This window comes from Lygodium microphyllum, chromosome 6 (assembly GCF_053477565.2).
Source record: "Lygodium microphyllum isolate KBCC chromosome 6, Lygodium_microphyllum_v1.1.10, whole genome shotgun sequence".
In the NCBI taxonomy this organism is placed as follows: Eukaryota; Viridiplantae; Streptophyta; class Polypodiopsida; order Schizaeales; family Lygodiaceae; genus Lygodium; species Lygodium microphyllum.
In genome coordinates, this window is record NC_141140.1 from 151,508,168 (window position 1) to 151,580,256 (window position 72,089).

The 72,089-nt window shown below is 39.6% G+C and overlaps 1 protein-coding gene and 1 long non-coding RNA gene across 3 annotated transcripts; one reads left to right on the top strand and one right to left on the bottom strand.

Annotated features, from left to right (window-relative positions):
* Window positions 1-15,491: 15,491 nt before the first annotated feature.
* On the bottom strand, window positions 15,492-38,066 carry LOC148035292 (uncharacterized). Its single transcript, XR_015691180.1, has 4 exons — window positions 38,002-38,066; window positions 16,145-16,280; window positions 15,772-15,856; window positions 15,492-15,624 (listed from the first exon to the last, which is right to left on the bottom strand). It is a non-coding gene; the product is annotated as an uncharacterized LOC148035292 (long non-coding RNA).
* A 61-nt stretch (window positions 38,067-38,127) lies between these two features.
* Window positions 38,128-42,702, top strand: LOC148035293 (putative pectate lyase 18). Of its 2 annotated transcripts, none has more exons than XM_087680295.1 (7): window positions 38,128-38,732; window positions 39,131-39,782; window positions 39,900-40,003; window positions 40,209-40,386; window positions 40,552-40,760; window positions 41,691-42,096; window positions 42,175-42,702. In XM_087680295.1, exons 1-6 carry the CDS (start codon window positions 38,515-38,517, stop codon window positions 41,974-41,976), a joined length of 1,647 nt encoding a protein of 548 aa, XP_087536421.1. In that variant the 5' UTR covers window positions 38,128-38,514; the 3' UTR covers window positions 41,977-42,096; window positions 42,175-42,702. The 2 variants fall into 2 exon arrangements, with proteins under 2 accessions (XP_087536421.1, XP_087536422.1); XM_087680296.1 differs by having other exon boundaries at window positions 38,137-38,732; window positions 40,248-40,386.
* The last annotated feature ends 29,387 nt before the right edge of the window (window positions 42,703-72,089 follow it).

Genomic DNA, 72,089 nt, shown 5'->3' on the forward strand with positions numbered 1-72,089 from the left:
CAACATGGTGGAAGGCTAAGAAATAAGAATGGAAGACTTCATGAGACCCATGCAAGTGAAGATAAGTGGTGAAGTTGCGCTAAACTTGACTATCATTTTTCTAAGGATGATTTTGTTTGCCCTCAAAAAGTTAAAGGGTCATGACCTAGACAGATGGTTTGTTGATGGACTTCTTTGTTGCAGTGTAGGACGCACGTAGAGGTGATACATGTCAGCTCAAAAACTCTTTCAAAAGTTCTAGTGTCTTACTAATTGAAGAGAATCAAGGCCTAATCAAACTAGTACCAACAAATGAGCTCAAGAGGAGACCAAGGCACTACCACCCTCTCACAGTTCTAAATGTTCGTTATCAGCTCGTGGAAAAAGGGATGTCACTTAGGATCAAATTTATTCTGCGCATAGTCATTTATGGACAAAAATATGGCTAAATGTTCCTTACCAACTTGTGGCAAATGTGATGTCCCTTAGGATCAACTTCATCGTCATGAATGGACAACAATATGGCAAAATGTTCCTTACCGACTTGCAGCAAACATGATGTCCCTTAGGATCAAATTCATAGTCATGAATGGACAACAATATGGCTTTGTATATTTGTGCAAAATTTGTGATGCCATCCTAAAATTTTTACTAGGCATTGATAAGATTGTAGTTAAAGATGAACAATATTACCTTATTAGTATGGAACTTGATAAGGTCTATGATAGGGTGAGCAAGGATTCTATCATCAAAGTCTTGCATTGTTGTGGTTTTGGGGATATGTTTTGCAAAACGGTAAGTGCTCCCTTTAAAATACTTTAGTCATTAGTACTAATGGAAACAATATTGCTACCTTTGACCTAAGAGATCTAAGTTTGTAGAAGTGCATGTCGGAAAATTTTTCTTAGAACACTCAACCCCTACTTGATCATATTGATTTTAAATCTTAGTATGACATCATAAGGGGTCTCTCCTTACCTAATGATCAAACATTCATAGGCTTGGATAGTGATGCAAGCTTTCAAGCTCCCTTGGAGTAGAAGAAGATAACCTAGAAAATGTTTTAAACTTTTGGGAGCCATTAGAGAATGAAGGCTAAGGGTCAACACAAGAAGTATGAACCTTCTAAGACTCTTAACGCTTGGGAGTCTAGGTTCAAAAGGGTTTGGAATTCCATTCCCTCATTCAAGTTGAATTTAGTGCGATGCAAAATCTTAGCCAACAACTTACCTACCAATGATACAATTAAATTTCTTAATACTTCTCCTATATATCCATTCTATAGAATAGTTGAAAAAATAGTTACACAATTCATGTGGGATTTCCTAGAAGTCAAGTGCTATTGAAGGAAGCTCATGAATGCAATTAAGAAAATGGGTTTGCATAATTTTTTTAGTTGGAAACAAGCATTATTCCAAGAGAGAGAAAGGAAACATCAAAGAGGCATCCTATAGGATATGCTAATAATTAGATATCTTACTTGCAAAGTATCATGGCTTTGTAGGAACAAAGTTTTGTTTGGGAATAGAAGCAATAGATGGGGGTTTACATCCTTTGTCACATCATAGTTGAAAGATGATATGTATGTGTTGTTTGGGTTCAAGAGGAAGAAGGATGCTTTCTTAAGGGTTGTTAGGAAATTGTTGCTCAAGTTTTAGCCCATCTCTTTAGAGATGGTATGCAATGTATATCAATACTTGTAATTCCTTTTGGCTTGGCTATCATGAGATTGTAGGTCATTGCGTATATAGCTAATTCCATCTTGTTTGAGATTATCTACATAATATAAGTTTACTCATATTAAAAAGGAAGTACAAAACTTTGTGAAAGTGGATATATCTAGGTATAATGATGATTAATCTTCAAACAATGCAACTATAAATAAAATGTAGAAACCAATGTGGTGATGGCTCATTTTTTTAAAAAGAAAAAAGAAAAAACAATTCATGATATATGAGGAGTTTACTGCTTCTAGGTCTCTTATTATTAAACTCATTGTATATTTAGAGAAGACATCATTTTGTGCATGATCAATTTGATCTAATAGGTCATCATTGATTACTTTTAGGAACTTCTAATGAAACTTATTGTAGAATGATCAAACACATAATTCTATTCATGATCAATTTGTTCCAATGTGTCATCACTGCTTTCTTTTAAAAGCTTTTCTATATTTTTTCTCGTTGCTCATTGAAATATTGCATGCCTTGATTAAGAATATAGATAAACTAGTTTTATATTTACCAATATGAAAAACATATGCTAGTTAAGTCATTCTTTATAAGCACTTTTGTTCTATTATGTGGTGACAGAGGTACTACAACATTTTCCTTCAAGCTATCCTTCAAGGAATAGAAAAGAGTATAAAGATGAATGTATAGCACTTTCCTCCAGGTAGAGTTTCCAAAAAGACACATTCAATTGATCCTAAAGTGAGTCCAAGTCTTAAGTTTGGAAAAGTCATCTCAAGGTAGTCCTCAAAGGAGAAATACTCTAGATATGTAGCTTTCAATGTGATTTTGTAAGAAGATCATCGATTCATTTTTCCAAAACTCTGTCTAGTTTCAATGTAACAATTATTCACATTTTGCTCAACCAAAAATACTTCATTTATCATCCTATAAGCTTAACTAAACAAGTTTTTAAAAATCAAAATTTTCTATCTTAACCTAACTGTGATGTAAGTGCTTAAGACATCCTTAATAGTATGATTTAGATGATTTTTCTAGGCATTGCCACTCGATACTCCTTTAAATAACATGGGATTTGTTACCTAGAATCTCTCGAGTCCACTTTCTAATAGAAGATCTTGGTCGTTCCCATGAGAATCGACCTTAATTTAAATTTCTAGGTAAGTTAAGGTCTCCTACTTGGGATTAACTAGCATTGATCTTCGAGCAATTGCTTGTGCTAGATTTCTCAAGAGAACTCATATTGCACTTGGTTCAAGGAGAATGAGAAATGAGGGGGAATATGAGTATGTTGACCTCTCTACCCCTAAGTCAAAGTCTCACTCTATTCCCCTAAAACGATAAGGAGTCAAGGTCCTAATTGATTCTAGAAGTCATTTTTTCCTATATTCTAACTCATTGAATTGGTGAGAAGCCCTCAACTTACTGAGACCACCCTGGCCTAGGATGGATCCATGAGGGATCACACCCTCTTGCTTCTTCCCTCTGTGTTGGGTAGTTTTAGTTATCTACTTACCCAACACATTTAGGTTTTACACATAAAATCAACTTTCTTACTTAATCCTTTTAATAATAGTGTTCATTTACCTAATTTAAAATCACAAGCACAAACAATAAAAATAAATCTTTTGAAAGACAAGTTCTTTATTTAATAGAAAATTCTTAAACAAGTATTCAACTTTTTTCCATATGAAAGAATGGCACGAAGGCCTTTATTTCTCCAAGATTTCTGCCCCTAACTGCTACTAGGGTCTCAAGAAATCCATCCTTAGTCACATAAGAGCTGGGATGGTTCCTAGGAGTCTAAGAATTTATTGACCAAAGCCCCCTAGCACCCTCAACTCCTCTTGCCCAAGGATTCCCTTATGAAGCAACCCCTCATCATTGAGGTCAGTCCAAAACTCATCGAGGTGCCAATTTATTTCCCCATCTTCTCTTCTCTACTCCTCCTCTTCTATTATCCTCCTTCTCTTATCTTCTCCTTCTCCTATTATCTACTTCTCCACATATTCCCCCTTCTTCTTTTCCCTTCTTCTTCACCTCTTCTACTCTCCTTCTCTTCCCTTCTTCCCCACCTCTGTGTGTGTGTGTGTGTGTGTGTTGAAGTAGCAACTAGTGCAGAGTAGGGAATCACTAGTATTTTGCTAAAAAGACTTAGGCTAAGACTTTATATCCTTTAGCTAAGGGTATATCATTGGCTTTCATTGCTATCCCTCCTTGTTGGTCGATTGTGCAAGTGTTTGGTATTCGTGGAGCCTCGATTATTCCGAGATAATGGTATCTGAGGAGATGTGGCAACAACGATTAGCTTAAAGGTGACATGATCGAGAGGAGGTGGTGATCTTTCATTCTAATCATGGTGCGCAGATCGGATGATGTATGCTCACGTAGTGAACGCCGAAAGGTCCCCAAGAACAAAAGAACTCTACTTTTTGCACAAAACTCAAGGTAGAAAGCATGCACGACATGAACAAGAGACCAATTGGGTGCAATCTCCCCCCATGCCCTTGTGTGAGCGCTCCAGAAAGCATGTATTTTATGTATTAATCATCTTCAAGCTCAAATAATAGCCCAAATTACTAAATAGCACGCTTTTGCCTTTTGAGTTTGCTTTAGCGCTAAATAGAAATAAAGCTAATGGGCGGGCGCCCAAAGAGTCAAGCATACCCAATACAATGTCCAAATACAAATATCATAATCGTGCGCCCATGTGCATACAAAATAATAAATAAATATCAAACGCCTTAATAAATAGGCGCGACAAAATATAGGCACCATGCCTAAGGTACGCGCTCATCAAAATATAAGTGATAACTCGAATACATGCTATCCTCCAATGCTTTCCTCCGACACTACTGCTATCTCTACACATCAACTGAAGCATTCACAATCGTTATTAAAATAATACAATTAAACCGACAAAAGTGAATACCTAGCAGTCTTCAGCTACATAAATAAATCAACTGGTTAGAAATCAATCCTAACCTTAATTTATCACGAGTGCGCACTCTAAACTCATAAATGTTTATTAATTTAATATGTATTTTGCAGAATCACCCGCTATGGAATCACCCATGTACACACTAAATTAATGAAACGCCCGAAAAGGATAAGCGTCCCCATCAACTTCTCGCACAAAGAATCCACTTTGTGTATGAGTCCCAGTCAACAAAGTTTACGGAATCCGCCATAAAACCTCATGGAATCCACCGTGAAATATGCCTCCTGGCATCATACCCTCGGGGTGGGATAGCAATTGTCCTCAATTGCTATTAGCTCAATGTGGAGCTAACAGAGTGGGGAAAGCATTTAAGTCTCTAGCATGCATCCATTGGGCCTCTTCAATAGGATGGTTTTTAAACTTGACCAAATATCTAGAATATCTACAGTCAGTTCTAGTGGTCATAAAGTCAGTATCTATAATAGCTTCAGGCTCAAGGATTTCAGTCTCTTCATCTAGCAAAGGTGGGTTTTCATAAACAGGGTGTACAGGTAATTGGCCTCTAAAGGGTCGTAATAAACTAATGTGAAAGGTGTTGTGAATTTTCCAGTGTGGTGGTAGTTCTAACTTAAATGCATTGTCATTGATTTTGTGAATGATCTTGAATGGTCCATAGAATCTAGGTGCTAATTTCACAACTGGGTGTTTATCCACACTTTGTAATCTACTTTTTTCTATTCTTAACCAAACATAGTCATCAACTTTGAAATTCATGGCTTGTCTTTTCTTATTGGCTTGTTTTGTATATGATTGCTGGGCTTTGGAAATCATGTCTTTAATCTCATAAAAAATAGTAGCGTGCATGTTAGCAATATCATCAGCACTTTGAATTCTATTTGATAAAGATGCAACATGTGTAGACAATCTATAACCATAAATCACTTCAAACCGTGCTTTCTTTGTAGCTGTGTGTGGTGTATTGTTATATGCAAATTGCAGTAAATGTAAATGTGTGTCCCATGTCTGTGGTTTAGAAATAGTATAAACACTTAAAAGATCTAAAATAGTATTGTTAGTAGTTTCTATTTGTCCATTAGTTTCAAGATGAAATGCAGATGAAAAATCAATTTTTGTTCCTAGGTTAGCAAACAAAGTAATCCAAAAATTATTACAAAATCTAGAATCACGGTCAAAAATAATAACTTTTGGTAATCCATGATTAGTGAAAACAGTTTTCAAAAAGAATTATGCTGTCTGAGATGCTGTTAAAGTTTTCTTGCATGGAATGAAATATGCTTGTTTACTAAACCTATCTACAACAGTCCAAATCATATCATGGTTAGCTTTAGTGTTAGGTAAACCAGTAATAAAATCCATAGAAATCTGTTCCCATGGTCTTGATGGAATATATAAAGGCATTAGTAAACCATACTGTTTACCATGATGCCTTTTAACTCTTTGACAAACCAAGCATTCAAAAACAAAGTTAGATACATCAGTGTCCATATGTGGCCAATAAAAATCTTCAGTTAATATACGCAAAGTAGATATAATACCTCTATGACCTTGATATGGAGGACAATGAATCTCATTCAAAACAAAAGATCTAAATGGGACTGTAACACATAATCTCTTTTCATAAAACATAAATCCATCATTGTAAGACAGTAAATCAATAGGAATCCAGTTATTTCCAACTAATTTATTCCAATCATCTTGAAAAGTAATGTTCTGATGATAAGTATCTTTCATAGAAGTTAGAGAATCAAATGATATGACAGAGATATTATGAATAGTCGGTCTTCTACTTAAAGTATCAGCTACTACATTTTCTTTTCATGGTTGATATTGGATAAGGGGATGAAAACTTTGAATAAAAGCTGCCCATTTGATATGTGGTCAGATATTTGGGGTTGACTAAGGAGATGTCTAATGCTTTGTTGGTCAGTCTTAATCATAAACTCAGAACCCATTAAGTAATGTTTCCATTGTCTTAAAGGTTGTACAACAGCTAACAATTCTTTATCATATGTGGAATATTTAAGTTCGAATGGCTTCAGTTTACAGCTAGAGTAGGCTATGGGATGATTATCTTGCATAAGTACAGCTCCTATTCTAGATCCGCTAGCATCAGTAACTACTAAAAAGAATGATCTATTGAAATCAGGTAGTTGTTGATTATCAGGCCAATGATAAACAATACCTTTCTTTAAAAGTTTAGTCAAAGGCAAAGCAAGTAATGAAAAATTTCGCATATACTTTCTGCAAAAACTAGCAAGACCTAGAAAAGAACGTAACTCATGCACATTTTTGGGTATAGGCCAGTTCAATATTGCTTCTATCTTCTTAGGGTCAACCTTAATACCTTTTGATGACACAATATGACCTAGATATTCAATTTCTGTTTGAAAGAACTCACTCTTTTCTGGATTAGCATACAATTTATTATCTTTCAACAACTTGAAAACCAAAGACAGATGTTCATAATGTTCTTTCTCATTTTTACTGAATACCGAGATATCATCAAAGAATACTATAACAGAATGCTGATATTTCAAAAATATGTGATTCATCATTCTACTAAATGTAGCAAGTGCATTAGTCAATCCAAAAGGCATCACTAAAAATTCATAATGTCCAAATTGTGTTCTAAATGCAGTTTTGAATATATCAGATTTATCTAATCTCACTTGATGATAACCAGATTTAATATCTATTTTACTGAATATGGCAGAACCTTGTAGTTTATCCATAAGATCATCTACCCTAGAAATTGGATATCTATTCTTTACAGTAATCTTATTTAGGGCACGATAATCAATGCACATGCGATAGGTATTATTCTTCTTCTTTACCAACAAAACAGGTGCGCCAAATGGAGAACTACTAGGTCTGATTAATCCTCTGTTTAATAATTCCTCAACTTGATTTTGAATTTCTTTCTGTTCAATCTGGTTATGCCTATATGGTGCTTTACAGGGTGGTTGTGTACCAGGAATTAAATTTATTTTGTGGTCTTCAGGACGTGAAGGAGGTAGTCCAGGTGGTAAATCTTCAGCAAAATAATCTTTAAATTGTGCAAGGAATTGTTCATGCCTAGGGTGCATATGTTTTTCTTTAGCTTGAAGTTCATTCACCCAAATTAGATAAGATTTACTACTTTTACGTAATGCACGTTTAGCTTGAGTATGAGTAAGCAGTGAAAAATTATTGGATGTGTGTATACCATGCAATGTAATGTGTTTTCTGTTAAAATGAATTTTAATTGAATGCGTGGAATAATCTATGTCAGGATTATGCTGATGACACCAAGGCATACCTAGGATAATATCACTGGACTATAATGGTACAACTAGAAAATTCCTTCTTTCAGTGTATTCACCAATTTGAATTTCTAAATCATGCACCTCTTATGTTCCATTATACCTTGTGCCTAAGAATGCTGCTTTAATGCGATAATGCGTAGGAACAGTTTGTAATTTCAATTCTTTCACTAACTTTGCAGAAATAAAATCATGTGTACTACCATCATCATGCAAAATAATATTTTCTTTTCCATGCACTAAACATTTCATTGTCAACAAAGAATGTGGAGTTGGCATACTTGGTAAAGTATCCGAAGGAGTAGCAATGCTGTCCTCGTCTTCCATAAAGTCAGGCATTTCCTCATGTTCTTCATCTTCCATTGCTCCAAGATAGTTGATATGGACAGGTGGCTTCTTCGATTGGCAATTGACTGCTAGATGTCTGGGTTGATGGCATTTGTAACACACTATAGGTTTGGCTTTAGACACATTGTTTGCAATGGCAGGAAGTCTAGGAATATTAGGATTTGGCTGTGAGGATGGCTTAGGATTTTGATTGGTATTTGATGGCAAAGGAGGTGGTTTGGTCCAAGACTTACGGAAAGATGATGAAGGAAATCGACTTTGATTGAATCTTCTAAAATTATGTATGAGCCCCGGTCAACAAAGTTTACGGAATCCACCATAAAACCTCACGGAATCCACCGTGAAATATGCCTCTTGGCATCAAATCAATGTAGTTTATTGATGAGATTTTTTACATTGATTTTTATTTTCATTTTCAATTTACTAAGGTTATAATCCTTTGTTAATCCCCCTCCCCCCCCCCCCCCCCCCCCCCGCCCCACCCCCCATGTAAGCCTTATTCTCATGGGGTTTAGGATTTGGGATTTTACATTGTCTTCCCCTTAAGGGAATCAAGATGTCCTCATCTAGAAGTTAGAGGATAAGTTGGATTGCAAGGCTTGTGGGTTAGGGCTCATCATACTTTCGTTGTGCTACTCTGCTTACACACAAATATCGAAAGTTCAAGTTTATAAGGACAAGGTGAAATAGCCATTGCAAGGTAGTTATTATTACAAGTGTGGGGTTTATTACATTTGATGAAGATGTTTCTAAGATTTTTAAGTTATCTTCAACATTTGAGTGGGTTTTAGTCCTTCATCATGAAAGAAACTGGGGATGTTGTTTATACTGAGTATCTTCATCCATCCAAGTGGCATCCTCTTCAGGATAGTCTTTCCACTAGATGAGATATTCCTTAATAGTTCTTCTTCTAAGGATGTTTTCCCTCACATCCATCATTCTATATCAAGTTGAAGCTCAAGAGCTCCTTGGCTTGACATTACAACTTGTTGATAATTAGGAACATGATCAAGATTGGGTATATAATCTTTTAGAAGGCTAACATGAAATACATTGTGAACTTTCAAGTATTCAGGGAGTTATAATTTGTAAGCATTGAATCCCAGACACTTGAGAATCTTGTATGGTTCACAATATTTTAGGCTTAGCTTCTTGAATTTCCCAAGGATAAAGCACTCCTCTTAGAATGGACACGAATAAAAACCATGTCTCCTTCCTTGAAGATCCATTCTTGTCTTCCCAGATCAACATATGCTTTCTGTCATCATTGGAAGCTTGGATATCTTGTTTAATAGCCTTAACTTGCTCATCCACTTCTTCCAACATCTTCTTGAAAGCTTCTAATTTTAAGATAGGGTTAGAAAAGTTTAGTGGGAGTAGGCACTATTGAACATACAAGGCTTGGAATGGGGTCATCTAGCTGCTTTGATGATAGGATAGGATGCATTGTAAGTGAACTTCACCAAAGGTAGGTATTGTATCCATCACTTAGGCTCCCTGCAGGGTAGTAAGCTCTAAGTATGCCTTCAATGACTTGGTTGACTTGTTCAATTTTCCCATCGATTTGAGGATGATAACTAGTGCTGAAACAAAGTTGAGTACCAATGAACTCAAATAAACTTTTCCAAAAATAAGAAGTGAGGAGAGAATCATGATCGTTGATGATCCTTTTAGGCAATCCATGCTACCTAAAAATCTCATTTACAAATATCCTTGCAATATCTAAAGCCTTGTAGTTGGTTTTAAATGGCATAAGGTGAACAACCTTAGTTAGCATATTTACAATGACTAAGATTGAATTGTATCCTCCTTGGACACAATGTAACCCAACTACAAAATCCATGCTCTTAAATTTTCACTTCATTTGCAGGATGTCAAGTGGTTGAAACGTCCCTAGAATCTTGATAGACTCAACCTTGACTCATTGTTTGGCAGCTCACGCATTTACCGATATATTTAAGCATATCTCCCTTGAGCTTTTTCCAATGAAACATTTTTCTTATTGTGTTGAGAGTCTTTTCATAGCCCCAATGTCTTGAGAAAGGAGAATCACGGGCTTCCTAATGTATCTTCTTCTTGAGGTCTTGACTTCTTGGGATGCATAGTCTCATCTTGAAGTAGATAAGTTTTCCCTCTTTAGAGAAGTTCAAATACTTGAATTTGAACTTAGGGTTTGTCTCTTTGGATTGGACTTCTTTTATCATCGATTGGTATCTTGGATCCTTACTTGCTTTTTCCTTGGCCATTTCTATGATTGGATTACTAGGCATTGACACCATTACTGTTAAATACCTTGCCTTGGAGGGTTCTTCTGAGATAAGGGTGTTGAGAAATGCTTTGCAACTTATGGTGTCCACAATAGCATTCTCCTTTCTTGGTCTGTACTTAATCTCAAAGTCATACTCTTGCAAGACTTCTATCCATCATCGTTGCCTCATGTTTAGATTGGGTTGAGTAAAGATCCATTTGAGATATGGTCAATGACTAAGGTAAACTTGCTGCCAAGAAAATAGTGTCTCCATATTTTGAAAGCATGTATTATAGCAAGTAGCTCTAGATCATGGGTAGCATAGTCCTTCTTATGAATCTTCAACTTCTTAGAACAGTAGGCTATCAGATGGACTTCTTGCATGAGCACACAACCTAATGCAAGAGAGCTAGCATTAGTGACAACTTCAAATTCTTGATTCAAGTCGGGTAGTTTTAGAATAGGAACTATGATAAAAAAGCTTCTCAAAAGTTAGACTATTCAATGGGAGTCCATATAATAGTAGTTTTCTTTTTTAGTAAGTCAATCAAGGGTGTGGCAATCAAGACATAATCCTTGATAAAAATCTTGTATTATCTTCCTATCAAGCCCAAAAATTTTAAGACTTCCTTAACTGTCATTGTCGATGCCCTTTCTTGTACATCTTTAACCTTGGTAGGATCTACTGCAATCCCTTTATCAAAGACTATGAATCCAAGGTACTCAATCTGCCTTTTAAAAAAGGCACATTTCTTCTTTTTGAAATAAAGTTTGTGCATCCTCATTGTTTCAAGGACAACTCGGAGTTGCAATTTATGATTGTTAAAGTTGAGAGAGAGACAAACTAAGGGGTAAAAGCCTAGAGAGCAGTATACTCTCATCTTGTCTTCATTACTCCATCACACATTGAAAATTGAAGTATAACTAAACTAGGTCTAAAGTGACCCTGCACTCTAACTAGAGTTAGTGTGTAACCCAACTTATTTATGAAGCACACACTAGTGACAGCTAAGGACCCAGTTGTCATGTTGAGGTTTGAATAAGGTATGATGGATTGAGCTTGCATAGCTGTCAATACTCCCCCTCAAGATCAAGTCACTTCCTATATCCCAAGCAGCAATCTAAAATGAGTGAACTTATCTTTACCAAGAGATGCAGTAAAGATGTATGCCGCTTGTTCTTGAGTCTTCGCATGAATGACATCTATCTTGCCTCTAAGTATCATTTCCCTGATGAAATGGTAATGTACTTCTATGTGCTTTGACCTAGCATGATAAACTAGATTGCTTGCTAGGAGTATACTGCTCATGTTATCACAATATACAACTTGATTGGTTTATCCACATAAATCCCCAAGTCATCCATCAACTTAACCAGCCAAGAAGCCTCACATGCAAGTAATGCTATACCCCTATATTTTGCTTATGTATGTGAGAGAGCCACAATAGGTTGTTTCTTACTACTCCAATTGACTATTCTACTTCTAAGACCAAATGCATAACCACTAGTTGATCTTTTGTCGTACACATAGCTAGCCCAATCTGCATCAATATAGCCTGTAAGCCCAACAGGCATACTATGCTCATAGAATAGCCCATAAGGCAATGTAACCTTCACATATCTCAAGATCCTTCTCACAACGTCTAGGTGAGGTTTCCTTGGCTGCTACATAAACTAGCTGATCAACCCAACTGCATAACTCAAGTCTAGTCTAGTGATAGTAAGATAGATTAGACTGCCAACCATCTATCTATACATAGTCACATTCTCTATCACATTTCCTATATCAATAGCCATCTTTACATTCTACTCTCCAGTGGTGTGTCCATGAGTTTTCATTCCAACATGCCATACTTCTCCAACATATTTTGTGCATATTGTTTCTATAGCATATAGATCCCATGAGATGTACGCATAACTTCAATCCCTAATAAAAATTTCACCTCTCACAAGTTTGTAATCTGAAATTCTTTCTACAACATGGCTTTTATGTCATCAATGCCCTATATGTCATCACCTATGATTATAAAATCACCTACATAGATAACCAAAATCACATATCCTATCTCAGTTTTTCTAGTAAATAAACTATGATCAGCTTTGCCCATCTGAAATCTAAGTGTGCGCAAATAGGAACTAATCCTTGCATTCCATGCCCATGGGGCTTGCTTCAAGCCATACAATGCTTTCTTCAATCTGCATACATATGATGGATAGTCAGGATGCACATAGTCCTTTGGCTGATCCATATAAACCTCTTCCACCAAATCATCATTGAAGAATGCATTTTTAATGTCCATTTGATAAAGACTCCAGCCTTTGGATGTAGCCAATGCAATAGCAATCCGTACAGTTACCATCTTAGCAAACAAACTAAAGGTTTTCTCATAATCTGGCCCATACTAAGGGGTATATCCTTTCACTAATAATGTGTCATTATACCTCTCTAGTGAGCCATTGAAGGAGCAATGCCTTGGTTTTGTCAACATTTTCAAGATTAGTTACGCGCCTTGAGAGCTTACAATATTCATCTCTATTTAAGGTCTTTTTCAATATTTGAAATTTGTGAAATTTTTAACTTTTCAGCATGCAATTAGTACGAAGTACACAATCTTGTAAAAATTTGAGACTCTTTTATTATGCACGGTTCACAACAAGGCTAACTAGATTTCTTTATTACATCAAGTAGATAGTTGGAATCAAGCTAAGGAGACTATTAGGTTATAACAATTCTAATTGTGAAATTCAAATACATCAATGGTTTTGTAGATTGGGGGTTCATCAAATATTTTTAGGATTTTGTATTTTTGGGGGAGATTTGGGAAACTATATTTACAATTGTGGTGGTGCGAGTGCCCTAGAATGGCAACACGCTCAACTGGGAGAATATGAAGCACTTGATCATAAAGATAACTATTCTGGCAAACTCATTCTCCACTTATGTTGAGGATGGGATTTAAGCGTGATTCTTCAAAGATGAACAACCTGATCAGTTTAAGTTCTTCCATCCACTTAATTCTCATAAGGTTGGTTTGAAGGTAGGCAAGTTGATTGGCATTAATGAAGCCATAGACCCCACTTTGTTTCCACCAATGTTCCTAATACAATGGTAAAGGATTGTACATATGCTCCAAGTACTTCACCTCTTCTATTCTCCTTCTCTTCCTTTCTTCCCCACCTCTTCTATTCTCTCTCTCTCTCTCTCTCTCTCTCTCTATTGAAGTAGCAACTAGTGCAGAGTAGGGAATCATTAGCCTTTTGTTAAGCCTTAGGCTAAGGCTATATAGCCTTCAACTAAGGCTATCGATTATATCATTGGCATTCATTGCTATCCCTCCTCACAATTGATTTGGTATTCATGGAGCCTCGATTATTCCGAGATAATGGTATCCGAGGAGATGGTGGCGATGACGATTAGTTTGAAGGTGGGATGATCGAGAGGAGGTGGTGGTGTTTCATTCCGATTAATATAGTTTGTCGATGAGTTTTTTTTTTTAACGTTGATATTCTTTTTCATTTTCAATTTACTAAGGCTATAATCCTTAGTTAATCCCCCCTCCCTTCCCCAATAAGCCTTGTTCTCATGGGGCTCAAGATTCAGGATATTACACCTAATTATTTCATGAGAATGCATATTGTGAGAAAGTGATGTGAGTGAGTGGGAAGAGCTTAGAGAGAGAGAGAGAGAGAGGGAGGGAGAGAGGCATCATGATAAAATGGTTGAAGCTAAGTTGATAGGTTGAACAGATGGTGGTTTGAAAGTTTCAAGTTGAGTTCTTAAGCTAGTGGTTTGAAAGTCTCAAGTTGAGTTCTTAAGCTAGTGGCCTGAAAATCTCAAGTTGAGTTCTTAAGTTGGTCGATAGGTTGAATAGATGGTGGTTTGAAAGTCTCAAGTTAAGTTCTTAGATCAATGTGGTCATGTAGAAATGGGAGAATTGAACTTGGGTTTATGAATAAGAGCCTAGTGGCATAACTATTGGATGATATACAAATTAGGAAAAAGATTTAGAGAATCAAAATGATATTGACTCTCGGGGAGAAAGTGAAAATGACAACCCCATAAAATCACAATCTCAAAAGTTAGAAATGGATGGAACTAGTGGGGCTAGATATAGGACAAATTAGTCATGATATTGTGTTTTATTTTCACTTAGATACATTATGGACGTAGGACATAAGATTGAAATATTCTTTCTTTCTTTTCGTTGATGCGCCAATATGAGTGTGATATATTTAAAACATCTCTAGTTCCTTCAAACTAGTCAAAAAGGAGCTTGTAATGCTAAACTTAGCTCTCTAGATTGTGAACTCGTCTCTTTAATCTTCGTTGTTTTTGAATGCATGTTTTTTGGCGATCTGCAATGGGAGGAGAAATGATTAGGATCTCTTGGTGATATATAATGGGAGGAGAAATGATTAGGTGCTGCTCAGCACTAAGGCCTCGTGGGGTACTCAAGAAACGATTGAAAATAATAGGCTGCGTATAGCTAAGGCCTCATGGGGTACTCCAAAAACATATGAAAGGAAAAACATGTGAAAGTAATAGGCCCCTTAGCACCACTAAGGCCTTGTGGGGCATTGCCAAGAAGAACTTCACGTAGGAGGTGATAAAGAAAAGGGGTGAATGGTTCACAAACGAACATATTCCCACTATTGTTGACCTTTAATATTGCCCTTTAGAGATTATGGGCGGGCCCAAAAAGAAGAACGGTCAAATACTTACAAAGGTACGGCTGCGAGGTGCGGGCAGTTGGGGGACCGGGATCTGGTTTGAGCTGCTCGAAGGCCGGCACGTGTCGAGCATCTCGTCCGTCCATCCATCCCACCAACGATCCGATCCAGCGATCCAGATCTGGTGAAGGTCGACCAATCAAAGCCATTCTCAACTGTATTTCGACACACACCCAAGAACAACAAACACAACCTGGCGAGTCCTCCGATCCATCGCGACCGTCGGTGCCCCCAGATCGACGGCTGACGGGCCCCGTGACCCGACTTGTGTCTTCCTTTTTGTGAAGAGTCGCGCGACACGAGACATTTATATAATATATTTTGTTGTTGGTGTTTGCTTCATGTCAATACTCATACCTTAACCTATACACGTACATATACGCAAGCATATTACTATATATACATATACTTATGCATATACATACATAGACATACGACATGCTTAATGGTAGAAGAAGCTCAAACACATTTTGAACACCTATCAAGGTAAAGGGGCTAGTGCTATCGCACCTAACTTTGCATCTTCTAATCTCCTTGGAAAATTAGTGACTGAGGAGCCCCTTATTCGAGATGTTGTCTCTTGATCATTGTGTAACTATAAAAAAAAACGGTCATTTTTAATGCTCTTTCAATTTGTAATTGGTTGTTAATTCGAAATTCAATGTTGCAAAAAACACTCATGGAAGTGATGCACATCGGCGCATTCAAAAAGTATCACATGGGGGTTGGTAGACAAGTAGGTTATGAACTCTTGTAGCCGATGAGAAGGCATTTAGAACCCACTTTAAGCCATTAGAGTAGTTGCATTACATACATGTCAAGCTCTGCATGTAATTTAGAAAAATCACGATAACTAGGGGCCACAATTGTACTGCTCCCTTACCCTAATGCTCTTTGAATAGCCTAAGATGAAAATTGACAAGAGTGCGCCAAGAGTCATCAACTTAGAAGCAACAAAGCAATCGTGCATTAGACCATTGCCCTAATTTTGATGTTTGATAAGGGAAAGCATCAAGCCCCTACAAAATTAAACGAAAATAAAGACAAAGAATTAAACATTCCAACTTTTAGCTTGCAAGTTTCCCAAGTGGAAGCTATATCCCCTTAATCACCATTATGGCATGCCCTTACAAGCAATGCTAACAAATTTGCCACTTTATGAATGACCACTCATTGTATCTTTAATGTGGTTAACCTTTCTCTATATGAATGTAGTGCACCTGATGTCTTGTAAAGACTTCAACAGAGTCTTCCTAAATAATTATAAGGATTGCAACTTCGTGGTTTTGGGTTGCATATCATACTCATTTCAATGTAAAATTTTCAAGGATCTCTTTTGGGAGCACACTCTAGCCAAGAGATGCCTTGATGTCTTCTTTAGCACATAGGTTGGGCTAATCTAACCACTTCACTTTATAGATGCTAGGTTCTAGTGGTGATTAGATGGTTGTGAAGACCTTGCCCACACTTGCTTTTCAGCTTTTAAAACAATGTCTATGTTTCCCTTTGACAAAAGATATTCTACAACAACAATTCCATCAAGTGAATATTGTTAAAGTTTGTAAAAAAACCACTTCTTGATTCCAACACGCATAAATATAGAATCAAGCTTGCATTTTGGTCTTGTCGTACTACATATTCTTAAAGCACAAAGAATGCCTATAAACATCCCTTAGCTAAGTGTCCTCCATTTACTAAGCCCATAGGGGTCTTTCACATGGCATGACAAATTGGTTTGAAGAATGGCATGCAAACTCTAAATGTAAAGTGCTATTAACTCATCAGTTTGAGCTTCTACTAGCTAGCATATATATTTGTGCATGGATATCAACCTTTTGTGAGAATAGTAAGCATGTATGCAATATCTCAAGCTTGTTTTAAGCTTTTTCACAAAAGAACAAGTACAAAATCCTAAGTGTATATCCCACATAATAAACTTTATGTGCATGCTATAGGTAAGAATGATAGAAAATTGAGAAATAATCTTCTCCTTGATGGTGTGCATGTTAGGTGTCCACAACCTTTAATCACCCTTCAAAATTTTATTCTCAAGATTTGACCCTTCCCCTCAATGCATGTACATGTGTTGGTTTGCACTTTGGCTTCAAGGTAGTGCACATACCTCTCATAGTTGTATTCTATACCATACTTGTACCTTGTAACAATCATTACTATTAGTCCCAAGAATATGAGGCATTTCAAGCTTATGACACAAGGCATCACAACTTATTTAGAATGCAATATCCATGACTTGTCAAGACCAAGTATCGAAGTAGTAAACCTTATTTGACATGTTGCTCAACTTTCATGATCAAAGTATTTAAGTAATGTCTGAAGCCTATAACTTTGAAATTTAAAATGCACATGTTTTGAGCTTGCAAGGTCTTCTTATACATGTTTTCTACTGACATTGAGTTCCTATAAGCAATCGAGACTAATTGAAGACATATTTATGTGATGTGCTCCCTATATGATATATTTCAAGTCAAAATTGTAGGTCCACTTTCCTTTAGCAACTTTCCATAGATGTTTGGAATTGTATATGAAAGCTAGTTTTTATGTGTGTTCCAACTTAGTACACAATCCTTTTCCAAATGAGTACATAAATCCTATTCAAAAGCATGTTATATGTCTTTCTTTTTATGTTTTACAAATGGTGTTTATAAATCCTTCACCATGGATGGTTCAATTAATGGTCTTTTAAGTAGCATGCATTGTAGTAAGGAGTAAATTTGCATGATCATTAAAAGATGCATCATGGAATTGGTCACACATAACTTCTTAGAAACTAGCCCATATATTGGAGCTTTCATTCTTGAATCTTCAAAAGCCACACAAATATCCTCTATAGTATTAACGGCATAATCCATAAGGCTCTTAAAACTTGGATGGTTCTTAAATACACATGAGCTCCTAATCTTCTATATAAGTTGGATGAGGACATCCCTAATCGAATTTGAAGCCTTGAGGATCTCTTCATGAAGCACACTAGAGTCCATGAAGCTTGCAAGGCTCATCCAACTTTTAACCATTGACCAAGCCACTTTAAAATCTTGACACCCCCAAACTAGATGATAAATTGACACTTCTCTCCTCCTTCACAAATGCCATAGAGGAGATACCAATAACCTTTTATCCACCCTATCTTTAGTAGGGAATTCTACCATGAAAGCTTTCTAAAGATCCAATTAAGCTGAGGGACTAGCTCTCCAAAATCACCTCACCCTTCTCTTCCAAGTTCTAAACTATGAGATGGAGATGGAGAACATCTTTTCCCAAATTATCTGAGTTTCAAGGAGGCATCTACTGGCCCCTTTGTAAAAGCTCTTCTGCCTCCCACACCTCCATAGTACCTTGCAAGTTGAGGAAGAAAGAAACTTAGTATGATGATCCCTAAAAGTCTTTGAGGATGAAGTATTCTAAATTCTTTTTGTAAAGCACACAAGCCCTTTCCCAATATTTTGCCATCACACTTTGGTAGTGATGTGTTAAACACACTTAGGACCACCATGGTACATTTTCCCCTCATTATGAGGTTTTTTAAATCCTAGTCTTATATAGCATATTTGCTGTAGTGAAAACGTAGTCTTGTAAATGGATTATGATCTAAAGCTCATGTGTATATCTAAATAATTTAATGCATTTTAGGATGAACATGGGATAAAACACCAATATTAAGTGCAGTATACACTCGACAAAATATTATCACTAAGAATAAGAATAGATCTCTAATAGAGATGGCATGATATGTGATTAAGAGTCAAGCTTTGCCATGTCATGGTTTTTTACTAGATTGTTATGTGTGGCTTATGTGCTAAAAAAGTGTCCCACCAAAGCATTGTAGTTTGTGGCTTCATATGGGACTTGACATTGAAAAAAGGAATATGTTTCTCACCTACACATTTTGGATGCTTGGCTAATGCATTGGTACCTATGAAACATTAGCAAACATTAAATAATAAGGATATGAAATGTGCTCTTTGTTTGTTTTACAGTTCTAAAAGCAAAGTTACAAATCCTATTGTCCACAAACTAAGTGTATTTTGGTCAATCATGATGCTATCTTTGTGGAAAATGCTATATAACCATTAACTTTCATGTCCAAAGAGACAGATGCAGCTATGGCTTGTTTATTCTATCACGACCACATTGCCTTTCATGCAACTAGGTTTTGACAAATTGATATATATGATTTTGAGTTTTTACTATTTACTTGTTTATCATGTTATCATGATTCATGACAAGTATCATATTATCATTTATGATTTTATATCCATAGGTCTGAGTACTTTAGGGAAATGTTAAAGAAGGTTGGAGAGTATGGGCCTAACTACGTGCCCCCCTCATCTAAGACTTTATGCACTACCTTGCTCGAGAAGGAGAAGAGTATTGTGGGGCAAGTTGTAGCAAACATAAAGAGAGATTGGGAAAAGAATAGTGTCACACTTAGATAGAGGTTCATAGGAACACACCAACAAGAGTCAACATACCCATGTTCAATACAAGACAAGAGATAATGTACCAAGATCTCTAATAAGCCTCTTACTCCATCAACCAATGAAGCATGCTTCTTTTCATCATATACACTTTGATTGTATCCCCTTTTTTTTTCATGTAGCTTCCATGTCCACATTTGCAACTCTCATTGCTTGGAGATAATCCATCTCCATAACTCCCCATCTAGAAGCTTGATGCTTCTTCCCATTCACCTCTTCCCCACAAAGCTATGACAGAGTACCTTAGAAAGATCCTTTATTTGTGAGAGGAGATTGCATGCATGAAAATAGGACTTTCTTCATTTTGTAATAAGGTCAATTGCATCTAGTTCCTTCTCATATACAATCCATGCAATAGTGATATACATTTCGGTTATCTATTGTCTTTTCTTTCAAGAATTCTTCATACATCTATGGCTAATAAGCCAATCTCACATAAACAAGGTGTTTATGTCTACCATTTGCATCTTCTTTGGTATCCTTGCTTGAAGCTTAGATGCATATAGCTATATCTCCATAGGCAATTCAATGATTGCTAAATCTATTATCACCATTTTAAAGAACATTGCCCTAATGTATATGGGTATTGGGGTGAAAGCATGGTTATGTGGTACTAAATTTTTGCTATTTTGGTGGTTTTGGAAAAGTGTTATGAATGGTAAAAATGAAGGTGAACTAAAAAGAGGGATACAAAATATTGCTATCATACAACATATGATTATCATGGACGAATTTCAATTTTGAACCTCAATCTTTTAAAAAGAAGTGGTTGTTCTACTCATGATTGGTGAAAATACCACATGTCTCCATCTCTTCTCTCCTAGTTCAGAGTGGACTTCATTCCCTTTGTTTGTCCTACTTTCCTATGCATTAAAATCTAATTGTCTTTATTTCCTCCTCTAACACTTTGATAGGTGGAGCTCTCTCACTCACTCTCCCTTCATTTCCATGAAACTCCCATTTTCATTCCCTCACTCTCTCCCTCACATTCACATTCTCTCATTCTCTTTCTCTCAAGCTAAAGATATGGCCATCTTAAGCTTCCCACATTGTGATTGAAGAGAAGAAGAAAAACAAAGCAAAGACTAGTGTAGAAACCCTCTCATTCTCGGTCCCGCACTCTTGCCCTCACACACATATAAACATGTGCATGGACACACACACACACACACACTCTCTCTCTCTCTCTCTCTCTCTCTCTCTCTCTCTCTCTCTCTCTATCCGACGACACTCGACACATTGGATCTCAAATCTCCATTTTGCTCTTTCTCCACCGCCGATGTACCACATCCTGCATCCAGGAGGGATCACCTGCTATTAGTGACTTCGACGACTGCTACTACATCCCAGGATAGTATATCTCCCTGCATCTGTTACATATACACATCGCACCACTTTATCACAGCCGACAGTTGTTCCCCTATCACAGCCGACATTTGTTCCCCTTTTGTAGCCATTATCTGGAGTACCAGAGCTACATATGCACATACACATACACGACACTTATCACACTCACAGCACCGTATTTTTAGTTTCCAGTTTTTAGCTTTTCATTCAGTACTTTTATTTTGGATAGCTGGACCTCATCAGTTGTATCACAGTTTGTCTCATAGGCCAGTTTTGGTCTTTAGAAGACGTTAATATAACTTTCTCTCTCTCTCTCTCTCTCTCTCTCTCTCTCTCTCTCTCTCTCTCTCTCTCTAGGGGGTTAACCTATCTTCTAGCCTACAAGTGGCACTTTGTATTCACTCTTCTATGTGCTCAATAAATCTCTCTCTCATTCTGTGCATGCACACACACACACACACACTCTCTCTCTCTCTCTCTCTCTCTCTCTCTCTCTCTCTCTCTCTCTCTCTCTCTCTCTCTCTCTCTCTCTCTCTCTCTCTCTCTCTCTCTCTCTCTCTCTCTCTATAGCTCCCCAAACCAACCCTAGCATGAGGACATCATCTAAAAAATTTGGAAATTCCTTTGCCACTTTGAAGTAAGATTTTGATTACCCTCAGCTTAGGGGGGTTTTCATCTCTATACAGAGGAACTAAATGCTGAGTACGAATTAAGCTTGAATGAGAAGCTCCCACAAGAGGTACCTCCAATTGAAGATAGTGATTGACTATCAATCTTCGATGTGCAACATAAATACATCATGTGCTTGTTCCTCAACATGTTGAAAGTGGTATATGTGGATGAATGATGGTTGTTGTACTAAAAAGTATACCTCAAGTATACCAAGGTATCCTTAGCAATGGGGAGATACCTATGAGATATGCCAAATGATTTATTTACAAGTTAATGCCTTTCACAAGGGATAACCCAAATGAGCATTAGATTCTTGGGTGCAATTTGAAGCCAATGTTTTGAATCATATTGGGCTTTCGTTAGGGGCTTTTGATAGGAAACTTGCTAATTGCAAGAGGGTCAATGAACTTGCCTACACAACTACCAACATTACATTGAAGTCTAGGAGATCTCATGATAGAAGGTTCCGTTGTAAATTATTTAGAAAATGTCCCAAATTTTCTTTCTTTATATACTTATAGACTTGTCCACTTTTTGTATCCTAATTTGTATCACTCGATGTAAGCCCTCATCAGTCGATGTAACCCCTAGTTTGTATCACTCGATGTAACCCCTATCAAATTTTTGTATATTGCAATATTACACTAAATGTAAAGCTTGAAGGACTATAAACATATATTGTCATAAAATTATACATTTTACTATTAATCCACTTTTTGGTACCCTACTTCACATAGCCATGAATATCTTGAAGAATTGTAAACTTAAATGGATACATATGTATAAAGTGACTTGGTATCAAAATCAAAATCCTTTTAATACCCTCCATAATTATGTTTTAAGTAAGTTGTGTTACATGAATATTAACTCATGCAACCATGAAATTGTGGGCAAAGGGCCTTGACATATTGATATAGTAAGTCAAATTACGAATTAAAAGGTATGCTATTATAAATATATTTTTATATCTCTTCATCGACCTATACAGGTTCGCATGACTAGGTATGGGCTCCATATGGAACCTAGACCCAAACCAAGTGTGAATATATGAAAGTAGGGGACTTGTCATGATAAGCAATTGCCAAACATCTTTGTGCACTCATTTGTAGTAGTACCCACCAATCAGTGAGGGTGTAATAGTGCCCACCAATCACATTAAGCATGTTGGTAGGACATTGCCCAAGTTATCAGAATATGTCCAAATGAGCTTCTCCTTGGTAGAAATGCATTTAATGATGACACATTCTAGATTGTGTCACTTTCTTGAGGTGTTTTCTAACAATGATATCCACTTATACAAATTCTATAAGATATCAAGCATTATCATGCTTTTGTGATTAGTGTACAGATTGGAGATAATGCAAAAATAAGTAGATTGCATAGAATGGGGAGTACCACACCATTGAACCCCTTGCTAATGCTAGATAGGAAGAAAATAGCTCTAGTGATGAGGATGACACACATCTTCCAATTTATGTAGGGCACCTAGGTGCATTGACTAATGCCTTGTCTATTGGGGAAAACTTTGCTGTGAAGGTGGGCAATTTGTTTCAATTGTTCATGTGTCAACTCTCACTTTATCATAACATTTGCATCATCATGCTCTCCTTTCTATGTCTCGAGCATGAACAACTCCATAACACTTCTAGACCAGTCATAATAAAGTATCTCCATAGAATAGAATGGGCACTTTGCCTTAAATTATGCTATACAATCATTGGACCACACGCAATGACATTTTGACTTGTACTCCTAATCCTTTAGCCACCTATCATGCAAAAGGAAACAACACTAGATAAATAATGTGTCGTATGTTTTGTCATCAGAGATATAGACATGGTAAGTCTTTTTCACATATTCATTAGCACGAACATAACTAATATGTACTAATATTATGACTTGGTTACTAGTGGATAGATTGCATTTCATTTTGTTCTTTGAACAAGTAGCTCTTTGCAAAATCAATCATGAAGATTGCTACATCATCAAGAAATGTTGTTAGGCAATCTTTAAATTGCTAACTCTGCCATCTATAGATGAAGTTACACACAATGAAGCTTCTTTTCTTCTCTTTTAGAAAGGACATGAATTTAAGTTATGCCATTTGCACCACCGAGATATCTTTCCTCTTCTTCTTTTTACCACTCTAATTGACTCCAATTTCTATGTCTTGAAAGACCTTAAATTGTAACAAGAATGATGTATTGCTAATCTCATTAAATTTTTCAATGCCACATTGAGAAAAAATCCCAAAAATACATTCTCTATTATGAAATGTAGACCCTTTAGGTTTAGGGCAAAGCAAAGACTTCCAAAGAGATGTGATCCCATTGTTGCCCTGTTGTGCTAGTAGAATGCTCCACATCCTTGGCACATAGAGAGTATGCACACATGTAGTTTGTATCTAGAAGCCTTTGGCACATGAAATTAAAAGTGTAATTTTGAAATATCATTTAGACATTAGCAATACAATAACATGTATACTTGTCTTCAATTGTCATACAAAGTATGGCTTCAAGCCCTCATAGCATCTCAAAGGGATCTGAACATAGGGATATGTTTCCTTAAATCTCTTGAAAATCTCTGCCTGTATGCAAAACAATCTTATGCTATACATGAGTTTTGAAAAATAACAAGCACCTTCCACTATATTTCTCCAAGATAAACTATCATTGCTATGATTGAGCTTACAACAAACAAATTAAAAACTAGATGAAAGATAGAGAGTATAGGGTAGAGAGAATGTAGAGAGAGAAGAGAGGGGAGAAGGAGAGGAAAGAGTAGAGAAAGGAGAGAGTAAAGTGGAGAATAGAAGAGATAAAGGAGAAAACAAAGAGAGAGAGAGAGACACACACACACACACACACACACACAGAGAGAGAGAGAGAGAGAGAGTGTGTGTGTGTGTGTGTGTGTGTGTGTGTGTGTGTGAGAGAAACTAGAGAGAGGAGAGGGGAGGAGAGGAAAGAGTAGAGAAAGTAGAGAGTAAAGTGGAGAATAGAAGAGATAAAGGAGAAAGCAAAGAGAGAGAGAAGAGAAAGTAGAAAGAGGAAAGAGATTAGAGAGAAAAGAGAGTGTCATTGTATTGGCTCGTGATCCAAGTGCATGCACCTTTTATTTCACTTTCTCATTGTTGTGATAGAGAGGAGACACCTATGATGAGCTCTAGGAGATGAAGAGAAAAACAAGGCTTCTCATTTCGAGTCCCTTGCCCTCTCACACTCTCTATTCATGCACTATCACTCTTGAAAACACTCACCAAAGAGATGGGATGGACAAGAAGAAAATAGGATGCAAGGAGCTTTGCATAACCATGTCCCTCACTCAACACATACTCTCACACACACTCTCTCTCTCTCCTTCACTCTCACTCTCAAGGAATAATAGTTGCAAGAAATCAAGGGAGCAAAGTTTGCATATATATAAATAGTTTCTTCCATTAGTTTACACTCTTTTTATACACCTAGAGTAGACAGTAAATCCTCTCTAATTTCTCTCTCTTTACTCTACTCTCTCTACTTTACTCTACTCCCTCCTCTTGGGAGAAGAGAGACTATAGAGAAGGCTACTTTACTCTACTCTACTCCCTCCTCTCTCCTCCCTAGAGTACCTCCCTACTCTAGGGAGGAGAGAGGAGGGAGAAGAGACTAGAGAGAGGAGAAAGAGTAGAGTAAAGAGAGAAAAACTAGAAAGAAGATAGAGAGCAAAAAGAAAAAGTGGAGAGAGGAGGAAGTAGAGAGAGACGAGAGAGGGTAGCTAAAGGGAGTAGAGTAGGGAGATAAGAGAGAGGAGAGTAGAGCAAGGAGATAAAAGAGAGTAGAGAGAGAGGAGAGTAGAGTGAGAAATTTGAGGGTAGCTAGAGAGGGTAGAGAGAAAGTGGAGAGAGAAGAGAGTAGCTAGAGAGAGTAGAGAGAAGAGAGAGAATGTAAAGTAGTGGAGGAAAGAGAGGGAGTAGATAGAGGAGAGAGAAAGTAGAGAGAGAATATAGAGAGCAAAAAAGAGATAGAGCGAGGGAGTAGAAAGAGGAGAGAAAAAAGAGCAAAGAAAAGAAGGAAAAAGTAGAATAGAGAAAAGAGAAGCTAGTAGGGGGAGTAGAAAAGAGAGAGAGAGAGAGAGAGAGAGAGAGAGAGAGAGAGAGAGAGAGAGAGAGAATAGAGAGAAAGTAGAGAGAGGAGAGTAGAGAGAAAAAAGAGATGAGAAATGAAGGAGAAATGAATGAGAAACTAGAGTAGAAAAGAGAGAGAGAGGGGGTAGAGAGAGAGTAGAGAGAGAGAGGAGAATAGAGAGTAAAGGGAAGAGGAGATAAAATAGATTAGAGAGAAGAAAGTGGAGAGAGAGATAGAAGAGAATAGATAGAGAGACTAAAGAGAGAAAATAAGGAAGTGAGAGGAGAGAAAGAAAGTAAAGTAGGGAGGGAGTAGAGAGAGGAGAGGGTGGAGAGCAAAGAAGAGAGCAGATATGAGGTAGATATGATAGAGGACGGAGAGAGAGAGAGAGAGAGAGAGAGAGAGAGAGAGAGGTATGCTTTAAAACAGTAGATCAAGATTGATTCCCCTCCTTGATCTAGGAGAAAGTAGAGAAAAACAAAAGGAACCTATTTGCACTTGTCCATCTCATGATCTTATAAGCTAAGTATTGACGGAACGTGCTAGTGTATGAATACAATGCGTAGAGTCTTGAAGCAAGGCTCGAGTGATATTCATGTAGTATTATCATTTTTAAGATAGGACTTATCTAAACACACTTTTCTTAAATTTTTATTGGATAAATTCAACCTACAATAGGTAGTGATCTTCCATGCCAAGAAGTCCACCATATAGAACATGTAAGATACCACGTGAGTTCAAAAGAAAGGATATTATATTTAGTATGATTTATAGGATTATATTTACAAAAATGGGTTTTCAAATTACAACTTGAAAAAAAATCTGTAAGTTGAGCAAAGTAAAGGGGATCATTTTAAGGCCTTATAGCATGTATAAGAAAGGCCATTTCTTAATATCCTTTGAACACACTTTATATAGATGATTTCTTATATGTACCTTGCCGTGTCTTCCATCAAAGCTATTTCATTATATGTCTCAAAGTATTCTTTTTTGAAGAGTTTTTAATTCAAAAATGACACATTAAGATTCTTTAAGTAGAGTTTCAAAATGGCACAATAATGAAACATAAGTAGCATTCAAGCCTTGCTTAAAGACACATCACCATATTCGAAGGCCAACACATTCCTTCAATACTTGGGTAGATGAAATTGTCATCCAAATGAGCTTAGATACTCATTTTGGTATAGATGTTTCATCATTTCCTTGTGGAAGTTCCTCTCTCATTGGAAGAGAGCTATATATAACGAAATAGGTTGGTAGATGTTAACCATCAGGCAAACAAGGTGGAAAATCTGGAAAAGCTAAAGCAGAAGACAAAGGCCAAGGCAAAGTGAAATGGAAGACGAAGGCGTGCCAAGAAAAATCTAGAAACACAAGAAGCACAGAAAAGTTCTAAATAAGGGAAAAAGGCACACAAGGAAAAGCGCAAGTCAATACTTTTGTAAAAGAGCGCAAGCGCATCGTGATTTAATTTAAGGAGCGCCGAGCTCTCACCCGTGCAATTTGTAAAGGTAGATGGGCGGTAGGAAGGAAGCTAGGAAGATAGGAGAACAATGGGAAAAAGGGCCTAGGCCATGGCTGGCCATGTAAAAAAGGGGATAAGGGGATGACCGCCCAAAAGGGATTTAGGGTTTTGTATGTAAAGTTGAAAAGTGAATGAGAAGCTCATTCTTGTGTGTGGCCAAAAGTGGCTCTCCTCTTCTTCTTCTTCTTCTTGTTCTTGCTTGCTTGAGCTTGTGCTTAAGAGAGGGAGTGTGAGAGTGTGAGGGAGTGAGTGTGTGAGGGTGAGGGACCGAGGAGGAGAAGCTCTCCATCTTCTCCTCTCTTCTTCTCTTCTCTTCTCTTCTCTTCTCTTGCTCACAGCAATGGAGCTTGGAGCGCGGAGCTTGAGGATGGAGCTTGCTTGAATCTTGCACTTGGATCGTGGAGCTACCGAAGTGCATGGGAGAGGAGGTAACTCGATCACCATGGAGGTAAGCTCACTACACTTATGGATAGGTAGCGTGTCAGCTATGTGAGAGGTAGCCATTAGTGCTCGGCTTGGAACGCTTGAAGCAATAAGCGGTCTGTGGGTCTTGCCGGTTGAGCGAGGGCTCCCAAAGACCGCTTATTGCTTCAAGCGTTCCAAGCCAGCACTAATGGCTACCTCTCACATAGCCGACGCGCTACCTATCCATGAGTGTAGTGAGCTTACCTCCATGACGATCGAGTTACCTCCTCTCCCGCACGCTCTGGTAGCTCCATGCTCCAAGTGCAAGATTCAAGCAAGATTTATCCTCAAGCTCCGCACTCCAAGCCCCATTACCGCGAGCAAGAAAAGAGAAGAGAAGAGAAGAGAAGAGAAGAAGAGAGGAGAATATGGAGAGCTTCTCCTCCTCGGTCCCTCACCCTCACATACTCACTCCCTCACACTCTCACACTCCCTCTCTCAAGCACAAGCTCAAGCAAGCAAGAACAAGAAGAAGAAGAAGAAGAAGAGGAGGAGGAGAGCCACTTTTGGCCACACACAAGAATGAGCTTCTCATTCACTTTTCAGCTTTATATACAAAACCCTAAATCCCTTTTGGGCGGTCATCCCCTTATCCCCTTTTTTACATGGCCGGCCTAGGCCCTTTTTCCCATTGTCCTCCTATCTTCCTAGCTTCCTTCCTACCGCCCATCTACCTTTACAAATTGCACGGCGGGTGAGAGCCCGGCATTCCTTAAATTAAATCATGATGCGCTTGCACTCTTTTACAAAAGTATTGACTTGCGCTTTTCCTTGTGCACCTTTTTCCCTTATTTAGGACTTTTCTACGCTTATTGTGTTTTAGATTTTTCTTGGCGCGCCTTCGTCTTCCATTTCACTTTGCCTTGGCCTTTGTCTTCTACTTTAGCTTTTCCAAATTCTCCACCTTGTTCATCTAACGATTAACAGTAGACTTTATAATTGCTAACATAAATGCAAGGCCCTTCTTGAACACCTTATAGTTGACTCTCTATATTGTAGCTTGTTTGTAGAAAATGCAAGATGAACTATGGCATTTTTGTAATATAAACAACAATTAGGGACTTGATTTGAATGCCTCTACGAAGAGTATTTTGATATGCGCCTTTGTAAAGAACGCCAACTTCTTCTACTATATACAACTTAAGACCATCAATGAAGAGATCATTACCCAAAGAAGCTGGTGATTGCATGTATTTGTCTACCATTTTGATGAGTATTAAGGGTTTTCCTGGGATAATAATCCCATGTACTAGAACATTGTTATCAGGACTAAAATGACCATCGCCAAGTTATGATCCTTGAGGTTGGTATTATTTATGTAGATCGTCGTAACTCTTAACTAGATTTAGAATTTCTACTTATCATTGTCACCTTCATTGAATATCAAGATACAACAACATGCTGATGATTGGCCAGTTCTTCCTACAAAGACTCAATCTCAAGAAGCGAACAAAGGGTTCACTCCTACAAACAAAGACATTGTTCTCGAAGAGCTACAATCTCGCTATTATAACATCAGTCATAGTAGGGAGTACAACACATGAAGGTATGGGAGAACACTCTTAATTCTAGTGTAATTTGACTCTTGCTTAATTGTATTTTTGAAGTATTTGACCATGTGTAATTGTGGTGTTTAGTAAGCTTATGTATTTCTAATTATAAGCATTGTGATCTGTTTTATGTTGTTAATATGTAATAAATTTTGTTTGCTTATGTAGAATACATTGAGGAGGGAAACTTGGAATCAAGAACAAGTGAATTGAATGGTTTTGGCAAGGATAGTTATGTTATTTTTTTATCTAAGCCAGACCTTGGCTTCCAAAGCTTTATCTACACTCATGTACATACTGTAGTTTTAAGAATAGTACTATTTGGTCATTTTTTATTTCTTTTGACATTGTCCTTCAAGATGGCATTGTGTTAAATAATGTTATTTTATATGGTAACGTTTCCTACACACATGAGTATATGCATTGGCAATGCCTTCAATATTGTGTGACATATATTTTGATGTATATTCCTTCACACATATCGACATAAATACTAGTGTACTTGCCACTGACGCTTTTATCGATACGTATTTAGATGGAAGGGCTTGATATTGTCAAACGATTTTATACAAATTTACATCTTAAATTTTGTTGGTATAGCATTCATATGTTGTAGCGAGAGATAGGGAGAGGTAGAGAGGACCATGCCACAAACAAGAGAGAGAGAGAGAGAGAGAGAGAGAGAGAGAGAGAGAGAGAGAGAGAGTGTGTGTGTGTGTGTGTGTGTGTGTGTGTGTGTGCACGCACATGCCACAAACAAGGGGAGGAGAGAGAGAGAGAGAGAGAGAGAGAGAGAGAGAGAGAGAGTGTGTGTGTGTGTGTGTGTGTGTGTGTGTGTGCACGCACATGTGCATGCACACACTATCCATTATACTATTGGTGAAAAGAGAGAGAGACGAATGGTGGTAGCCCAATCTACTCACCTTGTTAACAAAAGAATGCAAGAATTTTTGTTTCCTAAAGCTTCTCTCTCTTTAAGAGTCTTCAAACTTACCTCCACAAACCACTTGAAAAGTGGCGTCCATGACACTTTTTGTACCACCTAACCATGCTTTCACCCATTTTCCTTTTGGATTTTCTTAACTTCTTGGGATTTCTTCTCTTCTCAACTTCTATATGATTGATTCTGGCTCAAGCATTAGATTCTTTTAGATATAGCGATAGGGTTTCTTGCTTAACATATTGCAACCTACTTCTCTTGAAATTTGCTCGAATAATAGTGCCTTTGATGTTGCATGCATGTGTGGGCTACATTGTTGATTTGGTTTTCTCTTACTTTTTGTAGATAGGTTCACCTCTATTCTATTCATCTTCTTATTGTTATCACATTTCTCAAGAGATATACCTCCAAACATAAAAGTGTATCACATGAGTTCATTAAGAGGGACATTTTACTTTATAAAATTTGGGGAAATGTACATTATTACACTTGTTGAAGGGGTTTCTTTTTTCCACTTAAAAGAAAAACCTAAACTTTTATTTCTAAGAAAGAGGGGTTAATTTATGTAATTGCTAGGCTTTTTCAAATACCCCTTGATACCAATAAACATGTGAGATTTCTCAAATTTGCACCCCTTGAGTCACATTCATGAGTAATCAATGCTTTTTCTACTCACAAAATAGCTGATTACTCTCAAACTCTACTAATTGATGAACTCTACAAGAATGGATCCTTACAAACAAGCATCCTTGTATCACATTCATGAGTAAAATTTAGATCCATGCTTTCTCATTGAAATAATTTACTACTCTCTCAAGCTTTGCTAATTGATGAGCTTGGCAAGTTTGGTTCTTTACAGTTAATAGTTGTGCATCATGGAAGATGAATCACCTCATATTATCCATCTACCAACACTCTTGTTGTACCATATTGACCAAGCCACTCTTATGTCTATATATCCCTCCTTTTGCATTTCGGGAATAAAATGTCATGTTGATGTGGAAACACATTTCGTGCCATGTAGTCCAATAAAATGATTACATGCAAAGAGCTATGGTTATAACACATTAAAAAATCATTATGATAATTTTATCACTCATAAATTGCAAGATCCTAGCCTCATGGATGTAATTAAAATGATTTCAATGATTGTATCGTTCTTGAGCTTTGATTTCAAGATTCACCTATCAGTGAACAAACAACCTAACTATACAATGATGTGTGTGTGTGTGTGTGTGTGTGTGTGTGTGTGTGTGTGTGTGTGTGTGTGTGTGTGTGTGTGTGTGTGTGTGTGTGTGTGTGTGTGTGTGTGTGTGTGTGTGTGTGTGTGTGTGTGTGTGTGTGTGTGTGTGTGTGTGTGTGTGTGTGTGTGTGTGTGTGTGTGTGTGTGTGAAGAAGAAGAAGAAGAAGAAGAAGAGTCTCATAAATTTTATGCCAAAAAAGGACATCTCACCCTTAAATGCTAGTAAAACAATCCAATTGAGAAAATTTAATATTAATATGAACTCATGTTAACTTGATGTAATCCCCAAAATGCATGATTCCACAACTTATACAAAGAATTGCCATAGGGAAATGCTGCTAACGTATTGCTTAGGTTACATTAGAATTATCTCTATAAAAACCTCATCCTTGTCCTCTCTAGCTTACAAGATGGTGGTCACAGGAGGAGAGCTCTGGGAGTTAGAAGTGAAGAGCAAAATTTGTAAGAATAGGAAGCATGAGCATAACGATATCTTTAGCTAGACATTAGGAGTGAATAAGTGGAATAGAAACCTAATTTTTGGATCTTGGTGATGATGTGACTTGTGTACATGCAAATTTGTTCTCTACAAGTCAAGGGTCCCAAACACTATATACTATATGTGAGAAAAGAATGCCTTGCTCGTCCCAATCAACATGAGCATAACAATATCTTTAGCTAGACATTGGGAGTGAATAAGTGGAATGGAAACTTGAGATTTGGATCTTGGTGATGATATGACTTGTGTACATGCAAATTTGTTCTTAACAAGTTAAGGGTCCCAAACACTGCATACTATATGTGAGAAAAGAATTGTCTTACTCGTCACGATTAACATGAGCATAATAATATCTTTAGCTGGACATTGGGAGTAAATACATGGAATAGAAACTTGAGGTTTGGATCTTGGTGATGATATGACTTGTGTACTTGCAAATTTGTTCTCAACAAGTCAAGGGTCCCAAACACTACATACTATATGTGAGAAAAGAATGCCTTGCTAGTCACAATCAATAGGAGTATAAAGTTATCTTTAGCTAGATATTAGAGTGAATAAGTGGAATAGAAACTTGAGGTTTGGATCTTGGTGATTATATGGCTTGTGTACGTGCAAATTTTTTATCAATAAGTCAAGGGTCCCAAACACTACATACTATATGTGAAAAAATAATGCCTTGCTCATCACAATCAACATGAGCATAACAATATCTTTAGCTAGACATTAGGAGTGAATAAGGGGAATAGAAACTTGAAGTTTGGATCTTGGTGATGGTATGATTGGTGTACATGCAAATTTGTTCTCAACAAGTTAAGGGTCCCAAACACTACATACTATATGTGTAAAGTTACATGACCTCATCTTACTACTACTAGCTATAGGTTCGAAAAGCCCCAAACCTCTAGAGGGCTTCCCAAACCTACCCCCTTTTCCAAACCTCCCTTTTTCAATCAAAACCCCCTCCCCTCCTTTCTTTCTCACGTGCAATATCTCATTTTCTCTTCTCCTTGCCTTTTTTCATTAAAGCTTTCCCCCGCCCCTTCCCCCCCCCCCCCCCCCCCCCCCCTCCTTTTTATAAAATTAAAACCCCTCCCCTCTCTCCACTTATAATCTCTCTCTTTCTTTTTCCCATCCCCTTTTTAATTAAATTCTTCCCCCTCCCCTCTCTCTCTCTCTCTCATGTGTAGGGCCCAGGTTATATATATATACATACATATATATCTCTCCTTTAATTAAATCAAACTTCTTTTTAAATCAAAAGTTTCTCTCTCTCTCTCTCTGTTAGATTAAAATTTTTAATTTAAAATTTTCTTTAATTAAATATTTTTAAATATTTTTCTAATTTATAATTTTTCGAACATAGTTTTTCACACGCTTTGAGAGAGAGAGAGAGAGAGAAGAAGAAGAAGAAGAAGAAGAAGAAGAAGAAGAAGAAGAAGAAGAAGAAAAAGAAGAAGAAGAACGATAAAAAGAAGAAGATGAAGAGAGAAGGGGAAGAAAGAGGAAAGAGAACAATATTTTTTTAATTAAATATTTTTCTTCTCCCTCTCCCCCCTCTCTCTCTTGCGTAGGGCCTAGGTTGTGTGTGTGTGTGTGTGTGTGTGTTACATTAAACTTTTTAATGTAAACGTTTTGTTTAATTAAAATAAGGAGAGAGAGAGAAAGAGAGAGAGAGAGAGAGAGAGAGAGAGAGAGAGAAAGAAAGAGAGAGAGCAAAAAAAAAGAGAGGGAGGGAGGTAGAGAGAGGGGGAACAGAGAAAAAGAGAATTATAGAGAGAGAAAATATAAAATTTAAGAGAGAGAGAAAGAGACAGAGAGGAAAAGAGATGAGAGAGGGGGAGAGAGACAGAGAGAAGAAAATGAGAAAGAGAAAATAAGAAGAAGAAGAAGAAGAGAAAGAATTTGAACACAGTGAGAGAATTATATAGAGAGGAAAGATAAAATTTAAAAGAAATAAAAAGAATTATAGAGAGAGAAAATATAAAATTTAAGAAAGAGAAAGAAGAAAAGAAAAAAGAAAAAGAGAGGAGAGAGGGGGAGAGAGATAGAGAGAAGAAAATGAGAGAGAGAAAATAAGAAGAAGAATTATAGAGAAAGAAAATTTAAAATTTAAAAGAAAGAGAAAAGAAAAAAATAGAAACTTTCTTTTTAATTAAAATAAGGAGATATATATATATATATATATATGCAAAGAGCAAAAAAGAAAGAAGAGGAGAGGGAGGAGAGAGAGGGAGAAGAGAGAAAAAGAGAAATTATAGAGAGAGAAAATATAAAATTTAAGAGAGAGAGAGAGAGAGAGAGAGAGAGAAAGAAAAAAGGAAAAGAGAGAAGAGAGGGGGGACAGAGATAGAGAGAAGAAAATGAGAGAGAGAAAATAAGAAGAAGAAGAGAGAGAATTTAGCACAGAGAGAATTATAGAGAGATGAAAGATAAAATTTAAAAGCAAGAGAAGAAAAAAATATAAAGAGAGAAGAAAAAAAGGAAAAAAGAGGAGAGAGAAGGAAAGGAGAGGAGAGAGAGAGAGAGAGAGAATAAGAATAAGAAGAAGAAAGAGGAAAAGTGGAAGAGAGATGGGGAAAAAGAGAAACTTTCTTTTTAATTAAAAGAGAGAAAGAGAGAGAGAGAGAGAGAGAGAGAGAGAGAGAGAGAGGAGAGAAATATACAAAGAGCAAAAAAGAAAGAAGAGGAGACAAAGGGAGAGAGAGGGGGAACAGAGAGAAAGAGAATTATAGAGAGAAAATATAAAATTTAAGAGAGAGAGAGAGAGAGAGAGAGAGAAAGAAAAAAGGAAAAGAGAGAAGAGAGGGGGGACAGAGACATAGAGAAGAAAATGAGAGAGAGAAAATAATAATAAGAAGAGAGAGAATTTGAACACAGAGAGAATTATAGAGAGAGGAAAGATAAAATTTAAAAGAAAGAGAAAAAAACATTTAAAGAGAGAAGAAAAAAAGGAAAAAAGGGGAGAGAGAAGGAGAGGAGAGGAGAGGGGAGAGTGAGAGAGAGAAGAAAAATAAAAAGAGGAAAAGAGGAAGAGAGATGGGAAAAAAGAGAAAAGAGAAACAAATTTAAATATTTAAATATTTTTTTGAGAGAGAGGAACGGAGAGAGGAGAGAGGGGAGAAGAGAGAGAGAGAGATAATATAAAATTTAAAAGAGAGAAGAAAAAGATAAAATTTAAAAGGGAGAGAAGAAAAAAAGGAAAATTAGGAGAGAGGGGAGGAAGAAGAAAAGGGGACGGAGAGAGAGAGAGAGAGAGAGAGAGAGAGAGAGAGAGAGAGAGAGAGAGAGAGAGAAGAGAAGAAGAGTAAGAATATAAGCATAAAGAGAGAATTATAGAGAGAGAAAAGATAAAATTTAAAAAGAGAGAGAATAAAAAATAGAGGAAGAGAGAGAGAGAGAGAAGAAAAGCTCAAAGAGAAGAAAAGGAGAGAGAGAGAGAAAAAAGAAAAAAAAATTAAAAAGAGAATGAAGAGAGAGAGAGAAGAATTAAAAAAGGAAAAAAGAGGAGAGAGAAGAGAGAAGGAAAAGAGAGGAGAGAGGGGGGAGAATAAAAGAAGAGAGAGAGAGAGAAGAAAAGCGGGGAGAGAAAAGAGAGAGAGAGAGAAAATTAGATATAGGGAATTTGGGGGGGAGAGAGAGAGAGAGGAAAAGAGGAGAGAGAAAGATGAGAAATGGATTGTTGAGCGAAGTTGTCATGCGATAGCATGGCAACTTCACTTGCTGCTTCAAGGCAGCAAAGCTGCCGTGAAGTGACCTAGCATTCTGTGCGCGCGTGAAGCGTGCCCGGAATGCTAGTGTATGATTATTTTAGCACACCCTATCCAAAGATGGTGGACAACAAAGATTTATCAATTGTGCCTTTGGTTTAGTGTGGTTATTTCTTCTCCACAATTTAATGCTTTCTTTCATTTAGATGGTTATTCAAATTTTAAAAGGGTGCACAAAACTAGGTTACATTAAGACCATTGCTTCTACTATGAGTTTTCAAAAATGTGGTTGATTTTTTAAGAGATTCAAAAATAATGGAAGTATTCCAATTTTTTAAAGGAGATTAGCGAGTTAAAAGGTTCGCAATTTCAAAACTTCACAATCCATTAAGAGAGTAGCACTTCTACTATGAGTTTTCAAAATGTGATTGATTTTTTAGGAGATTTAAAAAGAATGTAAATATTTCAATTTTTTATTTAAAGGAGATTAGCGAGTTTAAGGGTTTGCAATTTCAAAACTTCACAATCCATTAAAGAGAGTAGTAGATAATGAAGCGTCATACATAATAGTGTCATACATGAAGACCTCTCTCCATGGAAGGGAAGGGTGAAAGTTTTATTACATTGCCTCATATTGCTTCGCTTGATCCTAGAAGGGGTGCTAACGAAACATGTGAAACTACTTGATTCTAGAAGGGGTTCTAACAAAACATATGAAGCTACTCTATGGTGCTTCCCAACCCACATTAACATGTGTTTGTCTTTCCTTACAATATCCATATGAAAACTTATTTATATCCTCCCACTATTTGCCACTTCCCCTTCTTTTGCTTAGCATGGATCAAAGCGCTAAGTTTATATAACTCTATGAGTTAATGGATCTGTGAGAGATTATCACATAAGTAGCTATGGCTAATGATCCCTCGTACCATGGCTACTAGGAATTTGCTAAGTTTATATAACTCTATGAGTTAATGGATCTCTGAGAGATTATCACATAAGTAGCTATGGCTAACGATCCCTCGTACCATGGCTACTAGGAATTTGTTGGGGGTTGTGAAGCCACTTTTAAGAATTCGATTTTTTGAAATAGATAAAAACTATAGAGAGATTAGTTGTGTGATAGTTTTGGACCATTCACAAATCAAGTTACTTTGAATGAACCATTTTTTTCTCAAGGAGTTGGGTTTGTTGGATGCCCCCATGTATAATTGCCCCTTTGTTGATTCAACATTAGTATAACATGTGTTTTTTCATAATCTGAGTAATAGATGTTTGTCATCACTAAGTTCACCCTCAATATGGAGTTGGGATTTTCTTCCAAAAAAGTCATTTGCCTTGAACTTGATAAGTCAACATGCATAAGATATTATATGACAAATTTTGGCAATGAGCTCTATAGGAGACCTCTCCACAGTAAATTTGTTGCCTTTCTCGTCCCCATGGTGCAACATGTGAGACACAATTTATTATCAATGTCATGAAATCATTTGAACTTTGTCATATCATATACAATCTTAGGTATGCTATTAAACAAGAGGCTTTTGTGGGTATACACATGGCATTGAGAGAGAGAGAGAGAGAGAGAGAGAGAGAGAGAGAGAGAGAGTCCCTAGGTGCATGAAGGATGAAAACAATATATAAATTGCATGCAAGCAAACCAACCTAGCTGTTCCTTTTAAGAAGGGGATGAACTTGGGTAAATGCAAACGAATTCCAGTATGCACCTCAGTAGACCATGAATTCTAGTATGCAAATGAATTCGAGTATCATGTATGCACCTTGACTTACAAGATCGCATGCGGCCTAGTAGGGAAAAGAGGTGAGGTTGTTCAATGTTGGGACACTCCTCGATTCTTTTCTGGGGAGGAGTGTGTCGCTGTGCAACATTGTTGGGACAAAGACAAAAAGAAACCTTTTACAGCCTTAGGATTTGCCCATTATCTAAGGTTAAAGATTACATTTGACGCCTAAATCTAACATCCCAAAAGAAAACGGAACCATGGACTAGGACTCAGGAGGATTCGTTTAAGGATATGCGTTTGTACTTTGTTACGAATTGTTTTTGGAAGTTTGAAAAAGGATTATGCCGGGACCAGAAAATTTATATAGCGGTTTTTAAAATTAGGAAAAGAGTAACTTGGAACCAATTTTAAATAAAAAAGGGAAAATGGAAATAGTTGAGTAAACCAGGGTTAAGTTATGTAGGCATGCCCGAGCACCATCTTCTCCTCCCACCTCCTCCTCTATTGATCGTCAGACCACCATAGCCGTCATCTGTCTCCTTTATTAACATATATGAGAGAGATGCCTTCTCCCATTCCATCCAGTTGAGACATTCGTGCCTTGCTTTATCCTGCATTCTGTTTTTCCCTGCGGCATTTTGCTGATCTTCTTCCTCCCTTGCACACCATCCCTGCGGAGATCCTTCCTGTGCGAGGCATCGGCGTCGTCGTACTCCGTTATTCTCCTCAGGACAGAAGAAGAAGAATCATCGTACTCACGCTTGAGAGGAAGCACAAAGAGAGAGAGAGAGAGAGAGAGAGAGAGAGGGGGATAATCATCGCCTGCTGGCTCCGTTTGCATTTCACTGCAGTTCTACTGCGCCAAGGAATCCTTTTCTGAGGGGGAAAAAAAAAACCTCACAAGGCAGTGCGAGAGAATCGTTCAAGCGTGCCTTGTGTTGCCTGCACATCGCTCGCCATGGCCGCTCCTAAATACCCCGGCCCCGCAATATCGACCAGCTTCTCTTTCAGCAGCTTCTTCCTTCTCCTCCCCTTCCTCCTCCTCGCCGGCGCCTTGCCTACCATCTCCAGTAGGCCTTTGCTTTCAGGGCCGACGACCATGGTCACTCATAATTCGGAGCCGGTTTTAAAGAACAAGCCAAGTGACAAACATCCCGTCCGCCACAGCCTTGAGCGGTAACCATTCTCTCTCTGCTTAATTTCTCATCACTAGCCTTGCATTTGTGCCTTTTCCAGTGGTAGATTGCATTTGTACTGTAACATCTATCCAGTTTTCGAGAGTTTCCGTTGTCAGAAATTGCAATGTGGCTTCCCTTTTTGTCTGAGTTCCACTGTCTTCTTTATCCTTTCGGTTGGAATTCTGTTACTTCTTTGGTTCTTTTTTGCATTCTTCAAGGCTCAAGCTCATTATATCCCGCGGTTACCTCATTAACGAGCCAAAATCAAGCGCTTTGCCCTGCAGCAACTTCCCCGCATTTTCACAGTTTCTGCGAGGCAGGAATTCTTGGCTTTAATTTATCTTTAGTTTTTCCTTTCTGCACCTGACAATCTGCTCTCTACTGTTGATGTAGCAGAACCTCCAATCACAACCGCATGCGGCGCGAGTTAGGCTACTATTCTGCTGCTTCTTGTGAAACTGGTAACCCCATTGATGATTGCTGGCGCTGCGATCCTGGCTGGCGCTCTAACCGCCAGAAGCTCGCGGATTGCGCCATCGGCTTTGGCCGGAATGCAATCGGTGGCAAAAACGGGGACTATTACGTTGTCACTGATTCTTCTGATGACGATCCCGTGAATCCCAAACCCGGCACGTTGCGTCATGCTGTCATTCAAACCGAGCCTTTGTGGATTATCTTCGCCGCAGATATGGCAATCCAACTAAAGGAGGAGCTCATTATGAACAGTTACAAGACCATCGATGGAAGGGGCCACAATGTTCACATAGCCAACGGACCTTGCATCACGGTCCAGTACGTTTCCAACATCATCATCCATGGTCTCCACATTCACGACTGTAAACCTGCAGGCAATGCCATGGTACGAAGTTCTCCCACTCATTATGGCTGGAGGACCATCTCAGACGGCGATGGAGTTTCCTTGTTTGGAGCCAAAGATGTGTGGGTGGACCATTGCTCCCTTGCAAGTTGCACTGATGGACTTATTGATGCGATCATGGGATCAACTGACATCACCATTTCCAATAACCACTTCACTCAACACGACAAGGTATATCGTCGTCTACTAATTCATTGCAATGCAGCAAATAAATTTCTATTTACTTGCTCAACATCACATAAATTGCTATTATGCTCAAGTAGTATCTGGTCCTCGATTTTAAAATAGGTAATGCTATTAGGACATAGCGACTCTTATGTTGCTGACAAGTCAATGCAAGTGACGATTGCGTTCAATCACTTTGGGAAAGGGCTCGTTCAACGAATGCCAAGGTGCATTTCAATGTCGCTAGAATTCCGCCTAATTTCTACTAGTACTAGCAGAGAATATCGTCTTTCGGAATAAGCGTTTACTAGTTCATTCACCTTACATATTATTGAATCTTATATATTTGTTCTTTCACCAAGTTACATGTCGATATATGCATGAACAGTCGTACAAGACTTTAATCTACATTCTCTTTTCCCCAAATTTTAGCTTCTCGCATCAATGTCTGTTCATCAATTGCAACAACAGGTGTCGACACGGATTCTTCGAGATTGTCAATAATGATTACACTCAGTGGGAGATGTATGCGATTGGAGGAAGTGCCGCTCCTACAATTAACAGTCGAGGGAACAGATACACAGCTTCATTAAATCCTTTTGCAAAAGATGTAAGTGTTCATTCGGGGATATGGATCTAACCTTTGAGCTAGAGTGCAAGGAGGAGGGCAAACCGGATTATGCTGAAAATTTTTGTGTTTGCATAATGCTTGTAAAAGCTTCATTGGTTTGAGCTGGTTTTGCATCAAATTATCGGAGGATTTGATGTGATGCAGGTAACAATGCGTATCAACACACCAATGGGTGAGTGGGAGGGTTGGGACTGGCGGTCAGAGGGGGATATGTTTCTGAATGGAGCATACTTTACTGCATCAGGAGCAGAAGCTTCTGCCAACTACGACAAGGCAGCAAGCGTGGGCCCTAAGCCATCGGCACTGGTGGGAGTCATGACGGCCGACGCAGGAGCCTTGAGTTGCAGTAGCGGGTCTGCTTGTTAACCCCTCCCCCTTTCTCCTTATTCTGTGTTCCTTCTTGTAGTTCACGTTTGCAACCTCGGCCTTTTCGTAGTTCAATCTCAGAAGGATAGGCGCAGATGCGTTGTCTAAATTAGACTAACATCCCTTAGCGTCGTTGCTGGTGTCGCGAGAAAATCAGCATAGTGTGTTAGCCTCCCCCATTTTTGTTGTGTGTAAGGCACTTACATGCTTATCGAATGTCGATGTTTCTCAACGAAGAAACCCAGATATACTTTGATGGCTGTGGAAGGCCTTCCCCCCATAGCTAAACTGTGTTTCTAGCAAAAGCATGTGGAAGATAGGTAAAGTGGTTCCCAATTTCGACAAGGAAAGTGAATAAAGAGTCCTGCAAACTGAACTTGTGTTACATTGCGTTATATCAATTCTACCTACAATCTGTTCGAGATTTGCAAAATCCCCCAAAAAGCAAATACCATGAAGGATCCACAAGCAACCTATGATATTAGTAAAGTTACAACACGAATTGGATTGAAATGACGAATACCATAAGAAGGAAAAACTCTCCACAAAAGTCTATGATAACAAAATTGAAAAATGACATTCTCTCCACAAGCAATTTATGATATGAATAAAGTCACAACAAACTCGAAAATAAGAGAAGTTTCACCTAAAATTGACAAACTTCATTCAGGCTTTTTAGGGCATGCTCCTTTAGGTTTGACAAAGATATGTTTGCAAAGCTTTCTTTTGTGACTAGAAAATTTATAATTAGTAGGACTAATTGCATATCATCTAGTAAATCATCCACTCCCACATGCATAAAGCAATGCCAATTGATCATTTATGCTTTAGATCAAGATCCTGTCGTCTTCTCCTTGATCCATGGATAATTTGTCACCAAAGATCCACTTGTTTTAAAATCTCTTTCATTGGTGCAGGGATTGTTATCCATCTCAAACTTCACCATCTTCAGGAGGATTTGGACCCCCACCATTTGCACTTGGATCACCACCATCACCATACTTACCAGAGTCACCACCTTCAGGAGGATTTGGATCCCCACCATTTTTACCTAGATCACCACCATCACCATACTTACCAGGGTCACCAACTTCACCATCCACACATTCCCGATCATCATCTTCATCCTTATCTTTATCAAAGTTATTGAGACTCAATACCATCCTTTTGATCTTTTTACTATCTCAACCACTTAACGTGTGAGTTGCATAACAAAGAATGTTGTTACCTATATGCATGCTTCAATTGCGGATATTCAATCATCATGGAGATTGATGGAAAAACCTTCTCATCCTTGAGGTACCATAGACAAGACTTCTCCAGGTATACTTCTAGTCTAATGATCTATTTTATTGTTTGCAAAAAATAGACAATACTTTGACTATGAATTGTGCTTTACAGTGGGAATTAAACAAAAACTTATTTATGGAGGCTCATAATGTATGCAATACATGTAGCCAACATTTATGCCTACAAGAAGCAAAAGGGGCCTTTCAATCAACATCAACGGCCTAATACCTAACTTGAAATTACAAGTTAACAATTCATGCCAAACTTAATGTCTCCTTCAATATATATCAGTGTTACATATTGTATTCTATATAATTTTCTAACTTGAACTACAAAAATATAGGTAAGAGAATTGATTATTGGTTAAAATATCTTGAGGCTTAGGAAACTCCAACCTTTGAAAGCATGATGCTAATTGACATCATAAGCAAGGTCTATACAAAACTCACCAAACAAAGATACATGCACATGCTTTGTTATTCAAACACATATTTAGAGGTACTTACTTCTTCTTGTTAAGAGAATCCTTTGAAAATTCCAAATTCAAAAAAGTTGTAATTAAAGGAAGCTCCAATGAAAACATACTATTTCTTTTGAGTGCAAAGTAGCACTATTTATTTACCCAATAATAACGTTGCATCCACCTATAATAACTTTTGGGATGGCTCCATGATGGAATACCTTTGATATTTTCCTACATTAAATGTCATAGAATCACTATATGAATAATCTTATAAACTTATAACCTTGTGAAACTAGGAATGTTAATAATGACATACTAGAAAGGAAGAGCCAACCCCATCTTGATTGAAATAGAAATTTGCTTTGAATTGTTATTACTAGTGTATTATGTGTGCGTATACTTATGGTATACAATTTTATTTCATAGTACTTTCTTGGTTTATACATGGTTTGTGACTCTTTGGAGTTAGCTAGAGTAAAAAAAATTGTTGCATCAATTTCTTACATCAATATTCCTTTATAAATATGTAAATGCTACTTTAGCCATTCAACTTTACTAAAATCAAACTTGATTCTATAAACTATTCATCATAGGACCATATAAACCCATTTGAATATCTTATTTCTTCATCCTTAAAGGTGTGCTTTCCTTGAAGCTCTTAGTTCTCCAAATTGTCAATGTATAAAAGAATCGGATGCATTTATACTACTAGACTCTTTGATAATAAATATAAATTGTTTCAAAACCACCAAGCACTGTAGATTGTTTTCATAGGAATCAATGATGACCTACCAGATGCACATCTTTTTAGAATGTCTAGTGAACGAGATTTGTTTAGACTAGACCTCACACTAGCACATGGTGGGATTACTAGAGGGCACTTTAGTGGAGACATTGTAGCACCAAGATACTCTAGTCTCAATTTTGGTGGCTAATGCTATCTCGCGATGTAGCTAAGTTTGTGAAGCATTATGATGAGTGCTAATGGACCAAAGTCCCTACTCGTAAGGACAAAATGGAGTTGACCCCAATGATCACACACCAACCATTCGAGAAATAGGGAATTGACTTCATTGGTCCAATCAGTCATGTAGCACAATACTCCCAAGCCAAGTACATCATTGTTGCTATAGACTACCTCACCAAGTGGGTGGAAGCTCGAGCAACTCACAAAAATGATGCTAGGACCACAACCAAGTTCCTTTGAGAGCAAGTAATCTCATGGTTCAATTGCCCAATAGAGTTGGTCTCACCATATTATCCTCAAGCCAATGGTCAAGCCGAATCCACAAACAAGATCTTGGTTAGTATTTTAACAAAAGTAGTCTCTGATTGATGCAATGATGACTGGGACAACAAGCTCATGGCAGCTTTGTAGGCATATAGGATGGCCTATAAAATAGCCATAGGACAAACTCCATTCAGTTTGACCTATGGAATCGAAGCTATTCTGCAATTAAAATTCTTTGTTTCAAGCTTGAGAATAGCAATCCAAGAGAGATAGGAGGGCCAATAATCATGGATAAATTGGTTAATAGAACTGGAATGCCTATCCAAGACTCGTCTCATTGGAACCCATGCCTTAATTTGTGAAAAGGCACGACGTAAGAGTTGGTTTGACAAACATGTTAGACAATGAGATTTTGGGCAAGGAGACTTAGTCTTGCTGTAATCTGTCAAGGGACACAAGGAAAATGAATTTCAGGGGATTGGGACCTTTCAAGGTTCACAATATCAGTAGAACGAGGAATGTGGAACTTGAGAACCCTAGAAGGAGAGGGCATAGGTTTTTTCAACGGAAGTCACATAAAAAAGTATTACCTCCATCTAGAGATCCAAAAGGAACACCAAGAAAATGGAAATTCTACTACAAGAAAATCTATCGTGTATCATCAACAAACATCTTTTTCATATTTGATATGTGTACAACAAGAAAATAACACTAGGAAAAAAAAATCTTCACGCAACTTCATAGAAACAATTCTCCCACAACTTTAACTTGAACCAAATTGATTATGATCTTCATAGTCTTCATAGAATTCATCAAAAAACCACAAAGACACAAGAGAATACACAACTTTGAATGGAAATCATCACATATTATTCTCTCTCACTCATAAATACATTGTTTGGAAAAAAATTGTGTGGTTTTTTTTGTTAAATAAGTGTGTTTTCTTTTTGGAAAAAAAAATGTAAAGGTTGGGGGGAAGGGGTAGCGTAGGGGGTGGGTTGGGTGTCCTAGGGGATGGGCGAGGGACTTTGGGTTTGGAGGGGAGGAACTAGGGTGTGGGCGGGTGGGAGGGGGACCAAAGAAGGGCCACGCGTAGCAAGGCGTCGAAGGAGGCAGATAGGCAGTAGCATGGCGGGACGAGGGGGCGGTCGAAGAAGAAGAGGACGACAATGGCGGCACGGTGGTCAACAGACGGTGCCGGCGGCAAGGCGACTTGTGGTGGCGGATTTCGGCCAGCGGGTGTGGTGATGACACGACAGTCCGGCAGGGGGTCTCGACAACACTAACAGCGAGATGAGGGATCGAGTCAGGGCGACGACTAGCGATTCCAGCATCGATAGCGGCAGTGGAGGAGAGGAAGGGAGAAGGAGGGCGGAGATGGGAAGTGGGGGGAGAATCGAGGAGAAGAGGGAGGAAAAGAAGAGGAAGATGGGAGGAGGTAGGAGGTAGGAGGAGAAGGAAGGAGAAGAGGAGAGGACGGGCCGGGAGAAGGGAAAAGAGAGAGAGAGAGAGAGAGAGAGAGAGAGAGAGAGAGAGAGAGAGAGAGAGAGAGAGAGAGAGAGAGGAGATGTCGGGGGGGGTGGGGATGGTTGGAGAGGGAGGGAGGGAGGAGACGAGGGGGGTCATGAGTCATAGGAAAGGGGAGGGGGGGGGGGGGGGGGGGGGGGGGGGGGGCGGGGGGGTGGTGGACATAGGAAAAGGGGGGTAGGAAGGGGGGCATGTTGTGTGTGTGTGTGTGTGTGTGTGTGTTTTCTTTTTTGGAGTTTTTTTTTGCGTTATGGTTTTTTTGTTGTTTTTTTAATGTGTGTGTTTTTGTTTTGTTTTTGGGGTTTTTCTTTAAAGACCGTCATCTCTCGCGTCTTGCGCATGTGCGCGAGGCAAGGGGATTTTTTTATTTGCGTTCCCGGGATTGAGAGGGCATGCGGGCACATACGTGGGTGGAGGACAGCATGACGGATGTGTCAATGCATCTTAGAAGCCATAATCGAGGATGTTTGCGTCCAAACACACACAATATCGAAACGTAAATTCAAAGAAAAATTAATTCTAAAAAATTCGATCGCCAAAATGAAATGCAAAAACAAGGAAAAGGGTGCAAAATGATGTGAGGAAAGGCCTATCAAATGAGATGCAGTTCCGACAGGGATAGGATGCGTTCACATGGGAAGAACGGAAAAAAATGCACCCAAAACAGGAAAGAAAAATTAATATAGAGGGATCCTTCGTGTGAAACCCGATGAGGTGAAAATAAAAAAGGTTCGTAGGAAGATGTCTGATATGATAGGTAAGGTCAAACGCAGTTTCACGGTTGGTAGAATGTGTTCACATGGGAAAAACAACAAAAACACACAGAAACGGAGTCAAAAATTAATATGACAAAATATGTGCATCGGAACAAAGAGCCACAACAAGGAAAAATATCAAGGGAAACCTGGGAGACAGTGTTGTTAGGTTAAAATGCAGTTACGGTGGGATTAGGAGGCATTCACATGGGAAAATAAAAAAAATGAGCATAAGAACTCCCCAAAAAAGTAATAAAATAAAATTGATAAACTAGAACAAGATGGGGAAAAAGGAAAAGTATGCATGGGTACAAGCCAAACCCAACTGTCAACTCTAAAGTGAATTTCGAGGTGGTTAAGGTAGGTTCACATGAAAAAAGGATCAAAAACACACACAAAAATTCTTGAAAAGACGAAAATTTTAATAATGGACAAATCGTACGTTAGAATGACGGGCAATAAAAAGGAAAAATGGCAAATGGAAGGTGTAGGTCAAGGTTGTCTCATCAGATTGTTGTCCCAAAGTGAAAAAGATGCATTCACATGAAAACACGTGAAGTTGGTACAAAATGTGTTGAACATTAATAACTCATGATTCATGGCTCAAAACGGAGAGCTATAAAAAGGAAAACTAGCCATTGAAAAGGGAAAAACAAATTTGTAAGGTCAGACTTATTTTTGGTGAATGTAGGATGTGTTCACATGAAAACACAGCAAAACAAAGGAAAAAGGTAAACGGACAAGGAACAACACCAAGACGGGTTGAAAAGAGGATGAGTGGGTAGGGAAGGGACCCCCAGTAGGGAAAAATCAGGACTTGGTATGCTTAAATTTTCCGATAGGGATGTATCCATGAGGGTATACAAAGTGGACGTGTCCCCACACCTAAGCCTGTAATAGATCCGATTGATGATGCAACAAGGTCCTAACACAAGATCATAACCCATATACGTATGTCCCCACACTTAACACATGACTAACTCTTGTAACCAAAAGGGATAGGGTTAGAAAACCTTGGCCCAATTTGCAAATGATTGAGGGAAACTGTTGTTATCGCATGAAGGATTATAGTCATCGACAAGAGGTACCGGGGCTTGCCACAACACACTCATCCAGCATGGCAAGGACCACACAACAACACCCAGGGAGGTAGCTTTGTTAATGAGGTGTTGGTTAGGTTGTCAATGGGGGCGAGGTGTACAACACTCAATCTCGATAGTCACTCATGTTGAAATGATAGATCAATCACTCACCTCATGGCGCACATCACTCGAAGAATAATGATTGAAACCCATAGCTCACATCGGGTTTCGAAATCTACAACGGGAATGGTTCAAAGGGGGTATGTCAATGTGCACAGTGGATGGTGCATCAGTGTGTCCCAGCCTATTTGGAATAGGTGCAAGAAGGAAGGCCAAGGAGCCTTATCGTGCAATACACCAAAGAAAATGAGATGTAGAGTGATGGTGGAGGAGGCATGTCCCATGTGTGTATAGGGAAATGAGAACATACATGTCTCCAAATGTCAGAACGTCCCTCAATCCTCACCTCTTAGTTGATGATGGAGAAATCAATCACGCTTAGCCTCCCCCTTTGTCTCATGCTTTGTTGATGATAACAGGAGGGCAATCAAGTTCCTTACATCCCTGATTGAATCCTCACACTGCCACTTGTGTAAAGGTTGTATGCCTTCTGTACAATTAATGGTACAAGAGTGTATACTGCCCAGTGCCAGCATACGGTGCGAGAAGGAAGGCCATGGAGCCTTATAGTACCATGCACAGGAACAATTTTGTGCTTTGTGCATTGAGAGGCCCATCCCGTGTGTGCAACTCTCCATTCACACATCTCACCTCTCTGTTGGATATAAAGAAGGACTGGTCACTCACCCCACCCTGTGTCTCACGCTCTGTTGATGAATACAAAGGGCAGCCCATACTCACATCCCCATCTGGTTAGGATGAAATCTCACATCGCTCTAGGTTTGTCGATGAAGGTCGGCTTCAACCGATTGATTATGTCAATGTGGATTGGTTGATGAAGAGGCATACCCACGGAGGTAGCCAACAAGCCCGGTACTTACATTGCATATTGAAAATATCGTATGTTGGAGGAAGCAGAAGCATTGATGGGGTTGCAAGATTCAGCACACCAAGGGAGGTGGCTTGAGAAATTCTGCTGCAAGAGTTCTGCTAGAGATTCAGTTGTCCTGGATTGTAGGGTGTTACGACCTTTTCCACAACCAACTTCCCGTCTAAGGATGTGTGGTGCCAATTTTCTTGGAACGAGACCTATTATGACATGGAATTTCTTCCTTTTCTCCCATAACAGTTTTGTTTCTTTTATTTTATTTTCTTTTTCCCTACTCCCGAGGGTGTTTTCACCTTTTCTCGAAGAATAGGTCAGCATGATAGGGACCGGAGTCCTTTTCTCCCATGACTGCTATATGTTTTTTTTTTCCTTTTTGTTCTTTTTTATCTTTTGAAAGAGGAGAATGGCAGGAACTCCATCTATCAAAACCATCCTCACCACCTCTATTGGATTAGACAGAAAGGGAGCCACGGAGAGGTGGAAGGTGGCTATGAGGGACTAACAGAATGAAGCCCCATCATCACGATCAGCAAGAGGGCTATAAGGAGCATTGGATAAAGCTGTATCGACTGTTGCACAAGGAATGAGGAAGCTATCAGTCGTGATTGTCAGGATCCCCAGGGAGGTTAATACATCTTGAGGCGATAGCCATTAATCAGGGACGGATCATCCCAAGCATCGACATTTTGCATTTGGAAAAAGCCATTAAGGTTGACGGCAAGTAACTTATAGGAGCCCATCCATTGTTGTCGAAGCTTGCCTAGAAACTTGCCAAATCTTGAATTATAAGCAAGGACTAAATCTCCTTCCTTGAAGTCCTTCTGCGATGAAGTTGTCATGATAGGCCTTTCTACGAGCTTGAGTGGCTTCCATGCATTGTAGGGCCATCCTGCAAGTCTCATCTAGACATTCCACATGCAAGAGACGGCCTTGTAGGGACTCATCATCTCCCAAGCATTCTTTGACAGCCATGCGCATAGAAGGTAGCTCAAGTTCAACAAGAAAGACGGCTTTATCCCATATACCAGTTGGAAAGGGGTCTATCCCCTGTAGCAGTCTTATGGGAGGTTCTATATGCCTAGAGGGCCTCTGGAAGTCAATAATCCCAATCACAACGATGTGCAGCAATCGCCCTTGTCAAGATCAAGCAAAGGATGTGATTGGTAACTTTGACTTGGTTGTTGGCTCACTTGATCGTTGGCTCTAGGGTAGTGGGATGTGGACTTACGATGGTGTATCTTGTACAACTATGTCAATTCTTCCATAATCTTAATAAGGAAGTGAGTACCTCTGTCACTGACGAGCTCAATGGGACTGCCAAAATGGGTGATAATATTCTCATACACGAACAGGGCCACGATGTTGCCATCATCCCACTGCAGAGCTTTGGCTTCACACCACTTTGTGAAATAGTCTATACAGACCAAGTTGTATATATTCTGCTTCCTTTCGATTGGCGGATCAATGGGACCAACAAAGTCGATTCCCACTTCTCGAACAGCTTTAGGGGAAGGCTTGGTTGCAATGGCATGGCGCTAGATTTGGTGGGCTTTCCCATTCATTGAGACAAGCAACACAACCTTTGCAGTAGTCATAGGCATCCTTGTGGAGGGTAGGCCACCAATATCCTATGAGCAAGGCCTTTCTGGCCGTCGCTTCTCCTGCAAAGTGTCCGACACAGGGCTTGTCATGGCATGCTTTTAGCACGATTCCAATCTCTTCTCCTGCAACACATCTTCGCAATACTTCATCTTTGCCTTTTTTGTACAAAGCACCATCTAACATGGTGTAGGGGGTTGATTCCAATAGAAGCTTCTTCTTCTCACAGCTCAAGATACTAAGGGGATACTGTTGGGTTCCCACCCACCAAAAGGTTGGCTATGTCTACGTACCATGGGGTAATAATTTCGACTAGAAACAAAGAATCATCAGGAAGGCGTGGATCATCCTACTCTTCGTAATCGCTTTGAGGGATTCACGGCAGATGATCAACCAGAACATGGGAACGATAAAGTTTGGTAACCACTTCAAAGTCAAACTCCTGAAACAAAAGGAGCCATCTCATCATTCTTCCCTTCACATCAGCCTTGTTAATCTCAAGAAGAAAAGGGCCTCATGATCCACATAAAATTTGAAGTCTGTCGATAACAAGTAGTGTCAAAACTTCTCCAAGGTGAACACCATTGCTAGGCACTGAAGCTCTGTCACTGTATAATTCATTTCTCTATTGGTTACTTTTCAGCTTGCATAATAGATGGTTTGATCTAACTTCGAGGGGCCCTTTTGGCATAAGACTGTGCCTAGGCCTTCGACTGATGCATCGGTGTGCACACAGAACTCTTTCCTCCAATCAGGATGCTCTAGGATGGGTGCCTCAATCAAGCACTATTTCAAGGTGTTGAATGCCTCGTCACAATTAGTGGTCCATGTAAACTCAGCATCTTTTCTGAGAAGTTTATACAGGGGGTTGCCTTTGTTGCAAAGTGTGCACAATAAACCTTCTGTAATAGCCCACATGGCCAAGGAATCCCCTCAATTGTTTGAGGTTGGTTGGTGCTATTAAGGTCACGATCTTCTCAATCTTTGTGGGGTTTGTTGCTATCCCTTGTGCAGAGACAATATGGCCTAGAAGAACTCCTTTGACAAGATGCCAAAGATGCATTTATTGGGGTTAAGAGAGATCCCATACTCTCGACATCAATCAAAATATTGCTCTAGGTGTCCCCCATGCTCACGGATTAGGCTATAAACACAAAAGTCATCTAGGTATACCTCAATGAAGTCATGCAGATGGTTTTGGAATGCAGCCATCATTACTCGTTGGAAGGTAGTAGGAGCATTACGAAGCCCAAATGGCATCACTCTATAATAAGCATGTGTTCCTCATTCTATTGTGAAGGTTATTTTGGATTGATCTTCTTTTACAATTTAGACTTGGTTATATCCGCAGAATCCATCCAAGAGGGAATAAAGCTCATGGCCTGCTACTGTGTCCAACGGTTGGTCTGTGAAAGGGATAGGGAAACGATCCTTCTTAGTCTTGGAGTTTAGCTTCCGGAAGTCCATACGTATTTGCAACTTCCCATTCTTCTTGGGTACTGCCACAATGGGTGAAACCCACTCATTATTGCCCATTGGATAGATAAACTTGGCTTCAAGAGCTTCCGTAATTCGGCCTTCACTAGGGTAGAGTAATTTTGATTCATGTGCCTTTGTCTTTACCTCACAAGCTTAGCATCAGGCTCTAGGTCGATGCGATGTTGCCATACTGTGGGATCAATCCCCTTCACATCTTTGTACGACCATGCAAACACGTCCAAGTTCTCCTTCAATAGGTCTCACAAGACCAATGGCTCTTCTTCTGGAAGATTTATACCCACCTTTAGGTGACGTTTAGTACCTTCAGCATCCACAAAAGTTAATTGCTTTTCACCTTTCACTTCGCGGATGAATGTCCCACGGATGGCTTCTGGGTATAGATCCGACTCCTTCAAGGGAGTAGTCTCCTCTTCTGATGATTCACTAGAACCAACTTCTTCTTTCAGTGGAGACTTAGCTTGCTCCTTGGGAAGCTGAAAGGGTCTTAGAGCGGTTTCGGATTTGGTTTGAGAATGAGTTACTTCTTAGCTTGAGGATTCGTCTTTCGAGGATGCATCCAAGAACGTCACATATAACAGGAACCTTCTGTGTTTTGTTTGAGCTACTGAATTGGTGGTTGTTGGCAAGGTGCATTGTCATCATCTTCTCGTGAGAGGGGTGGATTAGTGTGGCAAGAACCACTGCTAAAAAAATGCTTAATCTTCTTAATCCATTTCTTATGGATATGGTGTACATTATGTGACTCATTAATCAGTCCAAAGGATACCAAAGTTATTCTGTCTAACAACATGGGGTTTTTTGCTTCTAGAGCTTCAGGAACTTCTAGAACTTCTTCCTCATTGATGCCTTCTATGAGTAGAATAGAATCTTCTAGCTTGCTTTCATAATCTTCTTCTTCAGTATCATCTTCATCCTCTTTAGACTTTGTTTCTACCTTTGTGGGGGCTCTGTAAGAGAAGAACAAACTCTCTGTTATGTCCTCTACTTTTGCTTCTCTGTCTGTCTCTGCCTCTGCCTTTTCATTTGTCTCTAGCTCCATCTCTGGCCCTGCTACGGCCATGTAATAGGGAGAATAGTACATCCAGGCTTCAATCTCACTGTCAGAGGTAACTTTAGAAGTCAATTCAAGTTCAGACAGGAGGTATTCACCCATTGACAAAAACTTTGCTTCCTCCAACAGTTGGCTTACATTGCCCACTGTCACAAACCGTGCCTCTATTTTCTTGGAAATATCTATTTGATGGCTTTTTCGTCTCCTGATATACCATCTGTTACTTCATTAGAGGAGTTTGTTACAACTTTGATGGAAGTGGATCCATACAACTTCAACACCACTTTGTTGGATCCTCTTCATAGGGTTAGGGTTCCTTTTTGAACCAATCCATTTGTACCCTTGCTTCAAAAAGCCATGGTCTTCCTAGTAGCAACAGTAGAGGATATGAGGTCCCATAGGGATTTGGTTTGACCACCAAATATGTCAGTCAATAATTCCTTCTTGCAAGGGTTATCTTCACGTACGGGAGAATGCCCAAAGGCTTGATTTTTCTTTAGTATGCCAATTGGATAAGCCACTACATGGACTGCACACCTTGTAGGCCTAGATCTTTCATTGTTACATCCGTCATTATGTTCACTGATGAGCCTCCATCAATCAATGTGTCTGCTATAAAGCATCCTTCAATCCACACACCAATTTATGGGGTTCCAGGATCCAGGAAGGCATTACCCACATCCACTTCCTTCACAGGCTCTAGGGCTTTATTGGGCTTGGTTGCCCCCATTGAGGGAGCAATCCTTAAGCCTCTCCTTCTCATCAGTATGCTTTTGAATTTCTTTCGACAGCTAGGAGACAACAACAAATACCTGCCAAAATGTTAGGTTTGGTTTAAAAGTGTCTAGGTCTTTGACTAAGTCATATTCTTTGATAGGATCCACAGGCTTCTCCAATCAACTAGGGAATGGAACCACACCCACTTTTATCTTCCCTTTTTCTTCTAGAAGTGACAATATTTACGCTTCTTCTCCTTGAGGAGGTACTTCGCCATCCTCTATCTCCTGGACCTCTGGTCCTGTCTCTATGGCTCTATAGTACTTTGTACTACATTGTTATGTGCTGCAATGTTCTGTTTCTCCTTGGGAAGGTTGAACTTCACGGTCTTAGAACAGGAAATATTCTCATTTGGAATAGCGGGTTCTCCTTTCTTTGCACATGTTATTGTGACAACTTTCGATTCCACCCATTTGAAGCAAGTTCTTGGGTCTTCTGTTGAGTCTTGGGAGTAGCTTTTACAGGTGCGGGGACTTAGATAGTCTTTTACAGTGTGGCCTTCTCCTTTGCATCAACTGCATAAGGGTTTGTAGTCCATGGACCTTCTAGGGTTTCAACAGCTCGGTGAGATATGGCCCTTTTCTCCACATCTGTAACATTCCACCTTTGATCTCTGGCCATCGCCAGCAGACTATTGTTCTTTGTAATTTTGAGAAGGAAACCTCATTGGATCGAAATCAGAACTCCCTTGTCAAAAGAAGCATTTGCTGCTAGCTCGTTCTCGGCTTGATTTTTGCCTTCTGTCTTCTCATGTACCTTTGGACTCATTCTAGTGCTTGCCTCTTGATTGCGTCATTCATTAGGGAGTTAGCTCCACCCGGTTGGTTTGTAATCCACAAAACAAAATCAAAGGGGGCTTCAGTCTCTGGAGGACTCTTTGGCCAACATCTCTTCTACTTCCTATTTTTCAATGTCTCTGAATTCAACTTTCAGACTGCTACAGAGGGGAAGATATTTAGTTCTGAAGGCATCAAAACTCATTCTTTTGAGGATCGTTATGGTGCCATCATCATAGTAATGCCAACTTCTGATAGTTTCAATAGTGTATGTTTTGAAGAACACTCTTTTTACCTACTTCCAGTGGGTTGCTAATTGGACAATATCAGTGCACCATGCATCCCACATGTCCTACTATTAAGCATCCACGAGAAAATTCCAACTCTTTTCTTTCTTGTTTTTGTGAACCTCCACTGACCATGACTCTTAAAGCTTCTTCACAATTTCCCACTTGATGATGTCTAGAAACTTCTCAATGAATGTCAAATCTTTCATGGATGGTCATTCTCTCCGTTTCTGCACTTCAGTTTGTTCCCAAACAACTTGCCACCAAGATGCACGTCTTTGTTGCTTCAACAGGGAGATGAAATAGTCCACCAAATAGAGCTTGCATCATGATGGTAATATGTTTCCACCATTGTGGGATGAACCTCTTGTAAAAAGTGGCTTTGGCAATGAGAATCTCCAATTTTTCAGTGGTAGAAGGAACTTTGCTAGCATCCATTGAATTCTTCTCCTCTTGGCAATGCCATTTCCTTGATTTTCCCGACAGCGCACCAAAAACATGGAGCTACAAAAGGAACACCAAGAAAATGGGAACTCTACTGCAAGAAAATCTATCTTGTATCACCATCAAACATCTTTTTCATATTTGATATGTCCACAACAAGAAAAGTACACTAGGAACAAGAAATCTTCATGCAACTTTATAGAAATAATTCTCCCACAGCTTTAACTTGAACCAAATTGATTATGATCTTCTTATTCTTCATAGAATTCATCAAGAAACCACAAACACAAGAGAATACACCACTTTGAATGGAAATCATCACATATTCTTCTTCTTCAAAGGTTCCATAGCTTTCTCTCACAATCTCTCACTTATAGATACATTGTTTGGCATAAAATTGGCTATCTCTTACTCTCTCTCTCTCATACATACTCTCTCTCAATAGTACCATGAGATCCTCAAGAAATAATCATTTATAACCCCCATTAGGTCTTGGATACCCTTTCCAAGAGGTATGTCTAGTATGAAAGGTCACCAAGTCCACTACAGTGTCTCTTGAGAGCTCTCACTACTGTCACTTCACTTCAGACTTTACTTCAAGACTTCAACAGCTAGATCTTCAACTTCTTCAAGCTAACTTGAAGAAGAAATGAGACCATCTAATCTCAACTGGCTTAACCTCACAAGAACTCACCTTTCTAGGGTTTGGGGAGCTAGAGCACTAAGTGCAACCACCTCACCAAGAGCCAATGGAGCCGGTCCAAGAAGAAGGGCCTGATTTTGAATAAGACCAAAAAGAGGAAGAACAAGTGCAAGAATTGAGTCCCCCCTCTGTAGCCATAAAGCACAACCAAAAGAGCAAGGGGAGGAAACTATGCCACCTAAATAGATGGTGGAGATGAGGTACAAGAGCAAAGAATAGGTGGAACTCACCCGCAGAAAGTCCTAAACGAAGACACTATAAGTTTCATAGATGGCCATCCCTTAAAGCAAGGAGTGCAACCCTGTGAGCTAGGGCAGCCAAGAACTTGCAGTGTGGGAGCAATAGGAAAATGGCAGCCACCCTTTCACGTTCTCCTTCACCTTCCCTTGTACATTGGATGGGGTACTATCTCCAAGGGTGGTGGAGGATGTCATTAAGCTTTTAGCAAGTCCAGGAAGGAGATGGCTAGAGGAATGAATGAGACACCCCACAAGGTGGCAATAGGAACCTACAGATTACTTGGAAAATAAGGCAGTGGAGGTACCTTGGAGGGTGGAGGGATATGAGGCTTAGTCTTAGTGGCACAGAAACATCTGAGACTCTAACTTAGAGACCTAGATGGCTTTCTATTAGCACTCTATCGCATGAACGGGATGATCCTACCTACATGCCCTACATGAGGAGGATTGGAGTTGTCTTCAACCGTGAGGTATATAGTAGGTATGACTTCCATGTGATCTACAACGTAAATGCCTCAACCCTTGAAGGAAGTCTGATATTCATCGAAAGAGACCTCTACCCATCCATAGTAAGTTTCCTTAAAGACCTCCTCATGCCCCGGTCCCACCTTCATCATCAACTATAACTATCTCTGTCTATTACAAATATTATTAAAACAAAGACCTACTATAGAGGAAGAGTGGTTGCCACCCCTATTTTTTGATATCAATGCCAAAATAGATATTTGTGCAATGGTGCACCTCATGATGAGAGCCACCCTCTTGCAAACATTTTGTATGAACCTCTTAGAATACATAAGTGATAGTAGATTCACTGGGTGTAACCACCCATTTTTATCATCTACTCTAGTCAATGTAAGAGCTAACTTGAAGGGGTATCTACAAAGTAGGGCCTTCCTAAGCAAAGCCCTTAAGCCGCCACATAGCCTGGCCCCTACTCATGAACAAGATGCTTCTTAGTGTGCTCCCTTTATAATTCAAAAAAAAGATAGAGAAAAAGAAAAAAGAATAGAATAGAATAGAAGGAAGAAGAAAAGACAAGAGAAAGAAAAAGGACAAGAAGAAAAATAAGTGGGAAGAAAAGGAACACAACAACATGATTGTTAGATATGTCTCTTGAGTCCACATCCATGCTCTCATCCACCTTGTCTTGAATTGTGGAGTAAACTCTAAGTACACTTTGAAGGGAGGATCCCTCCAACTCACTGCTACTAGTTGCCTCCATAGATGAGCCCTTGAGGGTGACAAGGACTATGGCAAGCTCTTTCGCTGTGATTGCCTCTTCTTATGATTTGTTCAATGCCTCTAGCTTGGGATCTGGAACATCTTTCAATAAGCCATCAACTTGACCCTCTTCATTGATCTAAGCAAGTGGGGGATCTTCTTACTTATTGAGTAGGAGGATAAATGTGGCTATCCCTAAGAGGAATTTGAAATTGAATATGTCAATCCCAAGTGCACTAGCCTCTTGCATGGTAAGTCTCCTATAGAAGGTAGGAATTAGGCTCTTCACGAACCTAGAGAGTTGCTTTGCAAAGGATTCACCTTGGTTGAAGGAGGTCAATAGGGACCTAATCCTCTTGGGATCCCTTGAAAGACACCATGTAATCTAGAAGATGGGCATTCACATATTTAATGGGGCCTTTGAGGCTAGCCCCATGCCAAAGTATTGTATCATAGAAAGCGATGTGAGGCTTATCATTAGGAAAGTCATTAACTCTTAAGCTAAAGGGCCTCTTTTTAGTCCATATTTTCCCTAATGATAGCTCATTAGAACCTACAATCCAAATTCCAAGATTGGAATCATTGTGCTTAGAATTGGCAATGAGAAAATGGCCTCTCCAATTGCATTCACATATCAACTTATAGAGTAACACAAGGAGAAGACAAGCATGACATAACTAAGAAGGCCATGGCCATCACAAGGAGATGGGTAGATAGGCTAAACATCACACAAGAAGGCTTACTCTTTAGCACTATAGTGGAGGAAGACTAGCATACAATAGCACAAGTCTTATGTACCATGTCCACCTATGTAAAAAAGAACTCCTACATCACTAGGATCCCCAAAGGCTTGATGAAAGACATCATAATTGGTGGGATAGTGAAAAATAATTTGAATATTATGTGGATTGAGATGGCACAAGATGCAATTGTGAGAGCTCAAAAGGTTCCCCATCAAGTTCAAAATGACAAACTCTTATAGGTGGAAATGCCAACATACTTATAATTTTATGTGGCAATGCCTTGACCACATTAACATGGCCTTAAGTTTACTAGAAGTCACACCATCCATCTCTGTGATTCCACAAACATGAGAAAACCCAACCTTGTTGAGGATAGGCTCACCCCCAAGAATGTAGACCATAATCCTTTGGAGGAAGAAGGAGAAGGGGGCAAACCAAAAAGAAGTAAGAAATTGAGAAGAGGCAAAGAGAGGAAGAAGCACAACTTGCCAAGACAAGAAAGATGGCCATGAGAAGGAGAAGCAAAATAGCAAGAAGAAATCTAGAAGTGAAATGGACAAAGATAGATTAAGAGTTGCAATCAAAGAATGCAAGAGGGAGTTGCAAGCCATGGAAGTTTCTTGTGATAAAGAATCTGAGGACACCCCATAACTTTACAAATTTCCTTTAAGGAAGACATAAGGAGAAAGAAGGAGCCCCATGCACAACAAATTGAAGTAGAATTAGCCAAAACCAAGCACAGGGAAAGCTCCAACAAGGGTAAGGAGAAGGTAAAGTCACATTCAACAGCTCTTGGTAGTAGTGCAAGCAATGCAAAGGAGATGACCAAGTTTCAAAAAAGAAAATCCATATAAGAAGTAAAAGTCATATCCCTAAGTAGGGAAACTTGTTGTGTCAACCATTGGCTTTTGAAAGTGTCCCAACAAAATGGTCTACATCCAAGGAAGTATCTCAACACTAGAAACCATGTGTGAAGTACTTAGACATGTAAAGGACCAAGTAGTCAAAGAGTGACAAGAGCTTCAATTTGTTGGGAGTAAAGGCGCCTCCACCTAGCCGCCCGTGTATTACTACACCGACAGTACCTCATCACTGTACATTGTAGGTGACGAGCGCCCATCACTGTCACTTTATTCTTTATTCTTTTAGTGACAGTTTGAATAAAGGAAGGCCTGGTCACACATTGTGTCTGTTGGAATTCCCATTTTGTCTCTCTCTCTTTCTTACTCTTGCTCTCTTGCCATAGCTCTTCCAAGAAATCTTCGATCCTTCTCACCTTTCAACTGGTATCAGAGCATGGATTCATGACTACTCAAGCTTTTTTCATGGCTTCTTCCACTTCCTATTGATTACCTACACTCATTGGGTCTCCTTCCCGATAGCCATAGCCGACCTTCTCGAGCTCCCGTCACTCCTTGGCCTCCCGAGCACCTTCCCGGCCCCTTTGTCCATCCTCAGTGCATTCCTTCAAATGTATTGGAGCTCTCTTTTGTTATTTTACTTCAGTCCACAAGTTTTGTGAAGCAGCGCAGCCATGTCCTTTTGCTTTTTGTGACACCTACACTCTACCAGTGACTTTGCCCTTTAAGAGGGAGCTCCTGGGGGTCCTTGCCTACTCTGCCAACCTTGCCTTGACCTTGCCCATCCCTTCCATAGGCCCCATACCAATTTAGAATAGCTTGAAGACCTACACAAAATTCCTTTTTTACTTTAGCCCTCCCTTGGCACTCATTGGCAGCTTGAAAACACTTGATTTGGCACTTGGGAATACCCCCTTGATGATGACATTGGTGTCATTGGCATTGATTTGTGGACTGATTTACCTCAATCCAAGACTATTTTCCATAGTCTAGAGGCAACCACAAATAGTGTTACATTAGCACTTTTTGTTTATGCTCGGTTGGCATTCACATTGGTTGCTCAGTTGGTCCTGAATGCTAGGGGAATGTATGCCTCTGATATGAGATGCTTTTGGGGCTGAATTTTCTCAGTCATTGACTGTTTTACATAGTCCATAGGCAAACCAAAATAGGGTAGCCCTCTGTCATTGCACATTATGCTCATGCTACATAGTCATTTGATGCTTGATTATGCTTGGTTGGTGCCTATACATATGGGAAAGTATGCCTATGGTTTGTCTATGGTTTTGAGCTTGGATTGAGCCACTGTTTGCTCAGTTTTGGACATTTATTTGTTGTTGGAATATTCAGGGCTGTCATTTTTATTATGTTTGGATATGCCTATTTCATTCGGGCTATGTCTTGGATATATACATTGATGTAGTGACTCTCGGGATTGACATAGAGCTTGGATTTGCTCTCAAATCATTGCTTGAGCTTGAGCTTGCTTCACATAGCATTTGGTTCTTCATCTCTACTTTACTTATGTCTAACCGGTCTTGACATGCTTGGCATATGCCACTACTACATGCCCGTTACATTTTCTAGAGTTGGATGCTACTGAGCCTTGCTTTGGCTTGACATTTAATTTCCCGGAGCTTACTTTGGCTATTTCTTGGCTTGCCAGAGTTACAATTTGGATATACTTGATGTCTATAGATGCTATGTACGGATGCTACACAGCCTATATGCTCATAAGGTCTTATTGATGCTTGATCTTGGATCTTCTAGCAGTGGTGCTATCATATGCCCTTGTTGAGCTTCTTTGCTTGATATTTTCAGCTTTTGTGCCAATAGGAGCATCTTGATACATTTTATAGATATTGAGCAGGCAGTTTATGCTACTTGAGTATTCGAATACTTGAGACTCAAATCTTCACTTGGATGTTGCATGGTTGATATGCCGTGGTCCTCACAGATGTACTTTGGTTGATTTGGGCTTTGCACTCCATGAGCATACACCTCTTTGTTTCAGGTCTTTCTAGTGTTGTGTACACTTTGCCCTATTACACAGGGGGTGTGCCGACTTACTGACGGATTCATTTGACATGCTTCAGTGTTTGCTCGATGTCTGTATGACTGTTACATGTTGATTTATGCTCCCTTGATGCCAGTTATACTTTGACAGTCAATGGTTGACTTGGTGAATTCATTTTGCCTTGGTGCATTCATTTTGCCTACAGTTTGCTCTCATTGTACTTGGTTGTAAATTATTATAGCAAGCAGTTGTGCATGGGCTGACGTGGAATTTCCATGTTGAATCATCTTGATTTTATGTACTTTTGATGGTACTTGGTGGGAAGAATCATTAGCTATCAGTACGTGGTCATTTGGCCTTGGTTTTGGTGGTATTTTGGCTGTTTACAGCAGAAAACAACAAGCAATTTTGAACTGTTTGCATTGTTTTGGATTGCAGTATGGCTTCTTCTTCTACTGATAGTACTATCTTCAACATCACTAAGCTTGATGGTACGAATTATGCCTATTAGAAGAGCCAAGTTTGGTAGGTATTGGTGCAGAAATCTCAGATAAAGCCACTAAGGATGCATGGCGAGCAACCTGAAACTATGATTGATGACGAATGGGATGAGCTTGATGAGTTATGCAAGTCCACCCTCATCTTGTTTCTCACTGAATATGTGCATTACAATGTGGTTGAGGAAGCAAAGAGTGCTTGGCAGCTTTGGGATAAGATTAAGAACCTTTATGACAAGAAAAGTCAAGCAACACAGATGTATTGGTTGAAGAAGCTTATGGACTTGCGCATGAAGGAGAATATGATAACGTCTGCTCATTTGAGCCAGTTCCATACTATTCTCAAGAACTTGAGTTCACAGGCATTACCTTGAATGATGAGGTTACTCCGATGAGTCATGGGATGTATTCTGCACTGCCTTATGTGCTCCTGCCACTATTTTGAACTTGCCTGATGTAGAGAGTGCTCTTCTGCAGGAACAGATCAACCGTAAGAACTTGGATGCCTCTCGTGTGTTGCATGCTTTGACTGTTAGAGGCAAAGATGGTAATGGAAAGAATGACCGTTGGGTATGGACATGGCATAGACTCACAGAAGTCTAGGTCTAAGTTGTGGGTAAGTTGCATAGCAAGTCTCGTGGGAGAAATGCTAATGTGACATGTCATCATTGCAGCAGGAAGGGTCATATATGCCCACCGTGTCATGAATTGCACAATGAGAAGCACAAAGAGAAGGAAAAAGACAAAGTACAGGGAAATTCCTCTGATCACAGCATTATGCCTGCGAAATCCAATGTGAAAATTGAGGAGATAAATATCATGCAAATTGATGACTCCGATGGGGAGTACATACTTGTAGCTAGCTCTTATGATGCTACACCATTGACCGAGGTTCACTCTATGTATACGTAGTGCTAGCTTTTGGATTCTGGTGCTTCATTTCATATTACGCCATGCCGTGAGTGGTTCCATTCCCACCGCAGCGTCTCTAGTTCAATTCATTGGGTAATGACAGGTCACTTGCTATTGTTGGCATTGGGGATGTACAGCTATAGCTCTCTACTGATAGTGCTTTTCTATTACAGGATGTACGTCATGTACCTACTCTTACACGTAGTCTTACATCTATAGGATAGCTTGATGATGCTAGGTTTCATTTCTCTTTTGAGGATTCTGTCTAGAAGATCACATGTGGTAGACTTGTCCTTGCTAGAGGTGCCAAGGCTGGCAGCGTCTATACTCTTGTAGTTGATGGGTCCTTTGTTGACCATGTTTTGTCAGTGGGTTCCATTCCACATGTATCTCTTTGGCATGCCCATTTGGGCCATATGTCTTTGTAAAGAATGAAAATGCTTTATGGTTTGCAGTACTTACCGCCCCTTGACTAAGCATGTTTTGATTCATGTGAGCATTGTCTTTATGGTAGATAGACTAGGAATATGTATAAGAAGTCTGGTAGGACATGCGTGAGTGAGCCCTTGGCATTGGTACATTTGGACGTCTATGGGCCCATGCCTTGTCAGTCTATGGGTAGTGCAAAGTATTTTGTGATGTTTATTGACGATTTTTCGTGTAAAGTCTAGGCTTATCCCATTAAGCTTAAGTCAAATGTCTTGGATGTGTTTCAGATATGGCTTGCATTGGTTGAGAACCAGACTAGGCATAGGTTGAAATACCTTAGGACTGACAATGGGGGAAAATATGTGTCACGTGCCTTTGAGTAGCTATGTGACGAGAGGGGTATTAAGTATTAGTTGATTGCCCCCTATACCCCACCCAGAATGGTTTGGCTGAGCGGATGAATAGAACCATCCAAGAGCGTGTACGCAGTATGCTTAGTCATGCAAGCCTACCACAAAGCTTTTGGGTTGAGGCAGTCAATACAGCTGTGCATATCATAAATAGATCACCTTCCAGTGGTTTGGATTTTCAAGTTGCAGAGAAGGTATGGACTGGGAAACCTCCATCTTATGCACATCTATGTGTCTTTGGATGTGAGACATTCTGCCATGTGCCCAAGGACAGGCGTACTAAGTTGGATCCTGAGAGTGCCAAGTGTATTTTCCTTAGCTATGGAGATGCAGACGAGATGGGTTATCACCTCTGGGATTCACATGTGCCAAAAGTCATCCGCAGCCATGATGTAGTCTTCCATGAAGACAAGATGCATAGGCAACGTGAGAAGGTGGTAGAGATACGCAGGGTTATATTCCAGGAGCATCCATGTGCTCATGCATAGCCAGTTGGTCAGCTTGTAGTAGCAGTTGGTACACATAGCCAGGGTGTTGAATAGGCAGCAGAGCCTGCTGTGAGACGATCTACTAGAAATAGACGTCCACCTGATAGATTTGAGCCCTCGATACATTATGTCTTGGTTACAAATGCAAGAGAGTCTCTCAGCCTGCTGTGAGATGATCTACTAGAGATAGACGTCCACCTGATAGATTTGAGCCCTTGATACATTATGTATTGGTTACAAATGCAAGAGAGTCTCTCACCTATGATGTTATGCCCAAGGGTTACAGTCACTCCTGGGAGAGGGCTATCCAGTTTGAGATAGACTCCTTGCATAAGAATATGACTTGGGATTTGGTTTCCTTTCCTTCTGGTAAGAAGACTTTGCCATGCAAATGGGTGTACAAGCTGAAAAGTACCCCTGGACAGCCCAAGCCTGCTTGTTGCTAAGGGTTTTAAACAAGAGCATGGAGTTGACTTTGATGAAGTCTTTTCTCTTGTGGTTAAGATGACCACCCTCCGCTTAGTCTTGGCTTTGGTTGCACATCTTGACTTGGAGATGGATGTCAAGACTGCATTCTTGCATGGGGATTTGCATGATGAGATTTACATAGAGTAGCCTAAGGGCTTTGCAGAACTTGGCAGGGAACACCTAGTGTGCAAGTTGAAGAAAAGCCTTTATGGCTTGAAGCAGAAACCTAGGGAGTGGTATCATAAGTTTGATGCATTTATGCAGTCACAAGGCTACAACATGAGTGCTATGGATCCGTGTCTTTACACGAAGAAAGTCCATGATGGCTCATTGCTTCTTTTGGTACTTTATGTGGATGATATGTTGATAGTAGAGAAAGCTCATGATGAGCTGGATGCTCTTAAATCTAAGTTGAAGAAGAGCTTTGAGATGAAGGATTTAGGACAGGCCTCTCACATTCTTGGTATGTGCATTAAGCGCGACAGGCAATCAGGGACTACTCTACCTCTCATAAAGGGACTACATTCATAAAGTCCTTGAGTATTTTTGCATGCAGAATATGAAGCTTATTGGTTGTCCATTACCTTCTTATGTGAAGATTTCACATGTCGATTGTCTGCAGAGACAGATGAGCACAGGGTCGAGATGGCCAAGATCCCTTATGCATTAGTTGTGGGCAGTTTGATGTATGCCATGATAGCCACTCGACTAAATATTGCCTTTACAGTTGGTGTTGTGGCACTCTATATGGCTACACCTAGAAAAAAGAATTGGGATGCCATGAAGGGTATCATGAGATATTTGAAAGGAACAGTAGATATGTGTATTTCCTATGGCAACCAAGATATAGGAGTTGTGAGATACATAGACTCCAATTATGCAGGACATGAAAATAGTAGGAAGTCCACTTCTGGCTATGTATTCACCTATGATGTGTCAAGATTGTGGGAGAGAAGGAAGGAGTCTCACTTGTAGCTTTCTTGCTTGCACAATGGGGGAATACACACAAGGGTGGAGGCTGAAAACAGTTTTCCTCTTCTTAGTTGTGTAAGCCAAAAAGAACTCTCATACAAAGAAATAGAAGAACCCTATATATGGGTCTCAAACCAAACTCAACTAACTAAGGTGGCATACTAACTGAGGCACGAACTAGAGTAGATAAGGATAGCTATCATGTAGCTATTATTCATGGGCGGTGTACCAACCGCATCTGCAACTGACAAGTCGGTGACATAAATACACAACGGTCACCCTGGCGTATCACGAGTGGAGCTCAATATCTCAACACTCCCCCTCGAGCTCAATCCCAATTCCTGCACACCAAGCAGGTCTCTGAACTTGCGCAGCTTCTCTGCGCCCAATGCCTTCGTGAATATGTCAACTACCTGATCCTCTGTGCTAACATAAACTAGATCAATAAGACCTAGTAAAACCCTCTCTCGCACATAGTGATAATGCACCTCAATGTGCTTTGTTCTAGCATGATAGACTGGGTTATTTGCCAAGTGTATACTACTCATGTTGTCACAATAAATGACAATTGGCCCATCTGTAAACTGATACATATCATAAAGTAGCTTATGCAACCAAGCTACCTCACATGCAGCCATTGCTGCACCCCTGTACTCAGCCTCTGTACTTGACAAGGCAACTGTAGGCTGTTTCTTGCTGCTCCAAGTGACTGCAGCACTCCCAAAAGAGAACACATATCCACTGGTAAATCGTCTATCAGAAATGCTACCAGCCCAATCAGCATCAGTGTATCCATGCAACTGTATCTGAACCCCAGTCTCATAAAATAGTCCATACTGCAATGTGGACTTCACATACCTGAGTATGCGTCTAGCCGCATCCAAATGCGGTTTCCTTGGAGCCTGCATAAACTGACTTACCAATCCAACAACATAGCTCAAATCTGGCCTGGTAATAGTCATATAAATCAAACTTCCTACTATGTGTCTGTACATAGTAGAGTCTTCTAGAAGCTCACCTGCATCTGTGCTCAACTTCACATTCTGCTCCAAAGGAACTGAAATAGGCTTACAGCCTGTCATCCCATATTTGGACAGCATGTCCAATCCATACTGCCTCTGCAAGAGCTGTATCCCACTTGGTGATCTAATCACCTCAATACCCAAGAAATAACGCAGCTCTCCCAAATCCTTCATCTCAAACTTTTGCTTCAATAGCATTTTCACATAAAGGATATCTTCATCACTGTCACCTGTCATAATCAAATCATCAACATAAATGACAAGTAGCATAATATCTTTCTCTGTTTTTCTCACATAAAGTGAGAAATCTGCCTTGGAAATCTGAAAGCCAATAGTGACAAGATACTATCCTATCTTGTCAGACCATGCTCTAGGTGCTTGCTTCAAGCCATACAAGGCTTTCTTCAACCTGCAAACAAACTCAGGATGAACAGCATGCACATAACCTGGTGGCTGCTCCATATAGACCTCTTCTTGCAAATCACCATGCAAGAAGGCATTCTTTACATCCATCTGATGTAAAGACCATCCCTTTGATGCAGCCATAGCAATGACTGCTCATACAGTTGCCATCCTTGCAACTGGACTGAATGTTTCTTCATAGTCAATGCCATATGTTTGTGCATACCCCTTGACTACTAATCTTGCCTTGTATCTGTTCACAGAACCATCTGCATTGTGCTTCACCTTATAAACCCACTTACAGCCAATTGCATTCTTACCTTTAGGCAAAGGTACTAACTCCCATGTAGCATTTGCTTCCAAGGCATCCATTTCTTCATCCATGGCTTTCTCCCATTTTTCTTTTCCCATGGCTTGCTCAAAAGAAGTGGGTTCTGGTTCCTGTATCACTTTGACCATATATGCATAGTGAATGGCTGTAAATCCATCATATTTCAGCCTATCCACAGGATACCTAACTCTCAAAAGTGGGTTCACTCCCAGGTGCTCTCAAAACATCCCTGGTCTTCCTTACTCCAGGTGTAACAATAGAAGGAATACCCAACTCATCATCAATGCTCTATTCTGAGCCACTGGATTCACCATCCACATAAGAGTGACCTGCATTCACATCAAACATGGGCTGATCAACCTTCTCTTTTCCTTTTCGTGATACCTGCATACCACTATCTGCATTACTTTGAGAAGATTCTCCTGATCTCAATCTGCCTGTCCATGGCGAAGAATGTGAACCACTGCTAGAGGACGCTCTAGGTCCACTAATATTTTGTGACTGCTGCTGTGAATTCTGTGCAGCATTACCATTTTGTGCATCTACATCATCAATCACATTTACTGGTTTATACCAGCTACTCATCTCATCAAAAACAACATCTTTGCTCACTGTAAACTTACGAGAAGAAGGGTTATAGCATCTATACCCTTTTTGCTGCAGAGAGTAACCAATAAAGATGCACTTCTCAGCTTTTGGATCCAACTTGGATCTCAACTCATCTGGCACATGTACATAGGCAATGCAACCAAAAATTTTCAAATGAGAAATATCTGGTTTCCTACCAGTATACCTCTCCTCTGGAGTCATTCCATGTATTGCTGCAGTGGGAGTCCTGTTCATTATGTAGACTGCTGTAGCAACTGCTTCAACCCAATAAAAATCTGGCAGGTCTTTTTCATTGAGCATGGCACGAGACACCTCTCCAATATGTCTGTTTTTTCTTTCTGCAATTCCATTTTGCTGTGGGGTATGACTGCATGAATATTGCTGCTTTATGCCATGCTCCTGCAAGAACCCTGCAAACTCATTTGAGAGGTACTCTCCCCCTCCATCTGACCTTAGGCATTTTATTTGCAAGCCTGTTTCTTTTTCAACCATAGCTTTAAGAGTTTTGAAATGCCCAAAAACTTCACTTTTCTTTTTCATAAAATACACCCAAACTTTTCTGCTATAGTCATCAATAAAAGTAACAAAATAATGAGAGCCTCCCAAGAGATGCAGCTTTAGTAGTCCACACATCAAAGTGGATTAATTCCAATGGCTTCTTACTCTCTTGAACATGTCTAGGAAATGGTTTCCTTGCCTGTTTTCCAAATTGACAGGCTTCACATATCTTATGCATTTCTGCAACCTTGAATTTGGGCAATCCTGCAACAATATTTTGGGCCTGCATTGATTTAAGTCGCTGTACATTAACATGACCAATGCGTTTATGCCAGATATCAATATCTGCAACTACACCGGTCCAATGTGCAAACATTGCTGCACTCAATTCAGACATGTCTGCATCCAACATAAACATTCTGCCCTTCTTCTTTCCTTTTGCTATCAAGCGACCTTTATTTTTCATATCCTCAACAAAGCATCCATGAGGATTAAATCTAACCTGCAAGCCGTGTTCAACCATTTGACTAACAGAAACCAGATTCTTGGTGATATTCGAGACATGAAATACATCGGACAGTATTTCTTTTTCCCATCCTGCATAGACAAAGGAATTTTTCCAATCTGCACAATAGGATGTGCAGTATCATCACCAGTCTCCACAAATCCTGGTTTTTCCATTTTCCGTGCATCCTCCATCCATTCTGCATGACCTGTCATGTGGTTTGATGCACCTGAGTCAACATACCATACATCATTGCTTTCTTCTGCACTTGTCACAGAATTATTCATGTGCTGCACCATGAACAAATGCTCATTTCTATCATCACCCTGTCTATTGGAAGATGCATAATTTCCTTGTTGCAGTTTTCCATTCATAATGTCATTCTGCTTTTTATAGCAGTCTTTAGCCATATGACCCATTTTACCACAGTAGTAGCATTCAACATCACTGTTTGCATTTTGACCTCTTTGCCATCCACCACGACCTCTTTGGCTCCCCCTACCTCTAGAGTTACCACGTCCTCCTCCATAGGACTGGTTTTCTTGAGTTTGCTGCATATTCTGATTTCTACCACGGCCTCCAAATCGGCCTCCTCTACCTCTGCCTCTACCTCTTCCAGCATTTGAGTAGAAGACAGCTTCTTTTGAAGTTCCTCCTGAAGAAGATGCACCACCATTTCTCTGCTCCTCAGAAATTAGAAGAGCAATCAACTCCTCAAAATCAGGAAATCTTTCATGAACTGAAATGGATGTCCGAAGCTGTGCATAATCCTTTCCTAGACCATTCAAGGTCACAGAAACTAAATCATCATCTTCCACTGGCGACCCAATGGAAGCAAGTGCATCTGCAATCTTCTTCACCTTCATGTGGTAGTCATTGATACTCATATTTTCTCTTTGCACATTGTGCAACTCTTGCTTGAGCTGCATTTTCCTGGCTTGCGTATTTGTGCTATACATCTTTGACAGAGTATCCCATGCCTCCTTTGGCGTACTTGCATCCTGAATATGCACAATCATAGAGTCTGAAATGCTGATAGACAACCAGTACATAACTTTCCTGGCTCTCTCATGCCATGCTTTGAATGCCTGCATTTGCTGTTGATTGGGAACATCAGGAAGAACTGGTTCTTCTTCATTTCCTGCAACAAATTCCCAATATCCTTTTCCCATAAGGAAATTCGTCATTCTAAACTTCCATGCCTGGAAGTTGTTCTTCTCAAGCTTTTCAGTGATAATCTGTGAAAGAGAATCAGACGCCATTACAAAATACTGCAAAAAATTTTATCACTGCAAAAAACACAGCTTCACCCTCACAAGGGCAAATGTGCAAAACTGGCAAAAGTGGTATTTGACCACACAGTCACTTCCTAGTGACGATTTTGCATAAACAGGAACCAAGGATGATTCTGAAACTCCCAAAGTCTCTGCGCACAAGCATACGATGCAATTTCTACAGAAACTTTTCACCGACCTGTAGAACAATGGCTGCACAGCATAAAACTGGGCCTTTTCCTGAGTGCGTGAAGAAAACTTCCGCCTCCAAAACAGGCCCCGAAATGGCCTCAAATTAAAAAAACAAGGTCGCCTTGGGCTAAAGCCCATTCCCACAGCATATACTGTCCTCTTGCTTCATCGCGAAGGGCGTCTCAACCTGAGACAATGCACTCTTGCAATTTCCGACTGTGCTGCTGCAGAGAGATCTGCTCCCAAAACAGAAAATGAAAGCAAAACTGCTCCTCTTACCAGAACACCGCGAGCTTGGCTTGCTTTCTTGAGCTCCTTACCACGAACAAGGCTCTGATACCATGTCAAGATTGTGGGAGAGAAGGAAGGAATCTCACTTGTAGCTTTCTTGCTTGCACAATGGGGGAATACACACAAGGATGGAGGCTGAAAATAGTTTTCCTCTTCTTAGTTGTGTAAGCCAAAAAGAACTCTCATACAAAGAAATAGAAGAACCCTATATATGGGTCTCAAACCAAACTCAACTAACTAAGGTGGCATACTAACTGAGCCACGAACTAGAGTAGATAAGGATAGCTATCATGTAGCTATTATTCATGGGCGGTGTACCAACCGCAACTGCAACTGACAAGTCGGTGTCATAAATACACAACGGTCACCCTGGCGTATCACGAGTGGAGCTCGATATCTCAACATGATGGAGGTGATGTCTCTTTGGATGTCCAAGGTTTAGAAGTGTACGGCTCTATCTACCACACTGAGGCTGAGTATGTTGCATCCACCGAGGCTTACAAGGAGGCTATATGGTTGGGCCGTTTGGTTTATGACCTTGGGATTGATGCTATACCTACACTGCATTTGGATTCTATGAGTGCTATTCAGCTAGCCAAGAATCTGTTCTTCCATACAAAGACGAAACACATTGAGATGAGGTATCACTTCATACATGGGGTCATGGAGGACAAGTTTGTTGACCTTGTCAAGATCTCCACTGATGAAAATCTTACAGATTTACTCACGAAAAGCCTCACTACTGAGCGCTTTGCCTTCCTTAGGAGATTCATGTGCATTGGATGAAATGACATTTTTCCTCATCCTGTTGTACACGTGTACATTGTACTGTCTTTTCTTTTTTCTTTTCACTCCTTACTAGGGCAAATTCACCTTTAAGTGGGAGGTTGTTGGAGGTAAAGGCACCTCCGCCTAGCTGCTTGTATATTACTACATGTTGGGGGTAAAGGCGCCTCCACCTAGCCGCCCATGTATTACTACACTGACAGTCACCACCGCCACTTCACACTGCAGGTGGCGGGCACCCGTCACCGTCACTTCACTCTTTGATCTTTTAGTGACAGTTTGAATAAAGGAATGCCCAGTCACACATTGTGACTGTTGGAGTTCCCATTTCTTGTCTCTCTCTCTTTCTTGCTCTTGCTCTCCCGCCATAGCTCTCGAGTGCAAGCTTTGATCCTTCTCTCCTTTCAACTGGTATCAGATCATGGCTTCCCGACTCTTGAGCTTGGCTCATGGCATTCTTAGCTTCCCATCAACTCCCCACTTGCATTGGGTCTCCTTCCCTGCAGCCATAGCTCATTCTCTTGAGCTCCCGTCACTCCCCCGCTTCACGAGCTTCTTCCCGGACTATTGAGGCACCACCAGGGCATTGACATTGAGGTATTGCTTCATTATTTCAGAGTTTTATTTCAGTCCATAGGTCTAGGTAAACAGGGTTTTCACAGGTTGTGGGCAGCCATAGCTCACACCTCTTGGAGCTTCCTTCATCTGGATCTTGCTTCCAGCCTATCAAGGCTTGCTAAGGCTTGGTGTAGGCCTTCTTTGGCCCCCATTTGTGCCCCCTTTGGGCCCCATTATTGACACATGGGACAGCAAACCCCCCCAGCCAGCTCACGTTTCTTTTGCACCTGTTTCAAAATATGGCCCAAAAATCACTCTTTTTGTCATATCTCGAGCATTCGGAACTCGATTTAGGCAAGGTAAGAGTCTAAGTTGGGGTTTTGATACACTCTGGATACGATGGTGATGTCGGATTTGCCAAATTCTGATGAATAAAATATTTTGCAACATATTTCAGGTCTGAGATAACATGTATTTGTATGCCTATGGCTTATGTAATGCTTCTACTTATGTCTATTGATACCGGATCACTTGTGGATGTTATGCCTCTTATGTGAGACGTATTTGGAGCTGATTTAGCTTAGCCATTGACTATTTTGAACAATCCCAGATATGTCCAAAATAGGGCAGCCACCTATTACTTCAATCTTATGCTTACAGGTCTTGACATTTGATGCCCGATTATGCCCGGTTGGTGCCTATACATACAGGAATGTATGCCTATGGTTTGTCCATGGATTTGAGCTTGGATTGAGCACTGATTTGCTCAGTTTACAGAGATTATATGCTGTTGGAAACTTCAGGGCTGAAGCTATTTATGCTACAGTTGGGTTATGCCTATTGGTCACGGGGTGCTCCTGGCTACTCGGTATGATGTCATGATGTATTTTAACTATGCCACATGTCTTGTTTATGCTCTGAAATGCTATTGAGATGAGATTAGAGCTAGATTTGGGTTTGACTATCACTTCTTTGCAGCTAGCATTTCATCTATGACATGGTTTATGCCTAGGCTAACCAGTATGAGTTATGATGTCTTGGTGAATGCTTTATGCTTTGGCTGTGGATGGCAGTTGTTTGAGCTCATCTTGACAT

Excerpts from the sequence above, each read along its gene's own strand:
- LOC148035293 (XM_087680295.1), top strand. The coding sequence starts at position 38,515 with ATGGCCGCTCCTAAATACCCCGGCCCCGCAATATCGACCAGCTTCTCT. Across the intron at positions 40,387-40,551 it reads TAAATCCTTTTGCAAAAGAT|GTAACAATGCGTATCAACAC; the intron begins GTAAGTGTTCAT and ends GATGTGATGCAG. Across the intron at positions 40,761-41,690 it reads GCCTTGAGTTGCAGTAGCGG|GGATTGTTATCCATCTCAAA; the intron begins GTCTGCTTGTTA and ends TCATTGGTGCAG.